General features: G+C 48.1%; 2 protein-coding genes across 2 annotated transcripts; both read left to right on the top strand.

The window, feature by feature from the left end:
* The first annotated feature begins 2,575 nt into the window (after positions 1–2,575).
* Positions 2,576–44,357, top strand: Nop60B (dyskerin pseudouridine synthase 1 Nop60B). Its single transcript, XM_077657455.1, has 13 exons — positions 2,576–2,710; positions 2,994–3,040; positions 3,109–3,195; positions 3,420–3,590; positions 6,438–6,608; positions 9,268–9,394; positions 12,629–12,903; positions 14,825–14,945; positions 28,968–29,086; positions 29,450–29,544; positions 29,826–29,856; positions 36,904–36,990; positions 44,248–44,357. The coding sequence occupies exons 1-13, from the start codon at positions 2,686–2,688 to the stop codon at positions 44,311–44,313; spliced, it is 1,422 nt and encodes a 473-aa protein (XP_077513581.1). The 5' UTR covers positions 2,576–2,685; the 3' UTR covers positions 44,314–44,357.
* LOC144124649 (uncharacterized) lies at positions 17,939–20,784 on the top strand. The gene has a single exon (XM_077657454.1). The coding sequence runs from the start codon at positions 17,947–17,949 to the stop codon at positions 20,230–20,232; it is 2,286 nt and encodes a 761-aa protein (XP_077513580.1). The 5' UTR covers positions 17,939–17,946; the 3' UTR covers positions 20,233–20,784.
* Positions 44,358–60,948: the final 16,591 nt, after the last annotated feature.

The raw sequence follows: 60,948 nt of genomic DNA, 5'->3' as shown, positions 1-60,948 counted from the left end.
ATCTACCCGCTTAAAACCAGCTTTCCCTTCACTGTCCTTAAACCGCAATGCCTTGGATAAATCAGCCCCGCTGCTTTCCACTGTATAGGTGAAGCCCTTTACAGAAAAGTATCAATTAAGTGTTCAGCAGTTTCCTCCTCTCCACTCGCAACGCACAATGTGTATATCGTGGTACCTGACTCTATACAGTGTTGTGCGTTTTTATCGTGAAGACTTTAAAAGGTTTTCCCGCCTGAACCGCTGGCTCATTTGCGATGAAACTACACACAGAGCTTGCGTATTATGGTAATTTTTGTATCGTAGCAAGTTTGACAACGGTACTTACTTAGTTAAGCCGTGCATGGTGTGAAAACGCAATCGTCTACGTAGAGATCGGCGCACCAAACCCCGCAGGCGACGTTTTTTTCGCTGAGTTGCGGCAGTAGCGCCATCTGTTTTTGGCAGTCGAAAGCGTCACAAGGCCGCCGAGGCGAGCGTTTCGAGAAGCGCGGCCCTTTGAATATGCTGTTCCGGCCGTTTCGTCTGCTTCAACTGAAGCGCTTGGAACATTTTCGGCTAACTGAGCGGAAAAATATCAGAACAATAGATTTAAAGAGGCTTTACTTTTTAAACAATATTGTTTGCAACGCTCGTCTCAGCGGCCTTTTTGTGACGCTTTCCATTGCCGAAAACAGATGGCGCTACTGGTGCCCTTCAGCGAAAAAGTGTCTGCGGGTTTTGGTTGCCGATCTCTACGTAGTAATTAACCGCCTGTGTCTTGGCCACTCCCCGTAGTGGGTATGTGCCAGCAACGTCTGAGGCCTTCCTTCCTTCCTTTTCTACGTAGACGATTATGTTTTCGCATCATGCGCGGCTCAGCTAAGTATAAGTACCGTTGTCAAACTTGCTACGATACAAAAGTTACCATAATACCCAAGCTCTGTGGGCAGTTTCACGGCAAATGAGCCAGCGGTTGAGGCGGGGAAAGCTTCCCCTACAATTATCATAGATATTCTCTTTGCCAATTTCCTGCTTAAAGAAGCTTGTATGTTCCCAGTGCTGATTTTGTCAGCATTCCTACTTTCCACAGAGCCCTCCCTGTTTCTTTTTCTGAACCGATAATTGCTGATTTGCCCCCCCCCCCCCCCCCCCCCACCTGGTGTGCACATATTTGCGAGTCAATTTTCTAGTTCGCTTTCCCCATTTCGTGTCAACATTCCTTATGTGCAGGTATCTGAAAACTTTCCTAGCCCACTGCTTTCCCCCCAGTTTTCTCAATCGCTCCTCAAATGCTATCTTACTGCTACCTTCTATGCACTCGAACTGCGCCCATCCCATATCACCCGGCCTGTACCCACTGATTTGGTGTATTGCCATGTGCTCCCAAAGTTAGCCTCCCTACGCCGCGTTGTTTGATTTCTAGCCTTGCTTGAACATCTGGTCTCATGCATGCACAGGACCGCATTACCGAAAGTCAGGCTAGGAACCATCACCCCTTTCCAGATCCCTCTTACCACTTCATAGCTATTGTTATGTGCAGGTATCTGAAAACTTTCCTAGCCCACTGCTTTCCCCCCAGTTTTCTCAATCGCTCCTCAAATGCTATCTTACTGCTACCTTCTATGCACTCGAACTGCGCCCATCCCAAATCACCCGGCCTGTACCCACTGATTTGGTGTATTGCCATGTGCTCCCAAAGTTAGCCTCCCTACGCCGCGTTGTTTGATTTCTAGCCTTGCTTGAACATCTGGTCTCATGCATGCACAGGACCGCATTACCGAAAGTCAGGCTAGGAACCATCACCCCTTTCCAGATCCCTCTTACCACTTCATAGCTATTGTTATGTGCAGGTATCTGAAAACTTTCCTAGCCCACTGCTTTCCCCCCAGTTTTCTCAATCGCTCCTCAAATGCTATCTTACTGCTACCTTCTATGCACTCGAACTGCGCCCATCCCAAATCACCCGGCCTGTACCCACTGATTTGGTGTATTGCCATGTGCTCCCAAAGTTAGCCTCCCTACGCCGCGTTGTTTGATTTCTAGCCTTGCTTGAACATCTGGTCTCATGCATGCACAGGACCGCATTACCGAAAGTCAGGCTAGGAACCATCACCCCTTTCCAGATCCCTCTTACCACTTCATAGCTATTGTAATTCCACGGTGCCCTATTTTTCATGACAGCTGCATTCCTACTAGCTTTATTCAATATACATATTTTTCATGCTCTGTCAGATACGTCTCAGCTATAGCACCATTATTTATCCACACCCCGAGATACTTGTACTCATCCACTACTTCTAGCGTGAACTCCTGTATTCTATGCTCGCCGACCTCATCATTAAATATCATGTCTGCAGATTTTTCCTTACTAAACTTGAAACCTAATCTATCTCCCTCTGTACCACATATGTCTATCAACTTCCGTAAATCTTCCTTGTTGTCAGCCATTAGCGCTATATCATCGGCGTATATTAGTCCCGGTAATGACTGTTTAATCCATTCCCCTTGCCTGAAAAAAGAAAGGTTGAAGCCTAGTCCGCCCATCACTAGCTTGGTCTCCAACCGTTGCAGGTACAACATGAACAGCATGAACACCATGGACACGAACATCAGCGTCCTTAACGCCATCACGCGTTGGCTGTTGGCAACAACGCGCCCGGGCCCCTGGCAATGTTTTCTTGAAACACGTGTTCGCCATCCCTCGTAATGGAAGAAATCGAAGAAGCGCAAGGTAGGACGTCCCAGTTAGTCCGAGCAGCTTGATTGTGTGGTCTTGTAGCTCTTGAGAAAAACGCTCGTTAACTGATCCGAGCCGCTGTTTTGCTTTAGTTGTGCCTGTCGTGCACGGCGCCACATCGGGTGGCGTCAAGCGCGGCGTGGCGCGCGGCATGGCGCGCGCCGCTTGGCAACGTCGCACGCGCGGCGTGACGCGCGCTGCTGAAGAACGCATCGGCGGCCGACGTGCGCTCACGTTGCCGCCGTGCGTGACTGACGGCGTCCGTACTCTTTTGCAGTGCTATCCTCTGCGAAGAAGGACAAGAAGAAGCGCAAGGCCCTCGGGGTGAGTATGCAGGCGCGGTCTGATGACCCCGAGCAGCGCAATCCCAACGGTCCGATCTGGTTGCGCAGGACTTGCAGGCGGAGGGAGACTTCCTGATCGCGCCCTCGGACAAAGCCGGGAGCCTGAACACATCGCAGTGGCCGCTGCTGCTCAAGGTGCGCTCTCCGCGCATTTCTTTACCCGCACCCGGCAATATTGCCGACCTCGCGCGGGCCGCTGCCTCCGGCACTAAGCAATTTCACGCGGCTTCACATTCGTGCAGCCTACGAGCACAGCTCGCTGCGTTGGTCATCGTGTGATAGTGGCGCCCGCGACTGGTCATGCAGTGCTTGCTTGTGGGGTTATCGTTGCTTCATGTCGGGTGCGTGGTACCGCGCAGAACTTCGACAAGCTCAATGTGCGGACCAACCACTACGTGCCCATGCCGCACGGCAGCAACCCCCTCAAGCGGGAGCTGCGCGAGTACATACGCTCGGGCTTCATCAACCTGGACAAGCCGTGCAACCCGTCATCCCACGAGGTGGTCGCCTGGGTGAAGCGGATCCTCAAGGTGCGCGCTTCCCGTTCTTTTTTTTTTACCCCTGCGTCTTTACTGGTCCCATCCAGGCACTTGGTTTTAATCTGTCACTTGAAATGCCGCAGCTTTCCTTCGCGTGTACAGCTTGATGTTTTCAGCAGCGAGGAGACGTTTGGGCTAGGGAGAGCTTCACGTGCTGACAACCATTCAAGGCATTTCAATTGGTTCAGTGGCTATTGCCACTGAGAATGAGCCATGGTTGACACCACTTTGAGGATGAGAAGTCTGCTTGGTGTGTTCACGTGCTGATAATTTTTTAAAATTAGTGTCATGCAGATCTTGCTTGTTTTGCGGAACTACACACCCTCTGTACACACCCAAGCTAAATGAAAAGCAGTGCATTACAGTCAGCTAAATTGCAGCTACTGGCAGTAATTGAGGACAAAGACGCATATTGTAAAGACACAGAGTGTGACATCCTGTGTCAGTGCCAGTGTCTTGTGGCGCACAAGCACACCTGGCCAATTCTTTAGCAGTACTGCATGCCCATCAACTAGCCGGCTTGTCAATGTCATGTCACTGACGATCCATGACGCGGTGCGTAAGTGGAGAAACAAACAAGAATAACCTCTTATTCTTGTTTTTTTCCCCACGCAAACCATGATAAGGCGCTGACAAGCTAACCGGTCAGTTGTCGCGCAGTACTGTGATAGAATTGGCCAGATGTACACAGTCATCCTCCGCAAAGTGCCTCTCACCTTGCCTGGGAGACTGTTCTGCAGGCGCAGTCAAAACTGTGGGCGGATTCCTGTGGCGTGTCGTCTGCTACAGCACATTGCTGTGCTTGCCTCGGCCTGAAGCGAGTTATGCTTTTGCGCAGCGCACGTAAACTGCCAGTGGTATCAGCTCTTCTGAGCTGGAAGACAGCTGTTGAGAACGGCAGTATGTGCATCTTTATGCTACAGCTGCAATAGCAATGGCTTCTGCTTATTATTTCTATAGAGCTGCTGGTACAGTGCAGGTAGTTATTATTATTAGTGGCTCTTTATTAATAAAATAACAGTGGAAGTAAAGATTTTGCTTGCCGCAGCATTGCCATGAAAACCTGAGGGTGAATTTTTTTTCTCCATTTGTTCATTTAGCTTAGTACAGAGTGAAAAAGGCGGCTGTGCAGGTTCACCACAATCTATAAGCACATGCTGAGGCTTGCCAAAACCCCACAGCTTTAATGTCCACGTGGCTTTCAGGAGCCACTGTTTTCTTGCACCGCCATTTCAAATACTCTATACAGATCTTAATCAAAGGCTGAAACAAACCTCACTCACCATGTCAAAGCACTTCTGAAAAGAAGCTGGAATAATTTCATTGCTACGGATGACGAAGAGTCATCATTGCCGTGTTGCTTGATGTTGTATTTTTACTTCAGAGTTGACTGTGAGTCGATCAGGTCATCGATAAAATTATGGGCCACTAGCTGGGCAGAATTCATTTCCCATGTCATTCGGCAATCTGCAGCTGTCTGGTCTTTCGCATGCCAGGAGAGTAAATGCAGCGTCATCGGCATGAGGGCGCGAAAAGAAGTTTCACTTTTTGCTGATCATTGATAATAGGAATACCTATGTGCAGTCAATCTTCATTTCCTTCTAGCCTCTGTGGGGTTGAATAGGGGAAATAAATACGTTTTCCCCCATTCGATCGCGGCTGACAGTTCAAAACCACCGGCCCCCCACCTCGTGATCGCACACACGCCGACCACGGCGGGCCTTGCTCTTGAGGGATCAAAGGAACGACACTCTGGCTGACACAAATACGGCATTTGTGACTACAACAATAACACCAGCTAGCAACAAAACACTCTAAGGAATCGAGGTCGCCCGACTCACCAGCAAGGTTACGAGCGAACGTTCGCCCATGCTAGGGCAAACGGAAACTCCGAAGCTGGACCGGGACGAGATGCGGGAGAACTTTCTCCCTCATGAGGCTTCGACCCACTGGCTAAGAGCGGAGTGCGCGCCGAACGCTCTGACCATCCCGAGCCGAAGAAACTGCTCTCTCCTGTGCGTGCACGCGCAGCAATCACGCCGTCTGTGGCACTCGTGCCACTGCTGCGCCGGCATCCTGCCTTGTTAACAAGTCAAAGTAACTAACCAGGGAGAGTGCATCACTGGAAAGCCAACCAAAGGGGACGTTGTGGGGGAAAGTCCCACAGCTCCTAGCTAAAGAACATCTGCAGTGCCAGAAGAGCAAAGGTTGTATTTTTTTTTTACTGTTTTCAAAGTCCCAAAGTGACTCATGCTATGGGGCACTGTTATGGAGGGCTCCAGATAATTTCAACCACCTGCGGTTCTGACATCGCACAGTACATGCGCCTCTAGCATTTCGCCTTCATAGAAATTCCACCGCCACACCCGAGATTGAACCCGCATCTTTGAGGTCAGCAGGCAAGCACCACAACCACTGAGCCACCGTGTTTCACTACTTACTTTGCAAGAACACCTGCAGCATGCAATTTCGGAGATCACAAAGTGGCCATTCAAAACTGAACTGTGAGCGAGGCGTGAACACTAGTCGTCTTAGCAGCTGTGTGCTATTAGTTTCCTCGGAAACACCAATCCCGTGCGTGGTTTGCCTATGGAGAACAGAAATGAGGATCTCTTCACCGCAATGATATGGTGATACTCGTGTGCTGCAGCAGATGACGCGCCATAGGAGACCCACCTATGGCTCTTACTGCTCTGGCATAATAGTTTCCCAGGCACCTGTGAGAGGCGCTCCGCAGAGCACTGGTGGCATGGAGCAATGTTCAGATTGGAAGTGGATGACCATGTGCATGCCTACAGGAATGGCGGGTGCACTGAGAGGGTTGTCTCAATTGGGTAGGTGGAGAAGACAGGTCATAGTGGGACTCTGGACCCCAAGGTGTCTGGCTGCCTCATTGTGTGCATCGAGCGAACCACTCGCCTGGCCAAGTCCCAGCAGAGTGCGGGTAAGGAGTACGTGGCCATCTTCAAGCTGCACCAAGACCCCGCCTCGTATGCCCATGTTGTCCAGGTAGGCTGGCCTCTTGTCCGTGCTCTCGTGTCTGCTCTGTTGCATGGGTAGGGCTCCAGAACAGGGAAACACAATGCTGCAGGGAGCATGGTTCCCCCTCTTTTGTGGCAGTTTTGCAGAGAAGCCACTGCAAATGGCCTCTTGTGTGTGGGGGGAAACAGTGGTTAAGGGGACACTAAACGGAATACTAAGTCAGGCTGGAATGATAGGGTAGGCTCACCTCATAACAGATATTTAATTTTGATCAAAAACAATGCTTTTATAGGCCAGAAAATGGCGGAAAAGCAAGATACACGTGGCACTGCCACTGGAAGGTTTGTGCAGTGACGGCAAGTGATGTATTCATGAACAAATCCTATTCTGCCGTTGCCATTGAATGGGCAGTTGCCGTTGAAATAAGAGGAAAGCAGCGTGGCGAGCATAGCTGGCAGTGGGGAGGGTCTTTTAATTTAAAAAGCGGTAAGTATGGCGAAAAGAAAGATTAGCAAACACGAGCGCTGAAGCTTTCGCCTCGCATTTTGTGTACTCAGTATGCATGTAGCCATTGTACGCAGCAAGTTCATAACCGCAAGCTTGCAACTGTATTCATGCTGTGTGTGCTTGCTGCACAGCCAACAAAGTGATATCATTCTCACTTCAGCTGCCGAATCGGCTACTTTGTGCAGGCTACGGGCATTACGAAATTTCGAAGTGTTTGTTTCTTTATGTTTAGCACATGCTCATGCATGCATGCATGTCAGCATGTGAAGCACTGTGAGAACACTTGGTCTTGCATGTTTTCTGTGCAGTGAAAAGGTAAGGTACGCTTTTAAGGGAGGATGAGGGGATCAAATGTAAAGTTTTCTATTTTTTACTCAGAGTGATGAAATTTGGCAGACTAGCTTGAGATAGCATCAAACAGTCAGATATAAAGTTTAACAATGATATCTCCTGTAGGTTTTGTTTTATCATTGTTTTTAATTGTTCACATGTTGCTTGCTCGTGGAACACCTAGTATGACAACAAAACGGGCTGTGGGTCTGTAAATGCTTTTAATATTTACTAAGAAGTGTGGTGTAAATCAAGACTCAGATTCTCAAAAAATTTCTCTGCTCTTTTCTTGAAGGACACATTATGCACCTTCTCTTTATGTTTAGAATGGATCATGTTTTAATTACCATGTAACAAAAGCATGCAAACCTAAACGCTAAATCTGAGACTGTCTCGATGCAAACCATATTTCAGCAATTACAACAAAACAACGGGATAAAAATTCATGCACTCATTGCTGTGCTATGCTTTCCATGAACATGGGGATAAGCTCAAAATGAACTTTCGAGAAAACAAGGCTGAAAGTTCTAAACTAGCACATACGTCTGTGTATAGACCCTGACAAATATATTTATTTGGACCATCTTGACTGTTTTTGGGTGAAATATTTGAGTACAACACAGAGTGTTGTAGATGGCAAAAAATGTACATTTCAAAAATCGTCTTTTTTTTTTAGATTTTCATGATATGATCCCCAATTCCCCCCCTTAAATGTGCTGAAAAATAACTGATAAGTACCACATGCATGCACCATCACCTGTCATTTTGCTCATTAAAGAAAAATTTTTCCAGCGCTGGCCATCATGCATGCTGTACATGAGGTGCCAGCTCGCGAGGCAGCGTTTTCCACGCGAAAAATTTCCACAAGCTAATATGTGTTCGTCGAGACTATGCATGCATCCCCTGTCGACAGCTATAATTGGTAAGGCGGAATGTACCCTGATCTGTTTCTGCTAACATCCGAGGGAAGCAATTCAGGAACATAGAAATCACAATGACCACAGCAGAGCCAATCACAAGGGTTGTCTGCGATCATACTTACTGCGTAATTAAAAATTAGTATGTGGTAATCGATGGCGTAGTGTGCCATTTGATGAGAAATGCATATTCAGTTTTTCACCGAGACATGGTGTTAGAAAGCGACACCTGCTCGCATGCTTTTGAGGATCCCTCAAAGCTTACGTGTACACTTTACGACCGCGTACAACGTACAGAAGGCCACACACTAATGTTATCATTGCCGATCTATGCATGCATGAGCGCAATCAGCAGTTTGTTCTGCATTCTGCAGCTACCCTTGATAACTTGAGTTTCTTTTGCAGTCATGCAACGAAAACCAGACGCACACTTTGCAGTGGTGAGTTGCCATCGAAGTAGGGGGAGTAGGGTGGAGGTGGTCTGCATTTGCACATTGCAGCAGTGACCACTGATCTGTAAAGCTCGTTTTTTTCCCCGGCCGCGTTTCCAGTTTTTGGAAGTGCCACTTGATTGGTTGGATTGTAAAAGATGCCACATGCCACCTTTCTGCATAGAACAAAAACATCAGTAGTGTTCCAGAGGAATTATCTATCCATCTTGCATAGTTGATATTTCGTTTTTGTGCCCTTTTAAACGCTATAGTAGTTCATGCAGTGAGCAAGAGAGGGCAGTGATCAAGATGCCAAGTGGTGGGGAGTCTTCTACCAGTCATCCCCATGCAAGTGGCATGCACTCCGACTGTTGAGTGGTCAGTAGGCGAAATGGAAGATCAGTAGGAGACACCCCCCCCTTTTTTTTCAGCTTTCAGCTGCCAGTCTAGAAAACCACCATGAGTTAGTGATGTTGAGCATGGTTCTTGTACTCTATGCAGGCATGTGAGAAGCTGAAGGGGGCCATGTTCCAGCGGCCACCCCTTATTGCTGCTGTCAAGAGACAGCTGCGCATCCGTACCATCTACGACAGCAAGCTGCTAGACTACGAACCCAAGCACAACATGGGTGGGTGAATCGTCAGCTGCTTGCATACATACATTCACGGTTGTGAGGGAAGTGGGAGAGTGGAATTGGCACTAGCAGCCGGTGGGACATGAACAGGCTCGCGATCTGGCTGCAGTCTCCGTAGCGGTTCTTTAAACTTCCAAAGTAGTGTTGCGAGTATGTACACGGATATGCCTATATGAGAGTAAAAAGGGAGTAAGCTGCCCTCAGCGCACTCCCTTTTGTAAAAGAGAAGAGAAAAGTGCGAATGCAACAGCTTCCCCGCTGCATGTGTACGTGTGTAAGTGAAACATGCATTCCTTTCGGTTCGTTTAGTACCCTTTGTATAACCAAACCACTGGCAAAACCCAACATGACTCGAATCTTTCACTGTCTGCACCGATGAATGGTCACCGCTGACTAAATTATTGCTTCATCATTTTAGATGAGTATATCATTTAGCATTTAGTGTGCGTGCACAATCCCCCAGGAATGCGACAATTATGACAACTGCAGCCGCTACGCTGAGGTTGTTTACATAGCTGTGCATAAACAGTACTGGGGCCGAATCCACGAGACGGTTCGCTTCCCGGCCGGCTACCCCGCGCAACTGGCCGTGTCTCATCACTGCTGGCATGGTGACATCTTGCGGAGGTGGGATCGCGGTTTTTGTGCACGTTACATGAGCTGTCAGCCAAGTAAAATCAAACCAGTAAGCTGGCCGTTGGTGGAACCGAGACGCTGCCGTTCGCTTCAGTGTAACATGGTGGTTCCTCCGTTTGCCTCCTTGATGTGCACGGTGTTGAGTAATAGTCATTGGCGGCCGAACGTACGTGAGGATCCGTTCAACATGCCTGATGATGCTTTTATATGGCATTTCATGTTTTTAAGGGATTAGTATGCCGGACTGTTGTGTGGATTCGGCCCCTGCTCGTTTCCTTGGCATAAAACGCAAGCTGTGCTCTCCTTTTCTTAAAAATGATCTACGCTTGCTCACAAATTTTACAGTTAAAACTCAATTTAACAAAGTTGAAGGGAGCCGCAAATTATTTCGTTAAATAAAGAACTTTGTGAAGTTGAGTGAGGCATTTCTCGGTCACCTAATTCGACACAATCGATTACATGTTGCAGCAGCATCCAAAAAGCTACCGCGGCATCATATTTGCGAGGCATAAATACACTGAAAATGAAATTGCGGCCCACGGAAACGACAGACTCCGCTAGTGCGCATGAAAAGAAACATATTGTTTCCGTAACAAGAAGGGCACCAGGGAACTACAAATTTATTTCCCTGCAAAGAAATCGGTAGTAATCTTTGCTTGCATGTGCTTCGTAAGCAATGGCCGCGTGGATTTTTCATAAGTCTGAAGTGCGTCCAGCGCGTCATCGGTCCCCTCGTGTGTTCTGGCAAGCGGCCGCAGCAGGTCAAGGGTATCCATCACTTCACCCGGTGTCTGCACGTGAGCTTCGTGATCATAAGTGTCGGTGTCAGTATCTTTGGCCGCCTCTCCCTCCACGCTTCCTACGGTTGTTCACGTCAATCCGGGGCTTTTTTTAAAAAACAAATAGAAGAACAAATGTCAAAGTGTGGAAAAGGGATTTATTTTTCAACATAACCTCCAGCTACAGTTATACAGTAGAATCTCGGTGATACAAATCTCAAGGGTAGGCAAAATATTCGTATCACCTGAAATTTCATTACACCAAAAAAAGAGTGAAATCCGTCCCGAAACCATGAGACACGCACAAAAAAAAAATATTTACGTGGAAACAAGTCACGTATGGCCTTCTGAGTCTTCTTCTGCGTGAGGTCGGTTAGCACAGAGAATTTTCGAAGCTGAAGAACTGGGCTGTAGTGTTCTCATGCACATCGGATGTCAGCGCAGAATATCGAGAGCGTGCATAGTTTCGGCTGCCGACGGTGGCTGGTCATCACCATTTTGGCACTCGTCTTTTTTTTCGTCACTGGTCGAAATTCCAGGCTGCGACGATACGTCCTCCATGATGTCTTCCACTGTGCGCAGACCATAGGTGACGGGATCGCAGTCAACACCAAGCTGGTTCCAGACATCAACCGGAATTGGATCTGGCACTTGCGAGGTGGTGGCCACTGTGGATTTAAAAATCCCACACTTTGCGAAGCAATTCGCGATGGTTGCAGGGGAGACACGCTCCCAGGCCACTGCAATAAAATGCATAGCGTCCAAAAGAAATCTTCGCAAGGAGGCGGCGCACCAACGAACCTTTGAAGTGGTGCTTTACGTTTCTGATGATGCCAGCATCTAGTGGCTGCAAATGACTAGTAGCATTCGGGGGCAGGAATACCACTTTGATACTCTCTAGCGTCATGTGCTTTGGATGCGCCGCACGCTGATCTAGCAGCAAAACAATCTTTCTGTTCTTGCATGACATCCTATGGTCTAAATGTGACGAACTGCACGAACAGAGCAGATGTCATCCACGCGTTTTTATTGGCTCTATATGTGCAGGGCAAACGACCGGCTGCCTTGAAGCTTCGGGGCTTTTCATTCGTATTTTTCAATGACGGTCAGTTTCATTTTTTCTGACCCGTCAGCGTTGCAGCAAAACAACCGGTACGCGCTGCCCCCCTGAAGCCCAAGCTATTTCTGGGCCTTTACAGCCGTCGCAAGGTCACAACCGTAGGATGTGCAGCATAATGTGTTCCGAGATGTGGCGACAGGTATGTTTCTACAAGGACAATCTGCACGTCGTCTGTGGCATCTATGTGCAAGGTCGCTAGCAACGCTCATACCAGGAGTGGAGCACGATTGCGGACCACAGCGCAGAATTTCTCTGGGCTTGTGTCCATCTGCGACTCACGGCGAGGAAAAGGAACAAGGCAACGTCTGGTGAAGTCATGGTGCTTGGGGATACCTGTGTGCCAGGAAGACACAGCGCTCGTCCTGTTTACTCTTCGTCCTCGTCTTTAGCGCTGTTTATTCATTGTGTCACCATACCAACTAGTCCAGATGTCTCTTCTATTGCAGCCCACTTGTAGGTCGTAAAAATCGGCAGTCTCTGTTATAATATCACCGTTGGCACAATTTTTGGGATGATACGAATTTGTAGGATTCTCTGGCCGGAAGGCAGTGTGCAGAATTGCGGACATTCTAAGCATGCATGGAGTGCATGCATTTCCCGTGTTAATACGTGCGGATTTTGGAATGACGCGAATATTTTAGCAACCCCAGTCACAAGATTCTGCTGTAATGCATGAATGATTGTGGTACGCAGGCGTGCTGTGGATGAGCTGTGAGGCGGGCACATACGTGCGGACGCTGTGCGTGCACATCGGCCTGCTGCTGGGCACGGGGGCCGTCATGGAGGAGCTGCGGCGTGTCCGGTCGGGCATCCAGGACGAGACGAGCGGCATGGTGACGTTGCACGATGTGCTGGATGCCCAGTGGCTGTACGACAACCACCGAGACGAAGGGTACCTGCGCCGTGTCATCCAGCCCCTGGAGCGCCTGCTGGTCAGCCACAAGCGCATCGTCATGAAGGACAGCGCGGTGAGCCTCAACCTTTACCCACTTATTTAGGGACAGGCGCAGATTATTTTTTTTGAATTTGGTCAATTTTCTCCTCTGGGGCCATGTTCTGGCGTGCTGTTTTTTCATATTCGCACAGGAAGGGATGGCAGCCATGACATGTGGTGTTTGTGCTTTGCAACGCTAAACACCCTGCAGTGGCTTTCCGCCTGCCTGATCAGCTGTCAGTGGAAGAGAAGCAGGCGCGAAAAGGGAGGGCGAGGTCTGCCACGCACATGCGCAACGGTGCAGTTTTCACGGCAGCCGCATTGATCCTGCACTGGCTTCGCCTATTGGAACCTCGGAATTGCGTTTTAAGGTGCAGGCGACAAGGCAAGCGCAGATGACAGAAACATTCCTCGAAGCCAACCTGCACGCCGTGTGCCGAAGCATAGTTTCGTTTTTGCACCTTTGCTCGTTTTTGCCACAGCGCCGGTGGCACTGCACCAGTAGTCGCGACAAGATTCATACCGCCCAGCCCCACGCCGAAAGCCACCGAACACAGTGGCGGCCAAGTGCCGATAAAATCTTGAGTCCCGCTTTGGCCGCTCTGCGTTCGCTGTTCCACGCGCACTAGACGCAGGCTGTGAAAATCGCGCGGCACGGGACAAAGTATCGCGAAGTGACATTCACGGTTTAGGATGCGAGAATACTGCCACAGTTGCGATGTAACAGCCGAGTCTGTTCAGTCGGTTTCTATGGGAGCTTGTACGGGACGGGCTCACGAGAACACAGAAGCCGGGAAATGCAGCACCCGGGAACATAACAGTGTAGTTGTACTGTACTATTTTTCTAATGAGTCTGCAACTTTGTCATGATTAGTTTCAGGGTATAGCCAGCGTATTGGAGACATTCACGCCAAAGTAAACGTTCTTTGCTGTTGGCCTGTTATATAAGATACTGATCGTTTTCTGGCACTTAGTTTGGACAGCGAAATCAATTTGTGATTCGTAAATCTTGCAGGGAGAATTGCAAACCAACAGAGCTACTATATTTACCCAAATGTAATGTGACCATGAACTTGAGGGCCAACTTTACGGGCGTGAAAGAGGGGGAAAAAAAAGGACACAAATGTGACGCGAGGAATGAGGCTGCAGGATACAAAAAGTTAAAAAAAAAAAGCTTGTGTATTTCACTTTCAAAGAAATATGGCTGCTGCGGCCCAGATCGAACGGGCTACCTTGGGATCCGCAGCTGAACCCAAAGCCACTGCGCCACTGCAGCGGGTTAAAAAAAATTCTATGGAGTTATTCCCTGTGTCCCTGAAGGTAACTCTAAAAACCGATTCTTGTGGCTCCTTCTGTCTCTGAAATGTGCTGACATTGCTGAGAGAATCAGATTTAAAAATTTTGTCTCCACTGGATTTAAACTCACTACAGTAGAATCTCGGTGATACGAATCTCACGGGGTCGCAAAAAAATTCTTTTTATCCGAAATTTTGTATCATCTAAATGGCCAAAATTCATATGCAGAAGCATAGAAAATGCATGCACGCAGATCTGTTTACGACTGGCGGGATTTATTCACAGCGGTGTGGCTATGCTACTTGCGGTGCATACCCACGATTAGCCATCGCGATTTCGGCGATGTGAGGGTTGCGCACTGCTGCTCACTTCTCGCAGTGTGTACCGCGCAATTAACGATCGCGATTTCGGCGATGTGAGGGCCGCTCACTGCTCATGGTGCTCACCGCGCGGTTAGCGGTGGCAATTTCACCTCCTCTAGGTTAAAAATTTCTGTTTTCAGTGAAGGCAGTGTCCTTGTCATAAAGTGTTTTGGGCTTGTTGGGTCAGATTTTGAAATGTATGGGTGGATTTTGGAAAACATGTGAGTAAGGTTCTACTGTACTCAGTATGGTAGATGCCGAGACTTGACACGACAACATCCATGTGCTGCCGTACAGGTGAATGCAGTGTGCTATGGGGCAAAGGTGATGCTACCCGGCGTGCTTCGGTATGAGGACGGCATAGAGCTGAATGAAGAGGTCGTCGTCATCACCACCAAGGGTGAAGCCATCTGCATTGGTGAGGTGCTTGACACACTGGCAAGCCCAGCTTTACTGTTGTGTAAGCATACATGCCGTATTGACACGATTGTAAGTCGACCCTTTCATATCACATTTCAGAAAAAAAAAACAAAACTTCTTGGCCTTTAATAATAGAACACAATAGCCTTACCCTGCGGCCACCGCTTATCACCAGCCGCTATCGGCTGTCCAGATGGGCGTGCCCGTGGGCACATACCAAAACGAAAATTATTAGTCTGCACTTGCACCATCGCCCTCATTAGCGCTGCCGTCGTGATCGCTGCTGCGGTCCCACAGCATATCATTCTAACATCGTCATGCAGCTAAATCCCGCACTTTGCAAACAGCCGCATCATGACATCATGTGGAACAGCTGAAAATTTTGCCTTGCTGCAGCTGCCACACCTGTATCACCCTTTGCGAACGCCGAACTTGCGGCCCGGCGCACAGTTGTTTTTCTTCGGCGTAAAGAATGACAGCCGTCTTGAATGTAGCCGTGAACGAGCGCCGGTTGCTTACTGGACCCGGAGCACAGATGATGACCGACGAAGTGCTACATTAAAGACTTGTGAAACGTGGCCAGCAGTAGTCATGAAACGTGGCCACGAGAGCCAAAGAGAAACTATGCGTGAGTGGCGTCGGCTCTTCCGTTGCCTACACTCCTCGGCGCTGCTGCTGTTCTGTGGCAGCGGCGCGGCGGCTGGAACAGTGGCCCTTCCTTCAACTACCGACACTCCCTTGAGTGCTTAGTGTGCAGTTGAATGAAAAAAAAGAGGGCGCCTAATAAGAGTAAAACGCGAATGCGTTATCGGGCCGCAGCTGCAATCTGCAGCCACGTGTGGGGAAGGGGGTGCAGTTTGCTGCTTGTCAACAGTGGCCATCCGCTGGCCATCAGTGGCCATCCGATAGTGGCCATTCTCTTATCTTTCCTGTAACAAGGGTAAGACAACAGCGCCAGTTGCGCCAGTTTGATACAAATGTGATTTTCGTGCCATGCTGTAATGAAAGCATTAAATTGGCCAAAATCGCGCCAAACATTGCCAAAGGCAAATTGAGCCCGGCACGATTTTTTGCTCAGTATGTTACAACTCATTGGCTTTCATAGGAGTATGCAAACATTATAAATTTTGAATGGCTTAAGAATAGTACTTCCTGTTTGATTCAATCTGCACTCTACTCTACTTAGTTACCGTATAAACGCGTGTAAGGGCCGCACCTGTGTAAGGGCCGCACCCCGTATTCCCAAAGGAAATATTTGAAAAAAAAAAAAAATCCGTGTAAGGGCCGCACCCAAACTTTCCAGGAAACACGCAAGAATAGCCTTTGAAATACATGCGCACAGGAGCTTCGAGGTGCCGTCCATGGATGGCGCCCGAGGCCGTGGGGGTCATCGTCATCATCTTTTCTTCTGCCGCGAGCTTCTGCTACTGTACTTCCGCTATCCGTATCGGTATCGCCAGGTCTAACTTTGTTCTGTTCTGGCTGTCAAAGCATGCGTTTTATGGTGGTTGTGTTAGTGTGGTCGCTCGGCATAGTTGTTGCTCTCGTGCGCTGTCGTTCTTCACTTTTTCATGAACTGCCTCCGAGCACTGTCACTGTTGCACGATGGGCAAGCACCTCAACAGCTACACGGCGGGCTTTAAACTGAAAGTAGTGGAGTTTGCTCTCGAACACGGCAAGCGTGCCGCGGGCAGAAAATTTGACGTGGACGAAAAGTGTGTCCGACGGTGGTACGGACAAAGGGATGCGTTGAAGAATACCAGCTCCAAAAAGCGCGCTTTCCGAGGCAAGGCATGCAAATTTCCTGAGCTAGAAGAAGAGCTGCTATGCTATTCAATAGAAGTGCGGAACAACGGCTACGCGTTGACAACGGACATGCTGCGCGTGAGGGCACAAGCCTTGGCGCGTGCTAAAAGCATACTGAACGAGGACTTCAAGGCTAGTGCCGGCTGGGTACGAAGATTTCTGAAGAGGAAGGGCCTATCATTTCGGCGAAGGACCACGCTGTGCCAGCGGCTGCCCCCCGACTACACCGACAAGGTGCTCAGCTTTCAGAAGTATGTCATCGGTCTGCGTCGTGAGCACAACTATATATTTTCGCAGATAGCGAACGCCGACCAGACCCCCGTGTGGTTCGACTGTCCCGAGAGCTGCACAGTTGAACTGAAAGGAAAGAAGAGTGTTTTCGTGCGGACAACCGGTGTTGTGTGGAGCGCCAACAGTGTACCGTTATGCTGTGCGTCACTGCAGACGGGCGGAAGCTGCCCCCCTATGTCATCCTGAAAAGAAAAACGATTCCTAAAGGCGTTTTCCCCAAGGGAATTGTAGTTCGCGCCCAAGAAAAGGGCTGGATGGACGATGAGCTTGTGCTCGACTGGGTAAAAAGCGTTTGGGAGAAGCGCCCAGGCGCCATGCTGGCCCGACGATCGCTCCTCGGCTTGGACAGCTTCCGCGGTCACTTGACGGGTAGGTTTAAGGGGGGAAGCGGGGATCAGATCGCGATTTTCGCGAAAAAAATCGATTTTTGAAAAGTACGCTTTTCAGAATCTACAGCATCATTTCTATCTTGTACTGAAATATTTCACCAAAAAACAAACTCTAAGCACTAAAAATAAATATATTTGTCGGTGCCGGCGTCCACGCATCCGCCCGAAATCGCGAAAAAGTCGCGAAGTTCAAGGCGCGACTGTTCGGATTTCCCGCCACGGAGCGCCGCCATTTTGGTATCGTTGGAAAGCCCGACTCTTCGGCTTTTTTTCCCAGCCCTTCCCTTCCTCCCCTGCCAGCCAGCAAGCGCACAAAAAAAGAAAAACCGGAGGGCGGCAGCACGGAGCAGCCAATGACTGCCGCGCCCCGATTGGCTCTGCGCCGCGGCGCGTTGTTAGGTGCCTCCTCATTGGCCGACGCCGCGCATAATGGCGGTTGAGGCAAGGAGCGTCTGCTGGGAAGCCTTTCTGGCCTTTCCTTCTGTTGTGTTTCGAGCAGTTCGACCACGTGCAATGGATCCGCGCACGTTCGAAAAGAAGTACCGGACGAAGCATGCCTACGGGAAGCGGAAACGCAAGCCCGTCACAGCAAGGAAGAAGCGGCTATTGTCAGCAGGTGGTTCGGCCGAGCCAAGCGACCGTTCAGAATCGGCGGAGTACGCGCCCAACGTGCTGTGCGATCTCTCGCCCAACGTGCTGCGGGATCTTCCGCCGAGTCGAGCACCAGCCAGTGATAGTGAGAAGAACCATGATCTTTTGCCGTCGAAGCGCGGGCGCAGTGTTACTGCACCGGTGACGATCGACGTGCGCGAGCGTCCCACCATACGCGAGTGTCCCGTCGCAACTTCGTCCAGCACAGATAACGGAGTCGGCTTGCAGCGGTCATCGCCGCCCGACTGCAGAGCATCGGAGACGCGCTTCCGCGGTGAATCGTTCCACGCCGAGATGTCTCCGCAGCCAACAACCGCCAGTGAAGGCAGTCCCATGCCATCGACGAGTTCCGGCGCTTCGACGGTGCTGCAACGCGGGCGCACGCTCGATGCCGCGGATGCGCCGGCGGCCGTCCTTGCCGCTCATCGCAGTGTTGACAGTTCGCCCAGAGAACGTCGCACTATTCAAGCTCACCTAAAAACACGATTTGTGTCCGCGGAAAGTGCAGAACTGCAAGCGTCGAGAGTTCGCGAATCGCTTCGCGCGGTTTCAGCAACGGAGCGCAAGTTCGGGCTGACTGGCTCACAGGAAAATGCCATTCCCGCACCTCCAGAAGAGGAGTTTATGCTTGTTCAAGTTGCTGCTTTGAACTCGCTGATTGGTTCCACGCTTTGCCCAACTTGTCAGCAGCCCGGCCTAGCAGTGCACCGCGAGACTGAACTGGGGCTAGCTGTGAAGATGGTACTTTCATGCATTTCCTGTGGTACCCTACAGTCAGAGTGGTCCTCACAAAGGAAGAGCGGCTCTAGAGCTTTTGAGGTCAACATCAGAGCTATGCAAGCAATAAAGAGCATTGGGAAAGGACCAACTGCTCTTAATGACTTCTGGGCCACCATGAATGTCTCGCATCGTGGGTTACACCACAAAACATATGATGAGCACCTCAAAAAGACTTTCAAGCCTGCCGCAGCGGCAGCTGCACACAACATCTTCACAGATGCTGTAGAGGCAGTGAAAAAGGTGTACATTGAAATGGGGACATTTTCAAAGAACATCACAGTAGTTTATGATGGCACATGGTTGACACGCGGTCACAGCTCCCATACTGGCGTAGGCTGTATAATTGAATTTCATACAGGACTTGTGTTGGACTGCGTAGTTCTGTCCAACTTCTGCCTTGGGTGCAGCCGACAGCCAGCAGAAAGTAACCCCCATTATGCTGAATGGAAGCAGCAACACCAGTGCCAGAAAAACACTGATGTGAATTCTGGAAGAATGGAGGTTGAGGCTGCACTACAACTCTTCAGGCGCTCCTTGAGCAAAAATGATTTACGCTACACAAACATAGTTTGTGATGGGGACAGCCGCATGTTTCGCACTTTATGTGATGAAGAAGTTTATGGTTTTGTGCAGCTGTCTAAAGAAGACTGCATAAATCATGTGAAAAAAAGAATGGGGGCTGCACTTCGCTCTTTGGTAGCCAAGGCAAAGAAAGGAGAGCCACTTGGTGGAAAGGGGGGCCTGACACAGCAGCTCATCAAAAAACTGACGAACTACTATGGCCTTGCTCTGCGGAACCATTCAGAAGTCGAGGAAATGCAAAGGGCAGTAATGGCAACATACTACCACATCACATCAACAGATGGTGAGCCCCATCATGAGCTGTGTCCCCCTGGCCCCCTTAGCTGGTGCAACCACCGATCAGCTGAGGCAGAAGGGCAGCCAGCACCAGCTCACAAGTACAAGCTTTCAGCTAAAGTTGCTGAAGCACTTCTGCCTGTGTACCAGCGCCTCTCAGACCCTCAGTTGCTGGCCCGGTGCAAAGGAGGCAAAACTCAAAACGCGGCTGAGAGTCTCCATTCAGTGATATGGTCATTAATATCAAAAGACCAGCATGCCTCACTGTTTGCCGTGGAAACAGCAGTGCACGAGGCAATTTCAAGGTACAACTCGGGCAGTCTGAAAGCTTATTCAGACCTGTGCGCAACATTGGGCCTGCGCCCTGGTGCCCTCTCTCTTCAGCGGGCTGTCGAGAAAGATTCCCAGCGAATGAAGAAAGCACACAAAGTCCATCTCCTGAAAGGACAGAGGGCTAAGAAGTCACCTGCTGCCAAGGACACCAAATTTTACAACGCAGGAGCATTCTAGACAGTGTGTGCCAGTATGGAACTTTGAGGCTTGTTTTCTCAAAAGTTTGTTTTGGGCTTATCACCTCGCTCGTGGAAAGCATAGCACGGCAATGAGAGCTCGGATTTTAATCCTGTTTGTTTTGTTGCAATTGCTGAAGTGTGCCTTATGTCAAGACAGTCTCAGATTTACCATTTAGGCTCACCATTTTTTATTACACAATAATTGGAGCATGATACATTCTAAACATAAAGAGAAGGTGCATACTGTGTCGTTTAGAAGAAGAGCAGAGAAATTTAAAAAGAAATCAAGAGAATCTTGACTTAGATTATACTTCTTAGTAACTATTAAAAACATTTACAGACCCATAACCCATTTTGCTGTCACGCTAGGCTTTCCACGAGCAAGCAACATGTGAGCAATATATAAATAATGATAAAATCAAAACTACTGAAGATATTATTGTGAAACTTTGTAGCTGTCTGTTTGATGCTATTTCAAACCTGTCTGCCAAATTTCATCACTCTAAGTTAAAAAATAAAAAAGTTTGTTCCGATCCCCTCATCCCCCCTTAAGGAACGCCTGCGCGGTATCCGCACAGACATGGCCGTGATACCGGGCGACCTCACCGGCATGCTGCAACCCCTGGATGTAAGCGTCAATCGGCCTTTTAAGGTTGAATTTCGAAGGCAGTATTCGGAATGGATGGCCAATGGCAATCACGACGAGACGCCGACAGGGCGGCTTAAGAGGGCACCGCTCGCGACTGTGCTTGGATGGATTTTGTCCGCGTGGAATTCCGTGTCGACCGACATTGTAACCCGGAGTTTCAAAGTGACCGGAATTTCACAGTTTAGGTGGGACCGAAGACGACTTTCTGTGGGCTGAACATTTACCTGAACACAGCACCAGCTCGGAGTCTGAAGACTCTGTGAGTGATGCCTGAACGGTAAATAATTGCCGCGCATTCCAGATTGGTTTGCTTTCACTTGAAAAAAAAAATTTTTTTCGAAAATCGCGTGTATGGGCCGCACCCGAAATTTGCCCCCCAAATCTGGGAAAAAAAGTGCGGCCCTTACACGCATTTATACGGTATCTTCTCAATATTTGGGAATTCTTTAGTTCCAGGTTTTTTGTTTACCTCAACTGCCAACCAGCTATTGGAGATTTCAGATGTCGCTCACAAATAGCAGCATTTCACATTTATCTCATCACTTGCTCTTCCCTCATGGAATCCACAGCTAGCATGTGCAGTAAAGCTATGGTGTGCATGAAAGCAATGCTCAGATGCCATTTAAGAGCAGGTGCTGTTGGCATGACCACTAGTGGCTAGTGGGTCAGAAGAGGAGGTTCAATACAACGAAGCACATCATAGCGCAGAGTCAAGACACAGTTGACATGTGGCAGTGAACATGTGAACGCCGAGAGCAAATGAGTGCCTGTGCTACAATCATTTTCAATCACTTTTCAGTCTTCAGAAGATGACGGAACTGGCAAAGCTGCGGCACAGGCGCACTTCTGCAGTTAGTTCGCAGCAACCACTTTGATCTTACGTTATTTTCATATATCAGAACATATTATGTATTTATTTTAGGCCACAGGGAAAAGAAAAAGTGGATGACAGAAACATAGGATTCATTGCCGGCCCTTTGCAATATCATCTCGTATAGCGGGACTCACATGTTGCATCTCTCAGTGCAGGTTTGTTTTCGTGCCTTCAGTTTTCCGCTCGTTGAGCGGCTACCAGTGCTCCGAGACGAACACACAGGGGCCAGACGGTTCGCATCCTGTGGAGAACGACATGCGCTGGGCCTGCATTTCACAACTGGCACTCTCCCATCAGGCATCTTTAGAAAGAAAGGATAGGATGGGGGGTAAAACATACAAATTATTCGCAAAGAAATGTATTTCACAAGGTGGGTAACTACAGTCGCCGACCGATTTTTCGGACTCGAAGGGACACGAAAAATGGTCCGAATAATCAAACAGCCCGAAAAATTCATGAAGTACAAAAAATCACTTTATTGAGATGAAATCGGCTTAAAAATGTCACTGATTTTACCTTGTGAAAAATTTCTCTTGCTGGCGACGATTTGCGCTAAGGTTGTACTTTCACCGTACACGCTAGACAGCAAGGTCACCGCATTTAGTTGGAATACTTCCCACACTTCTTTTGACTGACCCGGCGGGACCATGTTGTCCACATCCCGAGTGTGCACCACACCGCTCGTCAAACACACGCAAAGATAAGGCACTTTTGTTTCAAAGTGGCGGAACCGCCGGACGCAATCACAAAACGGCGAACAGATGTAACTTCGTGAAGACTGAGTGCCACTCAGTCAACGCGGTGAGAGAAACCCAATTGACGAAACTGCGAATGGCGAACGTATGAGACCCGCCGCGGTGGCTCAGTGGTTAGAGCGCTCGGCTACTGATCCGGAGTACCCGGGTTGGAACCCGACCGCGGTGGCCGTGTTTGGATGGAGGCAAAACGCAAAGGCGCGCGTGTGCTGTGCGATGTCAGTGCACGTTAAAGATCCCCAGGTGGTCGAAATTATTCCGAGCCCTCCGTTAGGCACCTCTTTCTTCTCTCAGTCCCTCCTTTATCTCTTCCCGCTGAGATGTGAGATAGCTCCAGCACAATTTCCTTCCCCTCAAAACCAATTTTCAACGTATGGGACAAGCGATAACTGCCCGCGACAAATTCGGTGACAAAAGCAAGTTGGCGGCGATGACAATCCGGCTGCCATCTCGGAAGTGTCGGAGATTGCAGGGACCTCTACTGGCAACAATGAGGTAGCGAATGTGTGTCAAGCCAAGCCAACCTCAGCATAAATCCACCTCAATCCAAGATGGCGCCTTTTGTGCTGGCGAAAAAGCTGATAAGGTGACCGATTTTGGCCTGCAGGCGACTGAAATTAGTCCGAAAAATGGGACTTTCGGACTTTTGAAGTCTGAAATAGCCGTCGCGAATTGACGGGCGATTGACGGTGCCTCATCGAAGTCCGAAATATCCTACAAGTCCGAATTATTGGAGTTCGAATTACCCGTCGGCTACTGTAGTCAGAAAACCTTAACGGAGAAGACTTGACGATTTTTCGAACATTTCTCCGATATGCAGTAGCACTGTGGTTAACAAAACAGTTTTTTTTTTAAGAAGAATTCCCGGTTATTTTCAACAATGAAACTCCTAGAAAGCATCCTGAACGGGCCTTTTGAGCGGATAGAATACTTTCAAAATGATTTTTTGGCCAATTTCACGATTCTAAAGCTGTGTCTCCTCTTAAATAATTAGTTCACGATTCATGGCACTAAAATTGCTGACAACGCCTAGCAAAGTATGCAGTTAGCAGTGCTCGTAGCAGTCTATGAGGGTCCTGATGCACTGCTCACCATTTTGAAGGTTACTAGCACAAAAACAAATGCCAGCTACTGTAGTTGCTCACATATACGTCGACCCCTATCCATTGGGCTCGCTGAGAAACAAAAAAAAAAATTATTCGAATATAAGTCGACCCATATATTTTGAAAAACAGAAAAACATGCTCATGACAAGCCTTTATTCACAATAAACTTGGCCACTAAGTACCGCTAGCCACTGTCACAAGCCACATCGTTGTCGGAACTGTCGGGAAAGTTTTCCTCTTAGGATGCTTCGCAGGCGACCTCGACATCCCAAATGACGTCGTCCTTGCTGCCGTTGAGTGCATTACAAATGCAGCATTTTTTGAACCCTGTCCTGATGATCTCCGCTGGAAGAACCTCCCACGCGTCCTTAAAATTCCTGTCGCCACTTCGCTGAGCGGAACCTTCTTGCGGCGTCCCGTTGAAGTCATGGCTGTATTCTCCTTCGCGAGCCATTCCGTGTAATATTTGGCGACGCGGTCCTTAAAAGGCTTGTTCACGGCGACAGCCAGGGGTTGCAATTGATACCACCAGGTAGTATGACGACCATGTCCATGCTTGCCTTCTGTAGGGCTTCCTTGACGCCCAGGCAAATGTGGCCTCTAAACAAGTTCAAGATGAGCATGTTTGGAAAGCCCAAGTTAGCACCTGGTCGCTTCATCCAAACGCTCTGGAACCATTCTTTAACCATCTCCTCATTCGTGAATCCCTTTTCATTGGCGCGGATGATCACTTTTTTTCGGGAATGGTTCATTCTTTGGAATCGTCTTTCTGTGAAACACGATGTACGGAGGCTACTTCCAGCCATCTGCTGTGCAACAGTGCATAGCAGTAAATCGCGTATGCTCGTGGCCAGTCGTCAACAGGCGCATGTCTTTTGCCCCCTTTGTTGTTACAGTGGTACAGCTGGGCATGTTGAAGTAGACAGGTGTTAGGTCAGCGTTCCCGATCTGGCCAAGACTGTAATCATTTTGATGCCGAAGCTTCAGAACTGGAATTCCATGAGCCGTTCTTCGTACTCTGCTGGCAAAAGCTGGCAGATGGTGGTTCTGCAACAAAGGGAGAGTCCATTGCAGCACATAAACTTTTTCACCTAACCCCGACACGCTTTAAACTTTGACCGACCTATCCCATCTCTGCGCCAATTGCCGAGCCTTCGTTTGTATGACCTCGCATGACACCTGGAGACCCTTCGCACGCTCCTCTTCCTCATGAAGCCTCAATTCCTTTTCGAGAGCTTCGTACCTCCTTGTTGCTGGCCCGCGAAAACCACAACAGCGCTCATTGCAAGCAAACAGTCGGCCCTGCTGTTTCCGCCAGCCCCTAATCAACTTTTCATTTACGTCGAACTCACACTGAGTGGCATAGTTGTTAAGTTCTCCACAAAAAGAATCACTTGTCACTTGAAGCAGGCGATGTAGCTCTGTCGACGCAACATCGTCGCTCAAGTGCACAACTGCGAATGTGATAGCAATACGGCGACAAAGGGAAACAACAAAGACAGGCGTTCCGAGTGACTGGTATACGAGCCTCGTACGAAGCCTGCAGAGTAGACAACCTGGATGGACGGGTGAGGCTGAACCCTTTAAATCGGGCAGTGGCTCAAGCCACCTAGCCATGACTCGTAAAAATTTTACTCTTGTCTTGATTTTAGCTCCAGCCAGATAACCTTCGCTTGGTTATGTCTACCTGCTTAAAATCTACCTGAAAGCGGACGTCAGCGCCACCTTTATGAATTGGTTAACCAATGATTCTTTTAATCAGAAACTTTGTTGCGACTCATTAATTGCACTAGCGCTTTAGCTAGATTTTAACTGTAGCAAATTATCCATTTTTAATATTTGTGTTATATAAGCGCGACTGCGGCTTCGGCATGCATGCCAGAGCATTCGTTTTGATCACGACTTCCGCTCTGAGCTATAATACACTGGCTTTGGTACCTATTTAAACGCCAAAATAGACTGCTTCCTAAGCTGTCTACCACGATAAGACCACAGAAATGAGCGAAAGAACTATCCGGGAACACATAGCAATTTGCTGTTATTTTCGACCGTGAGGTCTCACCAGCACTGTTCTATTGTCAGCTCTCTGGCATGGCCGTCTCGAATGCAGTCGGCAGCATTCAAAGTAGTTCCAAACGTTTTTATTAGACCTGTCAATGCTAATTTTTTTCTGTGTGTATTTACTGCGAACATACATTAGTATAGTATCAGTGTAGCCGGCGCTGCTTGAACGGCGGGCGCGACAATAGAACTCCATTAGCTCGTTTGTTTTGCTCGCTTTGGTTACAAATATAAGGCGATAGCTAATTATAGGTAACATTTCTGAAAAAAAAAGAAAGGGTCGACCTATATGTGAATAAATACGGTAAGCTTTCACTGCACCAACGTCACTAACACATAAAGGAATACAAAACCAAAGGGCCAAAATGGCGAAGCTGGAGAGTGCCCAAGTAAACAGGCGGTGGTTGCAAGGCTTGTGTGGTAGAGACACTCTTCCTTCTTGCGCCATCATCTGAAAGATGCCACAAATTAGCTGGAACAGAAGCGACTTTTCGTCGGATGGTTGGTCTCATCTGCGGAGATGACGTGCTTTTGTGACACCCTTGTTCGGTTACATCTGGTGAGGGCATGCACATTTCTTCAGGGGTGCACAATCGATTCAATTTGCATCATGCATTAACAATATTTGATGTATTGGAACTTTTGAACATTTGAAATTCCTAATTTCCTGGCCACCTGAACTCATGGCCAAAGATTGCAGAGTTTGCAAATGGCGTGTGCTAGCTATAGCACCTCACGCTTGTCACTTTAGCTGATTTGCACTCTCTCTCTGTACGGCTAATTGCCAGCATGCAGCAAAAGCACACGCACGGTAATGCTAGGACTTGCTTAAAGGGGTCATGACATGGTCTACCGACAAATCATGGTTTTACGGTGTAGGTACATAGTTTGGTTTGGTTGCATTGTGTTTAACATCCCAAAGTGACTCCGGCTATGAAGGAACGCAGTAGCAGAGGGCTCTGGATATTTCGACCGCCTGGGGTTCTTTGCACTGACATTGCACAGTACAAGGCCCCTGGAATTCCGCCTCCATCGAAATGCGCTTTCGGGTCAGCAGCTGAGCACCATAACCACTGAGCCACCGGGGTGGCTTACATTGCAGGTACTAGCCGCGGCGTTGTTATACATACTTAAAAAGGAAGTAAAGCTCTACGTATGAGTTTGAGCTGGAAATTGCAATTAGAAGTTATTGGCTCTAAGCCCCTCCGCCCGGCAGCAGCGGATGTATTGAAGGAGCCCAAGTGATGTCATGATCCAACAGCACCATTGTCTTCTGCAAAACTACCACGTGTATGGTCGGAGCAGAGCAGAGCGTGCGCTTAGTCAGGTCCGGCCATGACACACAGTGGTGAAGTGGCCGAGATCGGGCAGAAGCTAGAAAGAAAAGGGAAGGACAGGGGCCTTTGTTGCCCACTCCACACCCCTAGCCTGAACGATGAACAACCCACTCTCCTGCCCTCACTGCGCAATTTAAGTCGTTTAGTCACGAGCAAGCACGTTACTGTTGATTTATGTCGTCATGGGTCACAAGCGCACCAGTGTTGCCTGCCTGCCACACGGGTCAGAAGAACTTTTCAAAATTCTGTTACAGATCACTCGTTTGCACCAGATGAGATCTCATTTTGCCCAGTTGTTCCGAGATGCATAGTGAACAAAATTCAATAAACAGCTTGAGTTTGAAAATGGTGTCATGACCCCTTTGAAGAGTGCGTTAACAGGCATTGAGAGCCACCACCATCTGCTCGCGGGTGGCAAAGTCCAGGAACACATGGAATCACATATTGAGGACTGAGCTAAGAAAGCAAACGGGCGTCTGCGCTCCAGTCATTTTCAGTTGCTGTGATAGGTGATGCTGCATGCATAGGAATGCTGCTCTGGGCTGAAGCTTCTGCACGCTTTCTCCTCGTTTTCCACCACCGATTTCATCCTACTCAGTTTTGATCTGGTACAGGCTCGAAATTGTTAATTTAAAGTCTTAGGCTGCACGAAGAAAGGTGGATGGAAGAAACAAGTGCAAAATTGCAGTTAATAAGTATGTTTGCCATTCTTTCTTTTTTTTTTCATTTGTTGGTAGTAGGCTTCGAACTGTTGGCACACCGATAAAAATTTTTCAGATTTAAGAGACACTGTCAGAAACAAACAAGAGCACACAGAGCTTATACAGCATTAGGCTAGTCCACAACATGGGCTCAAAGCGGGTTCCACAAGCTGCTGTCTGAGGTTGCAAGGGCACTTGAACCAACCCTACACCTACCTTTACTGATAGACTGTTCTTAAATGTTGAGTCTTGCTCTCATAGTGTTCACATTTTTAGGATGGAAGCTTGCACAAATCTGACTGAGCAGTTAGCATGTTTTTTCCCCACAGCAGCTGACGCTGATCATGGCACGCTGATCATGGCTGGCCTCGCTCTGCTGGGAGCAAATTAATGACACTTGTTGACACAAGCAAGGCATTTATTGCTGCAACAAAATACAGTAAGCAGTCGAGGTCGTCTGACTCAGTAGCAAGGTTGCGAGTGAATGTTCGCCCAGGAGAAAAGCTCCAAGGCTGGACGGAATGAGCTTGCAGGTAAATGTTGCCACAAGGTTTTGCCTCACTGGCGGAGAATGGAGAGGTGCACTGAAACATCCGCACGCGATTAGATCCCGAGCCGAAGACCCAGAGCTGTCTCCCATGCGTGCACAGCAATCACGCCGTCCGTGGCACTTGCGTTGCTACGATGCTGGTGCCCTCCCTTGTTGAGGTAGCTAGAAACGAGGGCACCGCAGAGAAGCGAACCAAAGGAGACGGAGCGGGGCGAGTCCCCACACTCCTGTCGGTCTCCCATCGTCTTTTTGTCTTTTTAAAAAATGCACTGCTTTTCTCTTGGGGAGCATACTCTCATAAAGCTAGGGTTGTGTTCCTTGATCTGTTTCCTTGCCTTCCTTTTATCTCTCTACTGCCACAAATTTTACCGGTTTAAACAAGCCAGTAAGTTTTACTTGTGCTGTTGTTTTCTACGTGTTCCATCAGTGAGGCGAAAAATTAGCTGCTCTAGTGAAATTAGTTTATTGAAAGTATGCAACATCAAGTGGCCGATTGCACCTTGTTTTTTCAGTTTTGCTCAGTCCACGGTTGCAGGCAGTGGTTGCAGATTAGGTGAGAGAGGGTATGAAAATTTCTGCAAACATGCCCAGTCTAGGTTATGTATGCCGGATAGCAAAGGCTGCCCTTCGTGCAAAAAAAAAAAATAAGGACAGTTTGCTTGCTGTCTTTTTGGGAATTGATCATATATACTGTGTGCAGGAATTGCACTGATGTCAACATCCACCATTGCCACATGTGACCACGGCATCGTGGCCAAGATCAAACGGGTGGTCATGGAGCGGGACACTTATCCACGCAAGTGGGGCCTGGGACCCAACGTGAGTGATCATTTCTGTGGTTTGGTTGTGCATTTCCAGTAATTCTGGTACGGTACTTCTGCTACGGTAATTCTGCTAACACCCTAATGGTCTTAAGGGCTTCGATTTTAAAGGTACGTGGTAAGCCAAGCCCAGGTGTGAAAGTGGAAATGGCTGCTTTGCCATGTAGAGGGCATCAGAGAGGGAGACTAATGTTGCAAATAGCATTGAGAGTTGGTGGGGGGAGGGTGGAAATGGCAGTTTCATGCTATGGGCAAGTATCTCCTTCGTTTTGCTCAAATACTCTGCATGTGAAAGAGGCTGGAGGCTTTCTGGCTGATTCTGCTGAGCTTGAAACTGAAGAGGGCAACAACTTTCTGGCAGGCCCTGAAGAAGAAGCAGATGATCAAGGAGGGCAAGTTGGACAAGTATGGCCGGCCCAACCAGAGCACACCCAGTGGCTACGAAGAGGGTGCTCCGTGAGTGTTTGCTCATTCTCTCCTCTGCTCTGCTTTGTCTCCTATTGTGTAGCTAGCCGTGGACATTGGTAGGCATGGCGTCGTGATGCTGTGAAACCTCGGAGAAAAGAGAGTGTTGCTGACGAGGGTGACTGTGAGAGAAACTAGACTGCATCAGGCTTTGCGTGGGGAAGTGAGCTGTGTACTGTTTCCTTTGCTGTTTGGGCTGCCTATGTTCTGAAGACTTGCTGCCAGCTTGCTCACTAATACATGTCCTCTTTCCTTCCATTCCCTGTATGCAGGGATGGCGGCAGCCAAGGGAGTAGCAAGAAGGTGAGTGCACTTGCAGTACAGTTGGCTTCATACACTTCCATGCTATAAACCCATTGGTATAGATAGAATTGATCCTGGGTGTAACGAACCTTGACGTTGAAAATTTCAGAGTTCCTTAAATTTACCATAACACGATATTTAGGAGGTTGGGAAAAGTGCACGTGCAGTTGGCATTTCATCACTCAGAAGAACCCACTGAAAAAGTTTTAAATAGATTCAGTAACACTGAAGATAAGGGGTCGACCTGTGTAAAGGGGGTCGAGGGCCTCTCAAGCTGCACTGTAGCAGCTTTAACTTGGCCTCCTCCATTATGTTAAATGGAAATCAATAAAAGAAATAAAGATACTGCCGACTAAGAAAGACACGCTAGGCAGAAAAAAAATCAGAAAACAGGTCAGGACGGCACCCAGCCACACCCTATTGTGCCCATGTCGCTTGCACAGGCCCAGTGAGAAGGTTTGCTTAGATTTCCCGCTCTATGTAAGAAGGGGGGGGGGAGCAGCTGAGAGTGCGCGGTAAGGTGTCGTCTTGATTGGCGGCAAGCATCAATTTAAAAAAAAAATTATGGGGCTGGTTAAGTCACTGTAAGAGGGTAGTGCAGTAGCTGTGTGTTCTGAATTGATTGCACATAAATGGAAGTTAATGAAGATGACAACATCCAAAGCACAGCACGAGAGATGGGCACTTGAATACACGTACAGTGGAACCTCGTTAATTCGAAGTCCGTCGGACCGCGAAAAGTCAACGAATTAACCGGGTTTTCGAATTATCAAAAATGGACGAAAAACGAGAAATAAACGTACAAAACGTGGCTGTATCAATACTGCGCCTTTATTTCGCCTGAAAAACGGTCACTTGAAGTAGTCATCGATGCGCGACTGCTTGGCGCGGTAGTTAGCCGCACCGTAGGCTGCGTCCTCCAGTCTGCTTACAGTGCGCAGCAATTCGCTGTTACCGCCGCTACACTCCACAAAACTGTGCACAACGTTCAGCGACTCGACGACTGCAGCTAAAGCTGGTGCTTGGGCGGGCTCAACATCGCCTTCAACTTCGCTGGAAGGCCCGTTGTCACATATTTCTCCTTCCAAGTCGGCATACGACGTTTGGGCATCAAGTTCGGCGCTCAAATAGTCCGCAAAGGTCAATCCGTTGCTCCCGTCGCCGCTTTCTTCGTCGAAGTCGGTCATGCGCGCACACAATAACTCTCCTTCATCATCCAGTGTGCAGCTGGCATCAGATGCATCCTCGGGACTGACATCTTGTTGCTTGGAAAAACCGGCGTGCATAAAGCAACGCCTGATCATATCTCCCTCCACCTGCTTCCAGGCGTACACGATTAGGCAAATGGCACCCAGTAGGTCCACGGAATATTGCTTACTGTTGTCGTAGCACAACAAGATCCTTTTAAGTAAATGGCAGCGATAAATCTTCCTCGCTTGCAGAATAACGCCTTGGTCCATAGGCTGCGACAGAGCTGTAACATTCGGCGGCAGGAAGACAAGCCTAACTGCTGTCAAGTTCTGGATGTCGGCGTGGGCTGGGCAGTTGTCAACAACAAAAACAACTTTTCGTCCCGCGGCAGCAAACTTACGGTCAAGGTGCCGCACGTACTCCTCGAACAGCGCTGCCGTCATCCAAGCCTTTTTGTTGCTTCTGTACAGCACGTCATCTTTAGGAGGAAGTCGTGCGTTCTTGAAGCACCGAGGCTTCTCCACTTTTCCTATGATCAGCAGCGGCAGTTTGTGACTGCCGGACATATTCGCACCAAACAGAATGGTTATTCTGTCCTTGGGTTGTTTTTTTCCCGTGACTACCGCATCCTTTGGGGCAAACGTCTTCGTAGGCAGCATTTTGTAAAACAATGCGGCCTCGTCCATGTTGTAAACATCGTCCTCCGCGTACTGCTGAAGCAGCGGAGCCAATGTATGCCTTTTCCAATTCTCGACAACATTTGGGTCGACGCTCCCGCTTTCGCCGCACACTGTCACGAATTTGAGGTTATTGCGGTCTTTAAATCTGGACAACCAGCCGTTGCTGCACTTAAATGCTTCATGGCCCAGCCGCAGTGCAAGCTCATCGGCCTTTTCGCGCAGCAGCGTGCCGTTCACAGGCAGGTGTGCTGCATTTGCATGCTGAAGCCACTTTATCAAGGCGTCTTTAACGTCCGGATACGTAGGAAAACGAATCCTTGTCCGCTTCGTCGAATGCGTCTTCCCGTAGGCCTCGAGGATCTTCGTCTTATTTTTCAATATAGTCGAAAGGGTCGATAAAGGCACCTTGTGCTTTTCCGCCAACTGCGTTTTGGAGCTCGTCCATTTTTCAGCCTCCTCAATTAGGCACACTTTCTGGCAGAGAGTCAGAGTTCTGTACTTCGGCATTTTCTTAACACCAACACCGCGCACGTGGTCAAGAACTAGCAGAGCACAGTACTCGCCTGGTCGCGGCACCGAACAATAAAGAACAACGAGCAGTGCCTGCCACAAGCGAGACAAACAACAAAAACGGAAACGGAACCAGAAAATTTTTGACCTAGTGGCACCTGCTTGTTGCTTTGTCAACTAAAGCTAGCCCCCAAAACCGGTGCAGATCACTGAGGCACAACAAAGCACCGGAAACAGGAAGTTGATTTAAAGTGCCGCCTGGCCTCCACTCCGGCAACTATACTGGCCTCAGAGACTGGCACTATGGAAAAATCACGGAGGCCATGACTTAAATTGACGTATTATCCGGATGAGGGCGCGCTGGCTGTTCAAATTATCCGGCAAAATTTGCATACAAACTGTTGGGACCGCCGAAAACCTTCGAATTACGCGGGGTTTCGAATAAACAGAGTTCGAATTAACGAGGTTTTACTGTATTTACACGATTGTAAGTCGACCCCCCCCCAACATCACATTTCTGAAAAATAAAAAAACTTGGAGGTCATTTACACTTGACCTTTAATATTGGAACGCGATAGCACTATCCTGCGGCCTCCGCTTATTGCCAGCCGCTATCAGCTGCAGCGCGTGGCAGTGCCCATGGGCACATTCCAAAACGAAAATGTATTAGTCACTGGACTACTCGTCCACACTTGTGCCATCGTCCTCCTCACTACGCTGCCGTCGTGATCGCTGCTGCGGTTCCACAGCTCGTCGTTCTAACATCGTCATGCAGCAAAATCCCGCACTTCGCAAACAGCCACATTACGACATCATGTGGAACAGCTGAAAATTTTGCCTCACTGCAGCTGCCACTCCTGTATCACCCGTTGCGAACGTCGAACTTGCGGCCCGGCGCGCAGTTTCTTTCTTCGGCGTAAAGAATGGCAGCCATCTTGAATGTAGCCGTGAACGAGCGCCGGTCGCTTACCGGACCCAGAGCACAAATGACGAAGCACTACATTGAAAACTTGTGAAGCGCGGCCGGCAGTAGTCAAGTGTGTCAGAGCCAAAGAGAAACTATGCCTGGGTGGCGCTGGCTCTTCCGTTGGCTACCGACACTCCCGGTGCCGCTGCGGTCTCGAGTGGCAGTTCCGCCGCGATTGGAACAGCGGCCCTTCCATCAACTATCGACACTCCCTCGAGCGTTGAGTGCGCGGTTTAAAGTAAACAAAAAAAAGCTCGGACGACACCTATTAACAGTAGAACGCAAATGCGTTATCGGGCCGCCGCCGCTTATCAGCAGACACAATCTGTGGTCACATGTGGGGAGTGGGCTGGTGCCGGCTTGCTGCTTATCAGCAGCCACCACCGGGCCTTATAATCGTGTAAATACGGTATATACTTGTGTAAGAGCCGCAGTTTTTTTCAGAGATTCTGACGGGGTGCGGCTCTTACACAATAAAGGCCTATATGTGTCCACAGAAACGTCGCACTGTTGCTGTGACTGTTTTGCATAATAATGTAAACACTGCTAAATGACCACACATAATTTACTCAAGCAAATTCCTCGTTTTCGCTCTGGCAGCTACTTGAAGAGCTCATCTCATGGACACGTTCCCAGAGGTAGTTGTCTTCGGTGCCGTCCATATGGTTCGATATTCCAGTCACCTTGGTTCGCGCTGAATGGAGAGCGCGTTACGGTTCATAAAGCGTTGAAGCCATCCATACTTGCTTTTAAATTCGCAAGCAGAATGCCCATGTGGCGAGCGATGGCAACAGCTTTCACACGGATCATCTCTGTCGACACTGCATAGCAGTTTTTTCTTGTTGTCAGGACGTACTCCACAAGTTCCCTTTCAAGCTCTGAAAATTTGTACTGCTTCCCGCAGAATGCTTTGCAGTTTCGGTTCGTACCAGCGAGCTGTTCTTCGACGCACACACTTCTCATTGACGTTGAACTTGCGTCCAGCCGCCTGCTTGCCATGTTCTTTGGCGTAGGCGACGACTTTCAGCTTGGGAGGCCACAGTGTGCGAAATCAAATCTCTGCCCATCGTCACCATGTGGTACAGTCGAGCCCACATATAACAGCCCCACTTAAGACAAACGAGACCTGTGCGACCGTCAAAATATACATTATTTCAATGGCACAAAATCACACGTATAACGAACGTCATTAGACCCTGCTGATCGGTTACAGCGAACGGATGGTGTAAACCCAGCGCCACGATGTGAGATAACCTGCCTCAGACTCCTTTGTGCGCCCGGTGCGCCATCTAATAGCAACTTGTGAAATTTAAATTGGCAAAATTCATGAGGGAGCCAAGCGCTATCGTCATCATAATCGCTTAAGGGAAGAGCTTGCTTGGCCGCTGCCGCGCAACGCTGTCTCACACAAACGTAGATTCTGGCCGAGATATTTAAGAATTTACTTTTTTTTTTAAGCGTTCTTTTCTTGCGCATTCCCCCGTTTCCGACTGTCCGCAGCGCAGTCCTTGGCAGTGTGCCAAGATGCTATGCGACAATAACATCGTGGGGTGTTTGTCTTTTGACAAACACCCCGCGATGTTATCTGGAAGGGCTGCAGGTGGCTCGCTTGGCGAACTTGGCAGAGCGCCAAGACACTGTGCACCCTTGGCAGGAGCACTGGTAGCAATGGCTACGTGCATGAGGGATACCTCGGTGTGTTCTTTTTGCTTTTTTTTTGTTGGTCCAGATATAACGATCGGATTTTCCGGTTCTCTCAGTATAGTTATAAGTGGGTTGCACTGTAATGTCATGGCAGTTGGCCTTGGTTAGTGAAGTCACTATTAGCCAGTGCTGCGTTGTTTGAAATTTGGCTGCACCATAGCAAAATCTCAATGAGATGACGCAAGAGGTTGATACAATACTCCATGCTCCAACGCGGTCAGCACGTCTGTAGCAAACAGCACACACTAAACATGAATACACCTATGTGCGAGTAGTACCCCTGTCACACGGCCAGCTTCAATGGCCATCGAGTCGAGGGCCTTCGAAATTCTCAATCGCCATCGAGCTCGGAGGAGTTGTGTCGCTGCTACACGGCAAATCTCAATGGCCATTGAAATGGTTCGCGTGTCTTACACCAAATTTGTGTGGCGCCACAATCGCTACTTTGGATTTTGCAAAAATAACAAAAAATATTTGATAAATGTATACTGAATGCTGAAATACACGCATACACGCATGTCGTTTAAAACCCTTTTAATTGCACGTACGCGACGGACAGATGCAGACACTGCTTTAGCCACTTTAATGCAAGACGAGCCAAAACTAAGCCAGTCCAACTGCGTCATAGCGCTGCTATAGAAGCGCTGCTTCGTCAGCCTTAACACCTGGGAAATCGCTTTGATATCTGAAAAACAAGAGCTATTTGTCTCTTGAAACTTTATGCGAGGGTAAGAATGGGCAAATCGAAGGCGAATACAACAGCTTAGAACACGATATTGCTTTCAGGGATTAGCGACGAAGCTGTTATCGCTGTGAAGTGGGCGGGCAGGGCGCTGCCATGTTGTCAACGCATAGTACGCAAGCAACGCAATGACCAGCACACAAAATTAATGAGCTTAATGCTCTCAAAAACCAGTCTGATACAATTTTATAATTATTTTACAGACTACTTGAATTAAACTTTAGCCGAATAATGTTTATTCATGCCTTAGTACTATGAATGTATCGTGTACGAAAGTGCGCTTGGCGCCGCTCGAAACAACGCTAGCCACCTTGGGCAGCGCTCGAAGGCCCTTGAAATCTCGATGGAGTTCCGCGCTGCTCCGTTGACTCGATAGACTATTGACTCGATGGCCATTGAAACTGCCCGTGTAGCAGCGCTCGATCGCCTTTGAGTCGATAGGCTGTCGGTTCGGGGGCCTTTGAAATGCCCGTGTGACAGGGGCATCAGAAGGGAGTAAGCTGTCCTCTAGTGCACTCCCTTTCATAAAAGAGAGTGCGCCAGAGGACAGCTTGCTCCCCTTTTACTCCTTTGTGTTGAGAGTGCTGCAGTCGCCGCAACTGTTGCTTTTGTGGCGTTGCGCCAAGTAGTGCAACAACAGTTCATGTTCGAAAGCAGCATAGAACAACTCGATGTCGCAAAAAAGGCACACGACAAGCACTGCGCACGCATCGCCCCCACTCGGTTGCTCACGTAATTCTGATGCCAACAGCAGACACGCAGCAGGAATGAGGACAGCGGTGCATGCTGGCGACGCGAGGCAACGAGAGTGCATTTAGGGCAGCGGTGGCTGGGCAGACCGAGCGAGGGAAGGGGCTCGAGTTATCGACTCCCCCTGTGTCATCCATTCCCGTTTTGCATTCCCCCCTTTAAAAGCGGCCACTGCCTTTCGCAATTCGAAATACCCCGAAGGTTGAATACATGGGCGGCGAACACGGCCTCGTGCAGTGCTTGGTGAGATTACAGCAGCGGTTGCACGTGCCTGGTAAAAACTTGAAACAGCCAAAGCTCACTGCCTTTTTTGCACCTAAATAAAGTTTTGCTTGACGAATACATTGTATTTTGACTTCCGTGCAGTTGCGGCGCAATTAAAGCTAGACTGCTTTAGATTTTCTCGTGTGGTTGCTTATATCGAATTACTGCTTATAACGAATTTTTTGTTGTCCCGCTGACTTTGTTATAACGAGGGATTACTGTATCTGTCATTGTTGCAGCGGAAGCACAGCGCAGCTGAAGAACCTGCCGACCATCACTCTGAGGATGCTAACAGGAAAGGGGAGGGCAGTGAGGCTGAGGAACAGGTGAGATCACACTGCCTGCATCCACATTCTGGGATACCACCTTGTGGTGGACACACGTCTTGTCTACCGAAGTGTCAGTAGAGTGGATAGCTGAGCAGCATTATGCTCGTCTGTTTGTTTCCTCTATGTCGTTGTCTCTGCTACGAAGCAGTGTCAGGTGCAGTGTCACCTTATTGTTCAGCTGAGCTCATCAAGCATGTCAGGATGAAGTCTTCTGTTAGCTTTCACATTTCAAGGTCTATTCTAGCGCAATTATTAGTCCAGAGTTTGGATAATATGCTGGTTGTCATTTCACCTGCGGCTGTAAAATGAGCTGCTCAGCGTTGCTTAAAATGATGCTAGAGCTCACAGGCAGTGTCTCTGGAGCTATCGTGTGGAAGCAGGGCACGAGATGCTCAGCCAGAGTTTGGCTACTGCCATGAATACAGCAAAAGATCGGGTGTCTGCAGCCTGCAACATGCTCCTCATTTTGAACAAGCTGGAGGGCCAGCCCAGTATTGTTGGCTGCTGCATCAGTCCTGTTTACAACTCGGTTATTGAGAACCTGCCCAGACAGGTGTTTCAGTGCCACTTGTATGGCCACGTTCCAGAACTCAGCAGTCATGTTCATGGCAGTGGTGGTGACTGGCGTGTTTTTGAAACGGTGGTCAGTGCTTGTTGCTGGATCTGTTGATGCAGTAAAAGCTCATTAATTGAGGTTCAAGGGACCGAAAGAAGGCTCAAATTACCGAATGATCTTGAAAAAACTGTCAAAAACTGCACACATTAAAATAAATTTATTTGAAGGAGGCCGCAACCTGCCTTAATCACAAGATGTAACACCCTCTGGGGAGTAGGCGAAAATTGGTTGTCAACAAACGCGTGTGGGCTATGCAAGCGAAGTTCCACGAGTTGCCTGCTGTGCTTGCGAGGTGGAAAATGCGTGCTTGACAGCTGCTGCCTATCTGTTGCCTGCACCTGTCACTAAAACAGCGCATGTGCAGTAGAAGCTCTCGATTTGTTTTGTGCCGTTTGACCTGAAGGAAGAGAGCCGCGCAAACACAGAGCAGCAGTGTGAGATTGTGGAGCAGTTCTGTAGTGATATACTCTTCTTCGGACGTGCAGTACAGCGTGATGGAATTGTGACATTTCCGCATGGTTTTCCCTCAGATGAAGATGGCTAATGCGTGTTTTGTCATCAGTTAACTTCACTGCTCTGCGAAATAGTTTTTTAAAATTTTCCTGCATCAAAACACGATTTGAATAATTCAGGCATTTTTTTCCCATCACGTGAGCTCCCAAGTAATGACATTTTACTTGAATGGGAAACAGTGCAAATTAAGGAATAGAAACACAAATGGATCACTTTTGCCGCACCCTTTTTTTATGTTGGGCTAACGCTTTTAGCTACATTTGTGTAGAGAAATACTGTATTTACTTGCGTAATGAACTGAATTGTTTTCCTGAAAAAGTGACGTCAATTGGAAGGGGGTTCATTACGTGGGTACATGGGGAAAAGAAAGTTTCAACAGAATTTTTTTTTGTAAGATTGTAAGTTTTATATCATATGCCCACCCACCTTACGCATGCAGTTGACAAGTTGTCTCACCCGTGCTCGTGTCACCGGTGTTTAACATCCTTCTCTTCGAAAGGCATTTTGGCTGTATCACGGCGCGATCTGTTGATTTTATGACAGCCGACGGCGCCTGCCAAGCGCGGCGTGATAAAGTGAAAATGCTGGAAACCGACCCTGAAGGTCAGCTGCGTGTTTTTTGTGCGGGCTTAAAAAAAAACATACCTTCCCAAGTACAAAACTACGTGATGGGTTCATTATGCAAATGGGTTTTTTACGCGAGTAAATACAGTCGCCAACCGATTTTTCAGACTTGAAGGGACCCAAAAAATGGTCCGAATAATCGAACAGTCCGAAAAATCTGTGAAGTACAACAAAATCACTTTATTGAGATGAAATCAGCTTAAATATGTCACTGATTTTACTTAGTGGAAAATTTCTCTTGCTGGCGACGATTTGCACCTGTATTTGCGCCAAAGTTGTGCTTTCACTGTACACGCTAGACAGCAAGGTCACCGCATTTAGTTGGAATACTTCCCGCACTTCTTTGACGGACCCGGTAGGGTTATGTTGTCCACAACCCGAGTGTGCACCACATCGCTTGTCAAACACACACAAAGATACGGCACTTTTCGTTCAAAGCGGCGGAACCACCGGACGCAGTCACAAAACGGCGAACGGATGTAACTTCGTGAAGCAGTGGGAGGGGGGGGGGCCACCGCTTGTGCTGATTGCCTTGAGGGCGCCACAAGGCGCCAGTCGCCGGCGAGCTCTTTGCACGCCGGCCCCGCCGAGGCCAATTAGCGCGTGCGCACCACGAGTAGCGCAGCTGCAGACTTTTGGCAGGTAGAGATTTGGGCGCCGCGAGCATGTTCAGACTGGCTTCGGCATACACGTGGGAGCGCGTGCATGGGGCGCGGAGTCGAGGCTTTGGTTGCACGCGTGCCGCAGTGCCGTCCTGGAGAAGGCATGCTGAACCGAAACTGCACGCAGCAAGAGTTCTCAACGTTATTCGCTCGAGACGAATATGTCCAGATTTTGATTACGAAATATTCGACTCGAATATCCAATACTGAAGGGGGGATGAAGGTCTTAAAAACTTGTTTTTTATTTGTCAACATAACCTGTTAAAACTTGACACACAGATGTATCGTAGAATGCCAATTTCAAATACGCATTTAGATTTCAAATATCTCACCTGGAAAAAATTTATAGCAAAATAACATCCCAATTAGATCATTTCTTACTGGCCTTTATGATAATTTATCAGTTGAAAAAGCTTTCTAAGAATATGTAGACATTTATGAAGGTGCACCGCACATCCTAAGCCTTTCCTTAAGCTTTCCTTTTTCCTTTAAACATGATAGATTAGCAATTAGGCCAAGTGTGGGATAATTACTGGCACACTGCTTTTTCTTTCCAACTTTTTTATTCATTTATGATTAACAAAACGAATTTATAGCCATTTTATTAGCTTTAGGATGTGCTGTGGGCCTTTGCAAATGTCTGCGTATTCTTAAAATGCTTTCTTTAACTGATAAATTACTATAAAGGCCCGTAAGAAATGACCTAATTAGGATATGTTAATTCCACCATGTATTTCCTAACAGGTGAGATATTTGAAATCTTAATGCATATTCAAGATCAGCATCCTATGATATACCTGCATGCTAAGTTTCAGCAAGATATGTTAACAAATAAGAAAGAAATTCCCTTTAACTATTCCACCGACTTAGATCATGTTATGGTGCACTTTGATAATTTAAACAAAAATCCTTGGTTTCTTGAGCTTGAACTAATGAGAGTCTACTGTATTAAGGAAAACACAGGAGCACAAATCTAGACATGGATGAAGTGAAAGAATGGATATGCTGTAACTGTCAGCAAACCTTATTTGATGAAAAGCATGTTTATACATGCAGTCTAGCAGTGTTTTATATCAAGAAAATAGGAGAGGAATGTGTTGGTTGTACTGCGTGAGTGAAATATTTTGCTGCTTTTTTTTGTAAGCACGTGATGGTGCAGATCTCTTCAGCTTTTTCAGTAGCTGTGCACAAAATAGATGCACATATAAGAGAATTTTCCATCATTTAAGTGCCTGTTGACCATTTGAGCACTTGTCCCATCCTCATGCTTCGTCTATGCCTTAATTTTCACTCCTCTATTTTCCTGAATATTTCCATGGCGGTGCATGCGATAAAAGAGAAGGTTCACAGTGTTTAAAGGTTCATTGCGTACCGTATTTATTCGAATATAGGCCGATAGTTTTTTTTTTTTTTTTTCAAATAATCATATTCCAAACTCTAGGGTCGGCTTATATTCGAGGATTTTAAAAAACGCGCCAGTTTTTCATTGAAACTGCTAAATATGGTGCATAGCTAGCGCCATCTAGAAAAGTCAGTATCGCAGCCGCTACTAGCCGTGTCAGTAGCCAACCGTACACAAGTGAGGTCGTCATTTTGGCCTGTGTCGTGTCAGCCGTATCGGTGTGCGACATGGTGTTATCGTGATGGCACCAAGCAGGAGATGCCACTACAGTGCCACTTTCAAGTGAAACGTTGTGATAGCCGCAGAGGTATCATCGAACCTTCAAGCCGGGCGGAACTTCGGCATTGACGAGAAAAACGTCTGTCATTGCAGGGGACAATGACAGCAGCTTTTTCCTTGCGCCGCAATGAGGATGGCATTTAGCGGACCAAAGCAAGGCCATCACCACGAATTGGAGATAGTTTTGGCCGACTTTGTTCGGACGCAGAGAGCAGCTGCCCTTCCAGTGACAACGGAAGTGCTCCAAGCGAAAGCTAGGGAATTTTCGAGGGAGTGAGGCCTAACGCCAAAGGATTTCGAAGCCAGCCGGGGCTTCAACCTCCGATGTCGTACTTCAATCACCCAGAGGCTGCTAAGCGATTTCGAAGAAAAGATGACAGCTTTTCAGCGCTACGTGCTGCGAAAGAGAGAAGCGGCAGGCTACAACGTTGGTGAATCGTCAACGCCGACCAGACGGCTGCGTATTTTGATATGCCAGTGGCGTACACCGTGAATGAAAAGGGTGCCAAAGAGGTGAAGGTGCGCTCTGTGGGCTACGAGAAGCGGCGTGCAACTGTGATGCTGTGCTGCATAGCTGATGGACATAAACTCCCTCCTTATATGATATTTAAAAGGAAGACACTGCCTGCTCAAGAAACTTTCCCAAGAAATGTCATTGTGCGGGCAAATGAGAATGGGTGGATGACGGTTGCGATGGTGGAAGAGTGGGTTAAGATTGTGTGGCGATGGCCCTTTTGACAAAGAACTTGCTCCTTGTCGTCGACTCTTACCGTGGGCACTTGACCGACAATGTGAAGGCTGCACTCGCCCAAGCGAACACGGACCTCGCTGTCATACCGGGCGGCATGACGGGCCAGTGGCAGCCACTTGATGTGGGAGCGCACCCCCCGGCACCGCGATGCCGGCACCCTCTACAAAAAGGGAGAAGAAAGCCACGAAACCCATCGCAAGAGGGGAGAAAAATAGAGGAGAGAGAGAGACTGTACAGCGTACGAAGAAAGAAGTGCAGCTACCGGCCTTATCTTTTGCTTTTCTTTGTGCAGCGCCGCGAGGGCGGGGCCGAGCCAGACCGAGCACCCGCGCCGCCGTCGTAACGGGGTGGGTCCCATTCAGAGGGCGAGAAGGGGAAATGTTGGGGAGGCCCATTTGCTGGGGTGGCCGTTTGACAGGCTGGCTTTGCACATGCGACACTCTTCTGCCTTTTTTCCTGTGTGGGTGCGCACGAGTCGTCGTCGTCTTGTGATTACCGAAGTGTGCTGTCAGCGTCGTAGGCCTAGCTACCGGAAAACGTGTTTCCTTGTCTTGCGTTTGTGTCGCGCTACTTTTGTCGCGCTGGGCTAAGTTGCCATGCCGCCTGATCCTTCCAACTCAAGAAAACGGCAAGCTTTATCCCTGGAGACGAAGCAAAGCATTATTAAAGACGTGGAAAGTGGCCTAAAGAAAGATTCCATCGCGCAGTACAGCATCGCCGACACAACAGTGTCGGTGATTTGGAAAAACGGACAAGGTGAAACAGCAACTGCAAGAAAATTGTGGATCACTAACAAGGAAGCGGATACGTTCATCAATGTATGAAGATGTCGACGCCGCTTTATTCAAGTGGTTCTGCGAGGTGCGAGCCCAGAATGTGCCCGTGAGTGGTCCGATTCTGCAAGCAAAGGCCAGGTCATTTGCAAACTTGTTGGGCCACGATAGTTTCAACCCATTAAATGGGTGGATTCAGCGGTTTAAGGACCGGCACGGAATAAGCTGCCGTGTTATCTCCGGGGAGAGCGCACAAGTTGATGATTCTACTGTTCAGGCCTGGCTCAGTATAAACATGGAGACCATGCTGGCAAAGTACGCGGAGCGGGACATTTACAATGCGGATGAGGCTGGCATGTTTTACAATTTGCTCCCAAACCGCACACTCGCACTGTCCCACGAACGCTGCTCCGGTAGAAAGGCTTCGAAGGAGCGGTTTACCGTTCTCTTCTGCGCCAATATGGATGGTAGCGACAAGAGGCGCGCTTATTTGTAATCGGAAGGTCGGCGCGGCCGCGCTGTTTCAAAAAAAAGAGAGTGCCTGCCGATTACATATAAGGCCAACAGGAAGTCATGGATGACTCGGGAGCTATTTGCAACTTGGCTTCAAAAATTTGACGAGGACATGGTGTCAGAAAAGCGACAAGTTGTCCTAGTTCTTGACAACTGCAGTGCCCATCATGTAAATTTAAAGCTCAGTGCAGTGAGCCTCAAGTTCTTGCCCACAAATACAACAGCCAAGAGCCAGCCGATGGACCAAGGCGTAATCGCTGCAGTGAAAGCCCATTATAAAAGGCGCATATACGAAAGAGTGCTAATTAACCTTCAGCGAAACGAAGCAATGAAGGTAAACCTGCGGAGTGCTATCGACATGATCACGGCATCTTGGTGGCAGATAAAGGCATCAACCATCGCCAAGTGTTTCGCAAAGGCGGGGTTTGTGCGCAACGCCGTGGTCAGCGATCCTGATGTGAGGAGCGACGATAGCCACTGCGTCGACGATGTCGACGAAGGCCTCAACGCGGATGATGTGTGGTCGGATCTGGTGAAAAAGAACATTGTTGGACAGGATGACACGTTCGTAGGCTTCGTGAACGAGGATTGCGATGACTTTGTCTGCGAAGAAGCAGACACAGACGAAGCAATTGTAGCAGCAGCGCGTGACCGCGATGAGAGTGTATCGGACGACGACGGAGACAGCACACCGGAACTTTCACACAGAGATGCACTGGATTACATAAGCAAGCTCAGGATGTACTGCGCGCAGAAGGGCTTGAGCGAGAAAGCTTTTCAGCATCTGATCGCTGTTGAAGATGAGATGGTGCATAATGCAGTGAAGGCTCAGCGCCAGACGAAGATAACGGCATTTTTTCATTGATGAAGAAAAAAAAACGTCTTGTTTAGTGTCCAATTCTGGTGCTTTATTTCGCGTTAAGTTGTAAAATACATAATAAAAAATGGGTTGACCATATTTGCATGTGCATAAGAGTCTAAAAATGGTGTATTTGATATAGTGCAGTACCGCTTAAAATGCGGATTTTCCCGACTCCCGCGGCCTACGTTATAAGCGGTCTATGCTGTATTTGCTTTTGCTGTGCCCAGGCTCGCATTGTAACAGCATGCTTTCTTTGCAGAGCCCATCCAAGGCAGAAAAGAAGAAGAAGAAGAAAAAGAAGCACAAGGGCAGTGACTCTGAATGAAAGGTCACACTGAGAGGAATTCCAATAAATGCGGTGTCAGTGGAGCTCACCTTGCATGGGCGTGGGTAGATGGCCTGAGCCCTACTCCGGTTATTACCAGCAAGATTCCTGCAGAGTGTGTGAGTTTATCGTATGGTTAGCTGTTTGTGTGAAGCCATATGTCAGCTAGCAATATTTTGTGAACAAGCAAAAGAGTGTATAGCTGGAACCTTTCTGAAGCAGGGTCTTCTGTTTGAGCCGTATTGTTTTCGTCTGCATTTACTTTATCCCACCCTTTTCTATATTTGATAATGTAAGGGGGCTAGGGAGCTCTGGGTTTGTTCAAGTGGCGGTTCAGGAGGCAAGTCTCACACATTGGACACAACCATCTTCCTCCTCTGCAGCGTAGGCGTGCACTGGGCCCGCGTTTGCCTGCTGAATTGCAATATATGTTTATGTGGCTTGAAACCTCGGCTTTGTAAGTGCCGTCTTGCTACGCCTTGGTAGCATCTCTGGCGTTCCGAGGATGCAGAATTAAATCTCGGCCGCATTTCGATGGAAGTGAAGCGCAAAGGATGTGCTGTGCGTTGGCAGTGCACGTTAAAGAGCCCCATGTCAGAATTCATCCTGAGCCCTCCACTACGGCCCTTCTTTGTTTCTATCATTCCCTCGGACAGCTTCTGTTTAGGTGGTGGTGTTCAACCGCTTCGCTAGGGAAGGATGAAAGAGAGAGTGGAATAGGTGTCGTTGAAGATGGCTCTGGAACAATCGCACCATGAGGGAACAACAGTTGATGTGTCCATTGAGATGTGAGACAGTTACTGCACCTTCCTTCCCTTTTCTCGAAAGCAAATTTCATGGCACTTCATTTGTTCATCCCTCACAACTGATTTCCACTTGACTGCTGGTTGGCACATTCCTGCTTTGTCCAGTAAATCAGGCGTCTGCTGTGTTTTCAAGGGCAAAGAGCTGCATCTTTCATTAGTAGTTTTTTTTCTGCATTTTTGTGTAAAATTTGCTGTTAAGGCAGAATGTGAGAGGTGTGAGCATCGATTGGAGAACCCTGTATTTTCAGATATACCGAAGAAAATAGCCATGCTGGTTCCGCTCTGCTGCGGTAAAGGAATACGTGCATAATGCGCTTCGTTCTTGTCTTACAAGCGTAAAGGAGCATTAGGTGATTGACAATGAGGCTAAGGTAACCTTCATAGGTGTGCACAGGTCTCTCCATAAAGAGGTGCCAAAGTTCATAGTAGCATCCGTTCATGTTTTTTGAGATGCAGGGAGCAATAGGATACATAATCTGTGCCCTTCCCCTTGTGTCTATTAGGGTGGGGGTGCTGCCTCCCTTGCCGCCTCTCTGTGCAGGCCTATATAGTCATCTTACAACCGAATTTACGCGTTGCAAAGAAAAGGCGAACTACAGCGAAAATCTGGACACCCGTGTCTCAACCGCTGATTGAGTGCAGTTTCGATTTGCAGACAGCTGATGCCGTGTCGGTGGTAGGTGAATATGCTTATTGCTTTACGACATCAAATATCTACCATACGTGCTTTTGGCCAAACTCCATAGCATATTCACATTTATATAGGATGGCCAAAGTTGGGGCTTGCTCCCCAACGCTAGCGCTGGATCTGTGCCCCATAGAGAGACCCGGCCCCACGCGAGAGCACCGGCCACCGGCGCATCCCATCTCCTGTACGGGGAAAAAGTGAGGCGTATGAAACCGGCCCTTGTTTGCCAAAATGGGGTTTCTCATAATGCGAAAACATCAACGCCCCGTGTCGCAGCAAAGCTGATGTCGGCTTGACAGTATAATCCTGACTGGTCGGAAAAGTTGCTTAAGAGGCTGCCATACGTGGTGGCGCCAGCCATACCAGCAGCATGTCAGAAACCCCTGACCCTCTGGTTTTGGGTCATACATCTGAAACGCAAGCGCTTTCGTGCGTCTTGGTTAAAGTGGGGCTCTGCATTCGTGTAGTCTTTCATGTAATGATTGTTGCGAAAGAGGAAATGGTGTTCCTGTCTGCGTGGACAAGAGGAACCACTATTGCGTCATGCCCTTAAAGGCAAAGCTTAAGTGTCCCCCCCCCCCCATTTTTTTCGATTCCTGATTATAAAAGAGCGCATCTGTCTCGTGCGCACGGCCGTTTGACCACAGACCCGTGCTAAACGGGTGCTTTTCTTCAAGCCAGGGTTTCTTTTTTTTTATGTATAATACTTGCCTCATGCGTGGCGTGTACAGAAAAGTGTCCACTTTTTCTGTCCGCAAAATAACTCGGGTAAGTTCGGAGGAGCGCCCCGCAAGCTGCAGCCAATAGAAGGAAGCTCGGGTATTAGAAGGGTGTTTTTAAAACGCTTTCTAAAGTTGTAGAACATCTTATTTATTTGCGACTTTTTAGGTAAAGTTAATTTCACCGTACCAGTACGGATTTCAGAAAAATAACCGAGTTAGCTCTGTTGTATGTGTAGGAAAGGCTCATAGCAAACATTGAGCATAAATTATTTACAGTGGGAATCTTCCTTGATATACACAAATCATTCGACTCTGTTAAACACCATATTTTACTCGATAACCTCCCGATGTATGGTATACGAGGGCGAGCACTTCAACTTCTTGAGATTTACTTATAAAACCAAAAGCAATACGTGGTATGTCCCATACAAAAATGTCCTATGGCCGGCTATAGAAATTTGGCCCAAATAGCTATAGACCTTTCCTATTTCTGTCTATAGCTGTAGATACAGGCCGATATATTTTTCTATAGAGAGCTTAAGACAGTTGTATGGTTCCAAAGCTATATCTTTAATGGCATAGATTTTTCTATAGCTGGCAATAAGCACCTCTGTGTGTGCTTATAGACGTTCATAAAAGGCCATAGACGCCCATAGGACATTTTTGTAGGGGGTAGTACCTCTTCTACATAGAATCAATTTTAACAGGTGTGCCCTAGGGCTCAATACTTGGGCCATTGCTTTTTCTGTTGTACATAAATAATATAGCCAGTATTCCTTTACCACAAGTATTGCTCCTTTGTGCAGGTGACAATGTCTTCTTTTCTGGGCACAGCCTCTTTAAGCTACAAATAGACTCAAACAGTTGGCTATAGGTCATTCCACGCCAAACGTGTGCTTGACCATCTCCAATTTGTTCAAAAAAATTCATGGAAACTTATCCTAATGGGTGTAATCAAACCCTGAAATATTTTTGCTGAAAAAGATTTATTCGTGAGGTAAGGGCAGTTTGAATATTTAGAAAAGGCGAGAAACCAGGTGCTGCTCAATAATTAATAAAACATTCAAATTTCTAAAAAACAATTTTCAATTTTTTTCATTGACATTTGCACAGATTCTAGCTTTCGATACAATTCGAAGCATGCAGCTCTATGCGGCATAAATATTTTTAAAAAATCGAGAGTATGAAAATACCGTTTTTGTCTTTTTTTTAATATCAGCTTGCTCACGGAAATTCTGAAGTAGCCGTTTTGTTTATATAGATGTGTAGTACCTATAACAAAATTTGCAGGTTATGAAACTGCGTACATCGAGGTGGGAAAAAAAAACTAAAGTTGCAAAAAGTGTGTTTTATGCCAATAAACACGTGAATTTCAGCCCGAGGTGGCCCAAGTAAAAATGCAAACAATAGCCGGTGGCGTAGAATAGTTTATTGCCTTCCGTTTCCGAAATTTTTATCGAGGTAATTTTTGCTTAAAGAGAGAAGAATTTTTGAAGTTGAGCTTCCGCGCCGCAAGTTGCGTTATTTCAAGTTAACGCCTCAAAGTCAAATTTATTTTTCTCCGAGAGGAAGAAAGGGGGCAACGGAAAAAAGCTGCACATGCGCAGCTTGATGAAGCCCGGCCCCCTTGGGTACAGTTCAGCAGCAATTCAAGAAAAATAAACAAAGGATGCTCAATGCGGCAACAAGCATTGTACAAGATATATACATATGGACGACAATGTCAGGGTTTTATACATGAGATGCAAGAAGTAAGCGGCTGACATAATACAATGCACGTGGTACAGGGCGTAGTTGCAGCAATATGTAAGCAAAAATGTCGTTAGCTGCACGATATAAAGAAAAAAGGAAAGGATATAAAATCAGACAGGTGGGCAATAGCGCAGCGGAGGATAAGAAATGAAGCCAGAGACAATGGTGAGGGTATTAATAGAAAGCGGATGCATTGCGATCTAATTTTTTGAAAAGTGAGCGTGCAGATTCTGTATTTGTATCAACACCAACGCGACTGAGTGCGTTCAAGAGGACGGCGATGTGGTACGATAAAGATTGATTGCCATATGTTGTGCGGCAGAAACGTTCGACCCATGAATTATTGTGTCTGGTGTTATGGCTATGACTGCGCGTGTCAAGGTTGAATAGCTGAAGAAAATAGTGATTATTAGTGCGAACAGCAGTCTTGTACTGGCAAAGAAGGCGGAACGAATACATGGTTTCAATTGGAAGTATGCGATAGGGTGCGAAGTATGCGGACGTATGATCACGGTATGAAATATTCGCAATGGCTCGAATTGCGCGTTTTTGACATATCTTTAGTTTATGAATGTTTTCTTTGGAAGTGGTCGCCTATACAAGATGACAATAATTAAATGCAGATAAAAATAAGGCGTTGTACACCATCCTTTTTACTTTTGTAGGTAATATATGCCGATTCCTGCTCAATATTCCCGCAATTCTGTTTAATTTTTAGCAAACGTGTTTAATGTGCTTTTCCCAGGTTAGGTTTTCTGAGAAAGACCCCAAGTGATTTAACGTGCGTTCGTATATCAATTTCATCATTTGCTAGAAATAGCTTTTCTGTGGGAGTGACAGTGGTGTTTCTTGCGCGAAAAAGTATTGCTTGAGTCTTTTTTGCAATGATGTTCTTTTCATCTTCTTTTGAGGTGGGTACTCTATGGCAGATATCAATGTCAGTTTTCGAGATAGGTTCGCCAACGAATGTTCCTAGTTTGACCACAATGTCTGTTGCGTCACCGTCCTTAGGAACCCCTTTTATTTCAAGGTTTTTTATTCGGGAATATTGTTCCAGTTCATCTACTCGTCGAGCAAGCTTGCGGTTTTCCTCTTTCATTGCATGATTAGTGTCTCGTAAGGATTTGACTTCCTTGATGAGTTCCTTAACATCAACCTTTGTTTCGGATATGTCATCATATGATTCGCTACAGAAGTCGACGCTTTTCTTCAGCTCCTGGAACTCAGCTAACATTTCTTTTCGGAATTTTTTAAGTTCCTGCCTCATACTGGTGCACTGTGTACATTCAGTGCATTCTTCCGCGTCCTTATCCTTCTTTCCCCTGGTTCCTGTCATGACTGAATGGGATCAGAAGAAGGCTACGCACACAGGGCAAACAGTTGTAAGCACAACTTGGCTCTGCACAGCTCGTAAAACACAACTCGCAAGACACAACTCGTAAGACGCAACAACTCGTAAGACACAACTTGGCTCGGCAGCAGCGCGGAAAAGGCATACAATATTTTAGAAGTGGAGAAAATGCGGGCTTACCTGCAAAATGCAGGGGAAATAAGAACATGCGCCACAGAAGCACTGCTGCTGAACGAAAGCGTCGAATTCCAGAGTTGGGTATATGTGGCCTCAGGTGATGCAGATGGCGCTCCCCGGGCGTCTGCAGTAGCAGGGGTTGGTGATAAGCAGGCTTCAGAATGGACTCGTACTTGTCATGTTGATGAAAAGGGCCAAGTCTTGGGGTGATCCGATACGTAGTGTAGGCTGCAAAATGCAGGGGAAATAAGAACATGCGCCACAGAAGCACTGCTGCCGAAGAACACTGCACCTGGAATGGCATGACTTGTCCAGATAACTTCAGTTTGCCGTCGTTCGCTGTGGTGCATGTTTAGGGCTAGAGCTAAAGAAGATATCGAGTGACATTCGGCGGATGGTATGCAATAAACGAGATCGTTCTCGCTCTCGAAGTTCGATCAGACCTGCTTTGGTGCGGGGCAGCCAAGAGAAGCAAGGGTATTCAGCTTGCTGTCTCGCATGGACGACGAGGAGGGCTGACCAGCTGGCATGGCAGGCGTATCACAAGTGCTTTATTTGTATATCCGAATAAGATCTCGGAGAGTGCGTGCCTCGAAGCGCACGTGAAGGGGCGAAGTGCACACCGCAGAGGTGAGTAACGCGAGACCTGCTGGCGGTGAACGCGTCGCTCGCATGAAAGTGCTTCGCCAGCATAGTGGCTCGTCTACAGTTGTCGCTGGAGTATTAATGCAGAAATGGCACTGATTAAAATCAAATACAGCCAAGACATCACATAGGAAAAAACCGGGCATGAGCCTATTGACGGCCACAGGGGTCAGGTACTACGTGGTCAGTCATTTTATTCAGGCAGCAGTAATAGATGCCTATAGGAGGAAGAAAGCCGCTGCTGTGTCGTGGATTGTTTCAACACCGGATCGTTCTGGTCGTTTCCAGATCGGCGTCTCACAAGCTCTTATGCTGGAGCCTACGTCTGTCATGGCGCTGGCAAATATGGCTGACTGCGACAGAACTACACTGAACAACTAACTAGCTCACTTGGGCATGTGCCGCCCCGGCAGTGTTAAAAAAATCTTTTCCCACGTATAGCTGTTCGACTACTCAACGTTCCCATGCTTGCCTGCAGTGCAAACCTCACTTAAGAACAAGAACTCTACATTTCGTCTGGCCATCGTGTCGGCAATGTCGTGCTCTGCGGTGAAGAGGTGTTAGAGAGGACGCAACTTGCGGCACGAGAGCTAGAATTCGAAAATTCTTTTCTCGCCTTAAACAACAATTAACTCGATAAAAATTTCAAAAATGAAAGGAAATATATTGTTTTACGTAACTCGCTATTTGTATTTTTACTTGGACCACTTCAGGGCGAAAATGAGTATTTTTGGCTCAAAGCGCTTTTTGCAACTTTAGTATTTATTTTTACCTCGATGTACACAGTTTCATCGCCTGTAACATTTGCTATAGGTATTAGACATCTATAGAAACAAAACGGCTATTTCAGACTTTCCGAGGACAAGTTTAAAACAAAATACGACAAAAATGGTACATTATCATACTTTTTCGATTTTTTGTAAATATTTGTGCCGTATAAAGCTGCATGCTCCGATTTATATCGAAAGCCAGGATCTGTGCAAATGTCAATGAAAAAAAAATAGAAGTGTTTTCGAAAAATTCGAATATTTGTATTATTGAGCTGTGCCTGGTTTCTCGCCTTCAAGCTGCCCTCGCCTCACGAATATTTTTTTCGCCAAGAATATTTCAGGCTTTGATCACGCACATTAGGGTAAGTTTCCATGATTTTTTTTAACAAATTGGAAATTGCCGAGCGCAACGTCTGGGACGTTTGGCGTGGAATGACCCCTGTGTGAACTCTGAATGGCTGACTGCAAATGAATTGGAGCTAAACACAGGCAAAACAAAATAAATTATATTTAGAGCTCGTAACACCAGAATTACTACATAATTTTTCTTGTATTTTAAAATTGATGTGATGGAGCGTACAGACGCGGTAAAATTTCTAAGAATTTTCTTTAATGAGCACCTCTTGTAAAATCTGAAAATTCGTAAAAATTTTACCGCGTCTGCGCGCTCTATCACATCACTTTGAAAATACGACAAAAATTCCGAAGTAATTGTGGTGTTACGAGCTCTTCTGGTGTTCTTTCATGGGCACCTCTTGTGTCAGTGCACGCTAAAGATCCCCAGGTGGTAGAAATTATTCCGGAGCCCTCCACGACGGCACCTCTTGTTTCCTTTCTTTCATTCCCTCCTTTATCCCTTCCTTACGGCGCGGTTCAGGTGCCCGCCGATATTTGAGACATGCTGCGCCATTTCCTCTAAAAACCAATTCTCATTTTTCACCTCTTGTGGAATGCACATACGAAAATCCGAAACAAATTATCTCGATTGGTAGGATCATCATGGAGAATAATAATTGGGTTTCTGGGGAAAGGGAAATGGCGCAGTATCTGTCTCATATACAGTTGGACACCTGAACCGCGCCGTAAGGGAAGGGATAAAGGAGGGAGTGAAATTAGAGGTGTAGTGGAGGGCTCCAGAATAATTTCGACCACCTGACATCGCACAGCACACGGGCGCCTTAGCGTTTAATAATAATTGGGGAAAGGAAATGGCGCAGTATCTGTCTCGTATATCGTTGGACACCTGAACCGCGCCGTGAGGTAGGGAAAGAAGAAAAGAGGTGCCGTAGTGGAGGGCTCCGGAATAATTTCGACCACCTGGGGATCTTTAATGTGCACTGACATCGCACAGCACACGAGCGCCTTAGCGTTTTGCCTCCCTAAAAACGCAGCCGCCGCGGTCGGGTTCGAACCCGGGAACTCCGGATCAGTAGTCGAGCGCCCTAACCACTGATCCACCGCGGCGGGTGGCCTTAGCGTTTTGCCTACATAAAAACGCAGCCGCCGCGGTCGGGTTCGAACCCGGGAACTCCGGACCAGTAGCCGAGCGCCCTAACCACTGAGCCACCGCGGCGGGTCTAGCAAGCGACAGCAAAGCCGCAGTAAGAAATTGCAGCAAGGGACGCATCCACGAGATGGCGGCTAAATATCTAAGAGACTTCATCCCAGCCGACAATATTGGAATCATCTGGACCCGAACCCACTCGGGTCTGGTTGGAAACGAGGCCGCCCGCAGGGTCGCCCGCTCCTCTTTACCCCGGGGAGCCGTGGACACCTCAGACGAATTCAGCACTAAAGAGGAAGCCAACACCTTTAATAGCATCACAGGCAATCAGAAAAAGAGCAAAATGATCTATCCTCCTCCGGATAGGTCCCTTAGTTCGGCTGAGGCCTATAACTGGAGACGACTCCAGGCTAGAAACTTAGCATCCCCGCTCTGGAGAAGCTGGACAGGAGGTGACACGAGGGAGAATGCGGGGGTCTGCGAGTTCTGCGGGCACACCGCTACACTCGAACACATAATATGGAGACGCCCCAAGGCATGACAGAATTAATAATGCAGAGGAATGGGAGACAGTCAGAAGCGCCGACTTTAGTATACAACGCTACGCTACCCACCTGGCAGCAGAAGCTGCTAGTCTTCCAGCTGCAATGCTGCCCCTCCCGGACGCCTGCGTACGGATCCGGAGAGGCACGGGTTTTCTGGCGGAAATAAAGTTTCTTCACCTCACCTCTACCCGCCTGGGTGGCTCAGTGATTAGGACGCTCGGCTACTCACCCGGAGTTCCCGGGATCGAACCCGACCGCGGCGGCTGCGTTTCGATGGAGGCGAAACGCTAAGGCGCCCGTGGCTGTGCGATGTCAGTGCACTTTAAAGATCACCAGGTGGTCGAAATTGTTCCGGAGCCCTCCACTATGACACCTCTTTCCTTTTACTTCTTTCACTCTCTCTATTCCTTTCCTTACGGCGCGGTTGAGGTGTCCGCCGATATGTGACGCAGTTACTGCGCCATTTCCTTTCACTAAAAACCAACCAAACCTCACCTCTCGCTCACTCTGTCCACTGACGTCATCGGTGTAGGGGACGCGTGCGGTGAGATGTCGCCACAACTTAAAAAGCAGTTAACACTGGGCCACGATCCGCGGCGTACTGTATTATTTCGTTAGCCGGTCGCAAAAGTAAACGAAATCGGCTTTTTAATGTTTGACTTTATTAAACAAGCCAGGTATCAAAATTCTAGAGCTTAGCTTTTTTCTCGTGATAAGCTTCTTGTTTAGGTGACGAGAGAAGTTTTACAACCGGCTACTTTTTTGTCGTGGAGGAATTTTGTGCGCCGGTCTTAAATGTGGGCGGGGCTTCACTCCATGCTCAAAGTGTAAGGGATCGGTGATGCGCTGGGTCATTAAGGCCGTTCGCCCGATCTCGGCGCCCCACCTCTGCAGCCCCCTTCCCCGGCGGCAGGGCGCCCTGAAAAGGAGCGTTTACAGCGCCGGTTCTTCTGCTTGAGACCAGATGGCGCCACAGACGCGCTAGGAAAACGGCGCCATTACGGGCCTCGTAAGTCGCCAGCGTTAGGGTGGCCACCTTACCAGCGTGTACGCCTCGACGCAGCAGCGGAAATATCGCGGGTGGCTGCCGAATGTGTTCTTTCTGCGAAGATGTGGAAAGACAGGAAATACATGCTGTGTTGTGGATTTGCATGAATTGCGACAGAGAGTTAAGGTTGCGAGATGCGATCGTTTTGCGATCATCACGGAACCGAACTGTACAAGGACGTACTGACCCTGTCGCGCCCGTTCCGCATGCACCCTTTCCGAACGGGCGAACACAACAAACACGTTTGCCAGCGCTGGATAGCCAGTATAGAAAGAAAGGTTACGATCTTGGAAAATCTACGAGGGTAAGTGCGCAACATAGCATCATGAACAAGCTGTTCCGCCACCGAAACCGTCACTTCGCGCTTTCAGATGCTGTGCAGTTGCGTCCGCGCGTGTAGCGAGACCCCATTGCTCGTAACTTAAGGTGTGCGGCCATTAGTAACAGGAGCGCCCGAGGACGAATTACGTACGGAAAAGAAGGACGACTTACGCTCCTACATGTCGCTACTGTAGATTGTGCGGTGCACAGCCGCGCGAGTGCACAACGCTCACCGTCAGTCCGTGTATTACATGACGTCTTGGTGCTACTGTAGAGCTTCGCTCCAAGTAGCGCGGTTTTCGTGCGCTATATTCGGAATAAAGCATTTGCGTTGCGGCTGGTGTGCTAGGTTGTTGCTCGCCGTTCATGCGAGACAGCCACTAAATGTAACTCCGCAGGCCAGCGCACTAGAGTGAAGCTGATCTCTTACCAACAACGAGACCGCGAGCATTTTCATGTCCGCATATCGAGCGTAGAGCGTACCGCAATTTTATATGTGAAGCTGACATAATTGTGAAATTCGTGCAGTATTAACGCGTTTCCATGCGCGCGTTCTAACAATAATATCGCGGAATACTTCGAAACGATTGCACGCCGCCTTTGAAGACTGTTTTATGCATGGTACTGCTACCATAAGTTAAAATTTGTGTGTCTATTTATTTTTGTCGCCTTTCTGTATTTAACAAATCAGCAGAAAATATTTTACGTTTCCTAAGCACCGCTAACAGGTTATAAACAAATGCGCCCGATGGGAATGTGAGCGTTTTAGAGCGGTGTCGGACAACACAACGACCTGCACTGCCGCAGGAGCATTAAACCCTGCCGTTTTAGATAATAACAATAGAAACATTCAGCAAAGCCTTCAGCGGACTCAAAAACAAGCATTCAGGCTATCCATCCCTTGGCTCGAAGAGGGAGAGCTGAGAGGCTCTCCGCGACATGAGGCCCGATCACGTTTTCACCCCTCAAGTGATCACATTAGGGCTCTCACGTGTCCTTCGAAGCTTTGGCCAAACCACAGTGTCGTCTGTCCACTCCTTTACAACCGTATCAGCCGAAACACTGCCTGTCGGAACCGAGCTATCAGGCGCAGCAGCATTCGCAAGAGGCGCGCGCCGTGCAGTCAGGAGGCGTGGAATGGTGGCGTGATCAAAGATGGCAGCCCCCGTGATGCGGCGCTGTAAAGCCTGTATAGTGTCGAGCACCCCGGGCAGCGGCGGGCCGCGCGCTTTGTTCTCGCCCCCCAGGGCTGTTTCGCGCCGGATGTGCAAAGAGCGGTAAGAGCTGTTGCACTAACTCAGCCACTCCACGCCGGCGGTCCCCTTCGTCTTGACAGACGCGACGCGACCTTGCGACGACCGTCTTGCTTGGAAGATTTTGAAATTTCGCAATCTTGTCAAGGAGGGGGCAATAAAAATGGCGAATAGTCGGCGACGGCGCAGCTAGCCGGTGTCCTGCGATGGCCCCGGCGCCCGAGAGCGTTGACGGTTAGCCGGTCTCTGGACACGGGCTGGTATAGGGAAACGCTGCCAAACGAAATGAATGAGGCCACTCCTTCAAAGGCAGCGACGGCCAGATTTGAGATTACCCCACTGACATGGGCGTCCGGATGGGGGGGGGGGGGGGGGGGTCATGAGGGGTCGGCTGCACCCCCCTGGAAATTTGGACAATAATTTTTTTCGCTCGAGCTAAAAAGTTGATTAGCACACTCATGTTTCTCATATCCGTAGAAGCTCCATTCAGGATTGCGAGCAAAGTTTGCATTCTGCACTCTATGACGTAATCTTGCTGGTGATGGCATGGCAGTGAAAGAATGACAGGCTGAAGATAGCGAACAATTCTGAGAGGAACGCTTGAGGTTTTCTGGTTTGGTTTGGTTTATGGGGGTTTAACGCGTCAACCCGACTCAGGCTGTGAGAGACGCCGCAGTGAAGGGCTCCGGAAATTTCGACCACCTGGGGTTCTTTCACGTGCGCTGGCATCGCACAGTACACGGGCCTCTAGAATTTCGCCTCTATCGAAATTCGACCGCTACGGCCAGCAGCCGAGCGCCATAACCGCTCAGCCACCGCGGCGGCTACTTGAGGTAATTTTATGTTGAACTTGGAGATCTACGCAGTATTATCGCGAGAACTTCCACTTTCTCATAAATTGCCGGCCACATTTAGGAAAAAGTCTAGACCGCCACACTTAGTAAAAAAATTGTGACACCTTCCCGTGGCGTCACATTTGCTTGTAGACACTCCTCGCCGAAATGACGAAATTTCGACCACCCTGCCACCCAAACCAAGCCTATATAAATCCGACCCTCATAAAGCTTGTACGCTTGTAGTGCACTAAAAGCCGAGACCAGTAGTGTCATTATGCGCTCCATTTCAACGAATTAAGTTAGGACCACATAATTATTTTGGTCCCAGATAAATGCAGCCACAATTAAATTTTATGTATGGCTGCCCATCAAAATAGCTTAGTCAAATAAATAAGCTTCTTTATTAATGGAAGAGAGTTATTCGCAGGAGTCTATGCTTTGCTTCATTTTCTGGTTATGAAAAGACTGTCAAGCGCTTCACACGAATTTGTAGTGTAAGCACCCAGAGAGCCACACTGGCATGAAAACGGCTGCAGTGCGTTTGCGGTATGATTTGGCGGAGAAAAGGGAAGCAGGCAACGTTTTTTTTTCTCACGTATAAAAAGTGTTGAAGGGAAACACCAAAAATGGAGGCCCGCGCGCTTTTTTCGTACTGTAATGAAAACAGGTATAAAGGAACGCCGCAGCTAGGCTTCGGAGAGAACGCGTAAAAGCATATGAAACGTCAAAAGACGGCCACAAAACAGCCGACACTCTTCAAGAACGGGCGCTGGCAAACGCCTGGACGCTCTTAATGACCAGCGAGTCAGCGACTTAACAGGGAGCCGAGGGGACCGACAACGAGCAGATCTTGCTTTCGAAGCGGCCGCCACACTACAGCCTCAAACCGAGCGCCCGGCCAATAACACAAAGCAAAGTAAAACCAAATACACGGTGCAGTATGTTCGTACACCGTGACCAAATACGAGATCCCTCTTTCCTGAAAATGCGTCCAAGCCCTCTCCTGTCGAGAGCCTTCTCTTCGAGAGTTAATTGTAAGTTTTTGATGTACTTTTTCTAATGCTTTTGCTATGCTATATATTAAACATTTTTATAGCACTATATAAAAACCAATAAAAAATAAATGCAACGTTCTCGAAAATGTTAAAGCAACTTCCCACGAACATGCGGGTCCTCCAGCTCTGACGGTAGACAAGTTGACACTTTTCGCGGCACTTGAGCTCCACACACATGCAGCACAGCATGCAAATCATACATTTGCCTCCGAACGGGTACTATCGTGTCAAGCTTATACACCCGTTACCAACGGGTGGCTGGTGAGTAATACTGACGAATGGGTAATAAAGAAACCTTCCTAACAAAATATTGGAGCTGAGCATAGAATGCATGGGAGGCAGAATATAAGAGATTTAGTTGCAACGTACAGCTATAGTCGAATATTATATTTACTGTAGAAACAGTGATAAAAGATCTGGGACAAACATATTGCACTTTTGTTTATATTTATGACTCCAACATTGTAATAAAGTTTAGAAGACTATATTAAAACAATGTTCATTTGGAACATTAAACTAATGTTTTGGCACAACATATAACATTGTATGGGAATTTTTAACAATATATTAACATTAAAAAGTCACCCATATCAAAATAATGTTTACTCTCAATGTTGAACTAATGCTTTCGTTATAACATAGTTTAATAATGTTCAACATTTATGTAACATTCCAATGCGGCATTTAACTTTACTCGCTTTATTCAAATGTTTGGTGTGACCCGCGATCCATCCACCTCGCATGAACGCTATGGTAATCGAGCGCCCTTTACATATGGCGTCCTTTCCGTGGTGCGTATATGTTTGTTTCTCTGAGTGCCTCCTTTACATTTTGCGACCGGAGCCTCGGCGCGGTGATTCAGGGGATAATGCTCTCCACTGCTGAGCCCGAGTACGCGGGTTCGATCCCGGTCGATGCGGCCGCGTTTCGATGGAGGCGAAATGCAGAAGGCGCCCATGTACTGTGCGATGTCAGTGCACGGTAAAGAGACCCAGGTGGTCGACATTATCCGGAGCTCTCTGTTACAGCGTCCCTCATAGCCTGAGTCATTTAGGACTGTAAACCCCATAAAAACACACAAAACAACCGGAGTGGCGAGTGTCCTTCCCATCGGAAGTCGCGCGTCGTTCCTTTCACCCCCAAAGTGCACACTCGGGGACATTGCACGTGTGCGCGTCTGTGTGTTTGTTTGTGCTTCGGTGTTTTTAAGTGGCCAGTTGTCAACGGAGCTGAGAACAACCTAGACAGCGGAAGAGAGAGCGACGAGCAGTGTCAGCGGTTGCTCGACTGCGCGGATGCGCGAGCAAGATCGAGCGAGGTGTATGAAGCTGCGAACGTGCTGTAAAGTAAACAAGTGTAAATAAGTAAAGAAGCTGTAAATAAGTGTTCGTTGTATATATAGCCATTTTTTGTTTTCAACGTTCGCATTCAACTGTTTTTCCAATCAGTGTGTATATATTTTCTAACACTATCAACCACGAGGAACTCCTTAGACAGCTTTGTCTCGCGCGGTCCCGAATGATGGACATCCTACGCTTCTTCAAGCGTCAGCGGTTGTCTGACGAAGCGTTATCCAACTGCGCCCCTAAGATTTTGGCGTGACATGTGGCAGTGGTGTAGCTTTTGACCAGAGTGATGCAAGCTTTCATCACCGGTCAGTAGCTGATGTCGTTGACTCCATGGAAGGGACACTGCCAACAGTGAGCTCCAGTGACGCAGCAGGCCGAGATGATTCCCTTTCTCCTTCCTTAGGATTGAAGTCCGGATTTGACCAGAGCGATGCAAGCTTTCATCACCGAATAGTAGCCGATGTCGTCGACTCCATGGGAGGAACTCCACCAACAGCGAGCTCCAGTCACGCAGTAAGCAGATACGATTCCCTTTCTCTTGCTTGGGATTGAAGTCCGGAGACAACAGCAAGAAAACAACTTGCCACAAGAATATGACTTAAGAGAGTTTCTCGGCAAAGCTAAACTCACTGGCCTCCCAGACTTTTTGAAGTTACGTCTTCTTAGTAAGCCATGGTCGCCAAATGTTACATACGACTTTAAAAAGGTTGTAACACCTGCAAAGAGGCCTTTTCGCCACCAATGGCTGGGAGATTACGCCCCTTGGCTTGCGTACTGAGCGACAGCGAAAGGCGCCCTTTACCGTTTTTGCGTAACTTTTCCTCCGCGTGTTCACAGGGATACTCAAGGTAGTTTTATCGCGTGCGCTTTCAGTAACTACAGAAAAATGCACCAGGCGTGCAGGGATCACGCAAACTCCCAATGGCACCAGGAGGCAATGAAGGCCTCACAGAAATTTATGGATGTGATGAAAGGCAAGCACCTACCCGTTGTACAGCAGCTGACCAGAGCACTGCACGAGCAAGCTGAAAGGAATCGTGTACCCCCCCCCCCCCCCTCCGGCGCCAACAACCAACGCCCCCGCCCCCACCCCCTGCAAAAAATTCTGCGGACGCCCGTGGGTGTGAGAAACAAAATTTCGGTTCTTTCTCAAACAGTCTCATATCGAGTCCGTGTACCACTCCCATGCCACAGCTTTCGGGCGCCGCCATATGTATGTCGACACCTCGTACTTCTTGTCGTCGTGCTTTATGGACTTCAGCCCCAGCATTTTTTTGGCATCGTCCCCGTTGGGCATGCTGTATATAAGTGTTCCCTGCTTGTCGTTCACGACGATCCTGTCCTCATCTTGACCTTTCCGCCACGGAATGGCAGCCGGCATCCTTATTATTCCGCCAATCACTGGCACCCAGAGCTTGGTTAGGGTGAGTCCTTCTGTGGGCCTGATAATAATCTTGTGATCCGCGTTCAGAGGACGCGGCAGGTGAGGCCCCCGACCGCTCCACGAGCTTTCTTCCCGCCGATTTATACGAGCGTTCCCCGAAGACGCCGTACTTTGTTGCCATTGTAGCCGACCGGCGTCTCCATGCCGTCTTCTCCTCCTCCACCGCTGAGGGCCGCTTTCTTGGCGGTGCCATCTTGGCGTTCTCGTTGACGCTCCTGAAGCTTTGCGACCCGTTCGACAAGATCGTCACCTAGTCCGAGCTTTGTAGCTCTGCTGGATCGACATCCGTACCGTGAACGTTCAATTCCATCGTCATGGTAACGCCACAGTCTCTACGAGCTGAAGCCGGGGGCCCTCGGTCACCGCTGA

This window comes from Amblyomma americanum, chromosome 3 (assembly GCF_052857255.1).
Source record: "Amblyomma americanum isolate KBUSLIRL-KWMA chromosome 3, ASM5285725v1, whole genome shotgun sequence".
Taxonomy (NCBI): domain Eukaryota; kingdom Metazoa; phylum Arthropoda; class Arachnida; order Ixodida; family Ixodidae; genus Amblyomma; species Amblyomma americanum.
The sequence above is the reverse complement of the archived record's forward strand: the minus strand, read 5'-3'. Positions and strand labels throughout refer to the sequence as shown.

Coding starts and splice junctions, on each gene's coding strand:
- LOC144124649 (XM_077657454.1), top strand. CDS start 17,947: ATGGATCCGCGCACGTTCGAAAAGAAGTACCGGACGAAGCATGCCTAC.
- Nop60B (XM_077657455.1), top strand. CDS start 2,686: ATGGAAGAAATCGAAGAAGCGCAAG. Junction 12,904..14,824: donor TCGTCATGAAGGACAGCGCG/GTGAGCCTCAAC, acceptor GCTGCCGTACAG/GTGAATGCAGTGTGCTATGG. Junction 14,946..28,967: donor GGGTGAAGCCATCTGCATTG/GTGAGGTGCTTG, acceptor TACTGTGTGCAG/GAATTGCACTGATGTCAACA.